This window comes from Ahaetulla prasina, chromosome 2 (assembly GCF_028640845.1).
Source record: "Ahaetulla prasina isolate Xishuangbanna chromosome 2, ASM2864084v1, whole genome shotgun sequence".
NCBI classification, from domain to species: Eukaryota; Metazoa; Chordata; class Lepidosauria; order Squamata; family Colubridae; genus Ahaetulla; species Ahaetulla prasina.
Window position 1 is genome coordinate 139,312,247 of NC_080540.1, and position 72,089 is coordinate 139,384,335.

Genomic DNA, 72,089 nt, shown 5'->3' on the forward strand with positions numbered 1-72,089 from the left:
AATAATGGATTCTGTAGAAGATATCCACCGGATACACAATTCAAATGTGTGTGTGTATGTGGTTTTTTTTTCATATATTACTGGAATTTTAGAGCAGCTTTACAAAGATTGTAGGACTGTTTATATATTATTCACATTTTATGCCACCTTTGTGCTGAAGCCACCAAGGAAGGGTACAACAAATCAAAAGAAAACAATAACTGTATAAAATGAACCATAAAACCATAATAAAACATTAAAGATGACAATAAAGCTGCTATATCATTTTAAAAGGCCACATTATAGTTTTTCTAAATATTGAGAGAGTGAGGGTAAATTATAACCTCAGGGAGAGAGAATTCTACCACTGGGGAAAGATAAAGGAGAAAGTGGTTTCTTAGGCTTCCATATAGGATGGTGCAGATGGGTTTTGCCTACGACTCTTAAAAACTGCATAGGGTAGATTTTTTAAAAAAAGACCCCACCGCATTGAATTCAGCCTGAAAAACCATTCCATTTTTATATCAGTTTAAGTCTTTCGATAATGGGGTAGGACAATTCTGATTCTGGGCAGTGATGTAGATGTTACCTTTTGCCCCAAATGAAGTTTGAGGGTTCTTGAAACAAGTTACTGACATCCAGGTTGTACATCCTAGGATGGACAGATGCTTTTCCTTTAGCCACCGATATGGAGATATAGATACATTTGTTTGTGCTTTAATAAAAGGTTGAGACAGGAAAAATGCTAATAAAATATTGAGATATTATATGTGTGTGTGTGTGTGTGTGTGTGTGTGTGTGTGTGTGTGTGTGTGTATGTATACATACATACATCATACATCTTACATACATACATACATATACATATACATATATACATATATATATATATATATATATATATATATACATATATATATATATATATAATGGTCCTCACCCTCTGGAGGATTTTCCTGTCAGAAGTGAGATCAACTCATCCACTCTCACACTCCTGGCCTTCCAAAAGAGCCTAAGGACTTGACTCTGTTACTTGGCTTTATATATTTCGGATGGCTGATTGGGTAGAAAAGATCTCCACCAGCAGACCATCCTGGTTGTTAGCTTTTTATTCATTTTTTCTAATTTTAATTGTTTTCTGGCACTTTTTAACTTTTTATTATATTATAAGCTACCCAGAGTTACTCTATCAGAGAGAACGGCAGTATAGAAATTTAATAAAACAAATAAATAAATAAATAGTAAATATTATTATTTCAATATTGCACACAGACAACATAAACTGATGATTTGCCTACGGCCATGCACGCTCATTCAGAAATAACTGAACCCAGAAGTTCCTGATAAGTGTCTCAATCTCCAAGATACTATTTAAAGTTATTTCAAAAAAGTGTGACACATACTTCACAGGCATATTATTTTTCTTGGTATGATGCAGAAATGGGTTGCCATTGCCTTGCTCTTGAATGTTTTCCTCAATTTCTCAGCCTGTAATTCAAGGAGACCTTGATAATCTCCCATTCAACTACTAACTAGGATCAATGTTGCATCTAGCGGGTGTCTGTTAGATGGGCAGTGATCTCTCAAAGTCAGTTTTCATTTTGTTTCTGAACGTCTAGTAATAGAAGATAATCAAGTCTACACGATCAATCAAAACATTATGTAGTGTGTTATTTATGTGTTAAATATGTTTATGTCATTATGCACAAAGTGAAAAGTTGTATAAATATTAAAGCCAACTTGATTGAACCCAGTGGTTAAAGCACCAGGATAGAAACCAGAAGTGGGTTTTAGCAGGTTCTGACCAGTTCTGGAGAACCAGTAGCGGAAATTTTGAGTAGTTCGAAGAACCAGTAGTAAAAATTCTGACTGGCCCCGCCCCCATCTATTCTCTGCCTCCCAAGTCCCAGTTGATAGGGAGGAAATGGGGATTTTGCAGTTACCTTCCCCTGGATTGGGGAGGGAATGGAGATTTTTGCAGTAACCTTCCCCTGCCATGCCCACTAAGCCACACCCACCAAGCCACATCCACAAAACCGGTAGTAAAAAAAATTGAAGCCCACCACTGATAGAAACTCCAAAACTAGAAGTTCTGGTCCTGCTGTTGACCAGGATTCTGATAATTCCGATGATTGGTTTAAAGAATTTTATGTTGAAATGACAGACATAAAATTCAGGCATTAACAGGCCTTTAGAGTTATGGAGACATAATCACAAGCTTGCAGCTAAACATGTAATCATAACCACATGATGTATGCATAAATATTTTTGTAACTTCTGTACTTTGTCTCTTGTAAGCAGTGTTCCTGCCATGTAACGAGGAAACTTACATATGCTTGATTAAAATTGCTTAAGTTCTTCCAGCCTTATGGTAGAGCTCATCTTTGTCCAGCACTGAATAAACGTGTAACCTCAAGAGAGTACCTTTTTGATTGCACTGAGCCAAACCTGGATTTCTGCTTAATATATCTTAGGCACAAAACCTGGTGATCTTGGGCCAGTCACTTTCTCTCAGCCCTAGCAAGGAGGCAAGGGCACAATTTCCAAAAGCACTTCCAAAAGTCTTGCCAAGAAAACAGAAGGGACGTAACTGTTGTGATTGCCTGAAGTAAAGACTAATATGAAAACAACAAAAATATACAGGATATAACAGCATCACAAGCAAATTTGGAAGGCTACTTCTGTAAAGTGTGGCACTCTTTATGTTAAATGTACACCCATTTAACATACACTTAAATAGTTTTCAGCAATTTCACTGCAATGAAGCCTGTGCAAAGCATGAGAAGGAGCATGTTGCAAAGTGCATTAGCACTTCTTCAAGTGCCAAAGCAGCTGTGTCATCCAGAAGGTTCAGTGTGGCTGCTTTGGGATCTTCCCAGGTGGTCTCCCTATGTGTCTACAAGCACAGCTGCTTTGTTGGGGATCTTGACATTTTCATTATATTGTTCTGAAAAAGCTGAGCTATAGTGATCCCAGGAGAGAAAGGGAAGTAGAGGAAGTCCTGGTGCAAGCAGCAAGCACAGTGATTTTGTTTTATAATGGCGTGAAAACATTCTGTCATATCTTATTAACATTCGGTATTTCTTACGAGAGAAACAAATCCATTATGGGCCTGTAGCTACATGATTTATTCTGCTGTGACTTCCATGTAAAAGGTCAGACCTGTGACTTGCCCATGGATATTTGGTGATGCTCTTTTAATAAAACAAATGAAACGTTCATTATTTCCTCCCCATGATTACGTCTGAATCAAACCTCTTCAGGAACTCTCTCCAGATGCTGCTCCTTGATTAAAGAGGCTACAGCACACTTCTCCAAATCCTATGGTATCACTCCTTTCTGTCTGCTGAATAAACAATAGAGATGTCTTTCTTGGGAGTGATCTATCTTTGCATTAGCAAAGAGAAATTATCCAACAGCTACAGGTGACTTTAGATAAGCAGGAGAAAGTGCAGTTGACTGATGTTTCCAGCTAGCCAGGAAAATCCTTTGGCCACAACAATCGACCTGCTACTGACTCTCTCCTGGTGGAAGCCATTTGTGGCTCTCTGCACACAATATTTAGTTCTCTTGCTGAATTGACATGCCTCATTCTGGATCTGGATTGCTGAACAGACGTAAACCAATTGAAAGCCTGGTGTGATCTCTTGAGGAAAACCTGGAGGGTTTGGAAACATTTTGATACAAAAAGGAGCCGATAAAAAAAAGTATACGGTAGAGATTTATAAAAATTACACAACCCGTGGGTAGGGTTTTTTTTTTTTTTTTGGCTTCCTCTCTTATCACACCGGGCCATCCAATGAAACTGAATTTGGGAACAGATTAAAGAAAATTTGTCACAGTGCACAAAGCTTCCCCTTGGAATCCACTAATTTGTGAAATAGTGCTAGCCATTCTTAATTAATCCAGTGATTGTCATCCCTGCCTGAAATGTCTAGTACTCAGACTAATGAAGTTTTAAAAGATGGTTTTGTAAACAACCTACAGTACGATCCTGTGTTATCAGCAGAGACCTACCATTTTGTTAGTTTATAGGCACTTATAAGAAACTTTCATATGAGTATATTTGGAATGTATTGAAAATAGAAAATAGTAAGTTGCCAGAATTTTTGGAATCCCATCCTTTTATCTCAATAAATCTTGCTAAAGAGGCTCTGTAAGAATCATGCTTGGAAAAGAAGGATTGGGGTGACATGATAGCAGAGTTCCGATATCTCAGGGGTTGCCACAAAGAAGAGCGAATCAACCTATTCTCCAAAGCACCTGAAGGCAGGACAAGAAGCAATGGATGGAAACTAATCAAGGAGAGAAGCAACTTAGAACTCTGTTGTCCTGTATCCTGTATTCTAAAAGGGTCACTTTAGGTTTTAAGAAGAACCCAAAGAGCCTAACATAGACTGATTTGCCATCTTGGATTCTTCTTCATGGCCTCGGATTACCAAACTGCAATATGGATCTTCTTTTTTGCTATCAAACTAGAGAACTGAGATAAAAACACCTTCCCACTCTTACATCCAGTTGCTACCATTCAATCACCCCCACCTCCCTTTGCTGGCTATTCTAAAGAAGGCTTCAGTTGTATAACAAAATAGGCCAAAAGAGTCATTAGCAAGACCCAGAATGGGGAAGAAAAGAAATAGGACCTATTGTAGCTACTTTATTGCCAGTCCTTCTTCAGAATGCCATGTCAAAAGCCAGCCTTCCTCATAGCAGTGAGGTTTTTGCCCTTCTTATGTAGTTATTTTAAGGCTCAGTGTGTCAGTTATACCCAGGAGTGAATGGAACACATCATACCTCAGTTTACTGTGGTAAGCATGTTGTGTAAAACCTGCATCTCTGAGCTGTCTCTTCTCATTGTGGGAGGAAGAAGAACAGAGGAGAAAGCAGGCTGAAGGGACAGATTTATTCTTCCAGTGGGGGGGGGGGGGAATCAGAAGGATCCAAGAGGAACTTGCTTGCTTGCTATCTCTATCCCTAATCTTTTTGGTGATCAATAGGATAAAAGGTAAAACAAATTGATTTTTAGAGTTTCATCTTTAACATTCAGAAGGTTGACATTCACCTTCAAATCCAACCTCCCAATGACTTGCATTTCAGTTCCCAAAATTCAACAATCCACATGAAGGTCATTTGGATATTAGGTTGTTCTTAGAGATGAATAAGAAAAAACAAAGTGTAACCTAATAGCTATGAATTCTATAGCCGACGTCTTTAAAATACATTTGTATACTCCAAAACGTCAACTGGAAAAACAAAAAAAAAGATGCATTTGTCACTTTAAAAAGCTTGTGTTGGGTGTGCTAATTCTCCCAGAAACTGCATTTAGTATCATTAGTGCAATAGGCAGGGGTGAGCTTTTAAACAGTGATGCGCGACTCAGTTTAGCTATTTGCCAATTTTATTTTATTTATTTCTTTGCTCTAAAGAATTGGTTTTTATGTTAGCAGAGGGCAATTTTAAATACACATCAGTTAACCAAACTAATTTTCCATTGCCAGTTTTCCTCCCAGCCAGTGTATTTTATATAGATCTCCAGGGTATGCTTTTTTAGTGGACAGCTGCACAAATGGTGATGCTATATATGCACTAATAAAGTTGCATATATGGGGAACGGTAAACCCCTTTTTGAAAGAACCCCTGTGCCTTGTAAATGTTTGGAGCCTATTCTAGTGTACAGTGTGGTCTTAAGATTATCATTCAATGCAGCCCCAGTTCTGGTGTATACAGACTTTCTGCCTCCCACCCATCCCATTTTTTGGGGGGGATCTCAAAACCCCTTTCTAATGTAGTATTTTACCCTCTTTCTGGAATTCCCTCACCTGCTCTACTCTATATGGTTGCCATCAGTGCTCCAGGGAAGGAATCCATTTTACTTATGCAGATGTCAGGGGAATTGAAAGCTCTGCAAATATTTTTCTCAATCTAAATTGCACACTGACCTCAGTGGGGCTGAACTCATAACATAATCCAGGTTATGAATTGTAAATCAGCAGCTGTGCAAAAATAATAATAATAATAATAATAATTTTAAAGATCCATAAATTTAGCTACCCGGGTCTGTCACTGAACAGATTTGCTGCTGCATTGGATTTCAATGCACACAGCAGGCTGGACCAGCTATTAAGAGATCAGGGAAAATTCATTTTTCCTTCCTTGTAAAAGTCAATGGCTTCCCTTTTGGAGGTCACAACGCAATCACTTGGGTTGATAACCAGAGCAATGCTCACGAAGGCCACAGTCACTTAGGAAGGACAGTTTGGGCCAAGGTAGAAGCAGAGTTAAGAGTCTGAAGGGCTGTGACGTCATAACATTTCAAACCGGCTGTTCAGAAACAGAATTGGTCTCTTTTTTTAATCTCTCAAGGAAGAATAAAGGCACAGAGGAGAAAGGCAGGAGATTAACAGCAGAAACAAAAGTAATACTTCTTTTCCACTTAAAAGCAGTTTCGTGAGCAGGTTGTACGATCCCAAACCCAAATCCTCTGTTAGTAGATGCTCATCTACATACACTATAGGTAAAGGTAAAGGTTCCCCTCATACATACTTGCTAGTCATTCCTGACTCTAGGGGGCGGTGCTCATCTCTGTTTCAAAGCCGAAAAGCCAGCGCTGTCTGAAGACATTTCCATGGTCATGTGGCTGGCATGACTAAACGCCAAAGGCGCATGGAATGCTGTTACCTTCCCACCAAAGGTGGTCCCTATTTTGTCTACTTGCATTTTTTTACGTGCTTTCAAAACGGCTAGGTTGGCTGAAGTTGGGATAAGTAACGGGAGCTCACCCCATTACGTGGCACTAGGGATTCGAACCACTGAACTGCCGACCTTTTGATTGACAAGCTTAGGGTCTTAGCCACTGAGCCACCGCATCATAGACTATACTATATATACTATGTATATATGTATATGTATACTATGTATATGTATACTATGTATAGACTAGATTATGCATAGACTATACCAGGGGTCTTCAACCTTGGTCCCTTTAAGACTTGTGGACTTCAATTTCCAGAGTCCCTCAGCCAGCAAAGCTGGCTGAGGAATTCTGGGAGTTGAAGTCCACAAGTCTTAAAGGGACCAAGGTTGGAGACCCCTGGACTATACTATAGGATTAAAAGGAAGTATATACAGTATGCATGTTCAGGAGGTACTTCATTGCTACCAGCTGCTAAGAGAAATGGCTTAATCCCTGCCTGAACAGGCAAACTGTACGGTGGTTCCGTCCCAGGCGCCTGATGGACCCTGAGAGGTTCCTGACGGAGCTTGGGCCATTCCCTGAGGATCTGGCCCATGGCACGACTGAGGACCTGGTCGTGGCCTGGGAACAGGCCGCGGCCGGGGCCTTGGACCGTGTCGCGCCTTTGCGGCCTCTGACCCGGCGTAGATCTCGACCGGCCCCGTGGTTCTCCGAGGGGCTGAGGGAGATGAAACGCCGGAGAAGACGCCTGGAGAGCACCTGGAGGTCCAGTCGCTCCGAAACTGATCGGACACTAGTTAGGTCCTATTCTAGGACCTACCTAGTGGCAATGAGGAAGCGGCGTTCCTCGCCTCCACCCTCATTGCGTCGGCAGATAACCGCCCGGCCGCCCTGTTTGGTCACCCGCTCTCTCCTACATCAGGAGGTGCGGGATGACCCTTGCAGGGACGAGCCGAGGAGTTTAGCGGTTATCTATACGATAAAATCGCTCAGCTGAGGGCGGTCTGGATCGAATTTGGGATGATCAAGCGAGGGAGAGGAGGCACGTCTTGTTGAGTCCATTTGGGATGAGTTCGACCCTGTGGCTCCGAGGCGTGGACAGGTTGTTGGGGAGGCTTCACGGCACGACATGTTTACTGGACCCGTGCCCTTCCTGGCTGGTACTGGCCACTCAGGAGGTGACACGAGGCTGGCTCAGAGGATTATCAACGCTTCTTTGTTGGAAGGGTTTTCCTGCCGCCTTGAAAGAGGCGGTGGTGAGACCCTCCTTAAGAAGCCTCCTGGACCCAGCTGTTTTGGGTAATTATCGTCCAGTCTCAACCTTCGCTTTGTTGCGAAGGTTGTAGAGAGTGCCGTGGCGCGACAGCTTCCTCAATACCTGGATGAAGGCGTCTATCTAGACCCGTTCCAGTCCGGCTTCCGACCCGGATACAGCACGGAGACAGCTTTGGTCGCATTGGTGGATGATCTCTGGAGGGCTCGGGACAGGGGTTATTCCTCTGCCCTGGTCCTATTAGACCTCTCAGCGGCGTTCGATACCATCGACCATGGTATCTTGCTGCGCGGTTGGGGATTGGGAGTGGGAGGCACCGTATATCGGTGGTTCTCCTCCTATCTCTCTGACGGTCGCAGACGGTGTTGACAGGGGCAGAGGTGGGCCGCGGGGCCTCACTTGTGGGGTCCCTCAGGGTCGATTCTCTCGCCCTTCTGTTCAACATCTACATGAAACCGTTGGGTGAGATCATCAGTGGTTTCGGGTGAGATACCAGCAATGCGCTGATGACACTCAGCTGTACTTTTCCACCCCTGACCACCCCAATGAAGTTGTTGAACAGAGGAGAAAGCAGGCTGAAGGGACAGATTTATTCTTCCAGTGGGGGTGGGGGTGGGGGAATCAGAAGGATCCAAGAGGAACTTGCTTGCTTGCTATCTCTATCCCTAATCTTTTTGGTGATCAATAGGATAAAAGGTAAAACAAATTGATTTTTAGAGTTTCATCTTTAACATTCAGAAGGTTGACATTCACCTTCAAATCCAACCTCCCAATGACTTGCATTTCAGTTCCCAAAATTCAACAATCCACATGAAGGTCATTTGGATATTAGGTTGTTCTTAGAGATGAATAAGAAAAAACAAAGTGTAACCTAATAGCTATGAATTCTATAGCCGACGTCTTTAAAATACATTTGTATACTCCAAAACGTCAACTGCAAAAACAAAAAAAAAGATGCATTTGTCACTTTAAAAAGCTTGTGTTGGGTGTGCTAATTCTCCCAGAAACTGCATTTAGTATCATTAGCGCAATAGGCAGGGGTGAGCTTTTAAACAGTGATGCGCGACTCAGTTTAGCTATTTGCCAATTTTATTTTATTTATTTCTTTGCTCTAAAGAATTGGTTTTTATGTTAGCAGAGGGCAATTTTAAATACACATCAGTTAACCAAACTAATTTTCCATTGCCAGTTTTCCTCCCAGCCAGTGTATTTTATATAGATCTCCAGGGTATGCTTTTTTAGTGGACAGCTGCACAAATGGTGATGCTATATATGCACTAATAAAGTTGCATATATGGGGAACGGTAAACCCCTTTTTGAAAGAACCCCTGTGCCTTGTAAGTGTTTGGAGCCTATTCTAGTGTACAGTGTAGTCTTAAGATTATCATTCAATGCAGCCCCAGTTCTGGTGTATACAGACTTTCTGCCTCCCACCCATCCCATTTTTTGGGGGGGATCTCAAAACCCCTTTCTAATGTAGTATTTTACCCTCTTTCTGGAATTCCCTCACCTGCTCTACTCTATATGGTTGCCATCAGTGCTCCAGGGAAGGAATCCATTTTACTTATGCAGATGTCAGGGGAATTGAAAGCCCTGCAAATATTTTTCTCAATCTAAATTGCACACTGACCTCAGTGGGGCTGAACTCATAACATAATCCAGGTTATGAATTGTAAATCAGCAGCTGTGCAAAAATAATAATAATAATAATAATAATTTTAAAGATCCATAAATTTAGCTACCCGGGTCTGTCACTGAACAGATTTGCTGCTGCATTGGATTTCAATGCACACAGCAGGCTGGACCAGCTATTAAGAGATCAGGGAAAATTCATTTTTCCTTCCTTGTAAAAGTCAATGGCTTCCCTTTTGGAGGTCACAACGCAATCACTTGGGTTGATAACCAGAGCAATGCTCACGAAGGCCACAGTCACTTAGGAAGGACAGTTTGGGCCAAGGTAGAAGCAGAGTTAAGAGTCTGAAGGGCTGTGACGTCATAACATTTCAAACCAGCTGTTCAGAAACAGAATTGGTCTCTTTTTTTAATCTCTCAAGGAAGAATAAAGGCACAGAGGAGAAAGGCAGGAGATTAACAGCAGAAACAAAAGTAATACTTCTTTTCCACTTAAAAGCAGTTTCGTGAGCAGGTTGTACAATCCCAAACCCAAATCCTCTGTTAGTAGATGCTCATCTACATACACTATAGGTAAAGGTAAAGGTTCCCCTCATACATACGTGCTAGTCATTCCTGACTCTAGGGGGCGGTGCTCATCTCTGTTTCAAAGCCGAAAAGCCAGCACTGTCTGAAGACATTTCCATGGTCATGTGGCTGGCATGACTAAACGCCAAAGGCGCATGGAATGCTGTTACCTTCCCACCAAAGGTGGTCCCTATTTTGTCTACTTGCATTTTTTACGTGCTTTCAAAACGCTAGGTTGGCTGAAGTTGGGATAAGTAACGGAGCTCACCCCATTACGTGGCACTAGGGACTCGAACCACTGAACTGCCGACCTTTTGATTGACAAGCTTAGGGTCTTAGCCACTGAGCCACCGCATCATAGACTATACTATATATACTATGTATATATGTATATGTATACTATGTATATGTATACTATGTATAGACTAGATTATGCATAGACTATACCAGGGGTCTTCAACCTTGGTCCCTTTAAGACTTGTGGACTTCAATTTCCAGAGTCCTCAGCCAGCAAAGCTGGCTGAGGAATTCTGGGAGTTGAAGTCCACAAGTCTTAAAGGGACCAAGGTTGGAGACCCCTGGACTATACTATAGGATTTTTTTTTTGTTTTTTTTTTGTTTTACATTTATACCCCGCCCTTCTCCGAAGACTCAGGGCGGCTTACAGTGTATAAGGCAATAGTCTCATTCTATTTGTATATTTTTACAAAGTCAACTTATTGCCCCCCCCAACAATCTGGGTCCTCATTTTACCTACCTTATAAAGGATGGAAGGCTGAATCAACCTTGGGCCGGGCTCGAACCTGCAGTAATTGCAGGCTACTATGTTCTTAATAACAGGCTTTTACCAGCGTGAGCTAAACCGGCCCCTGATTAAAAGGAAGTATATACAGTATGCATGTTCAGGAGGTACTTCATTGCTACCAGCTGCTAAGAGAAATGGCTTAATCCCTGCCTGAACAGGCAAACTGATTCAGCTCCATTCCTAGAAATGATCAACCTCACGTGGGGATAGAGAAAACCAACTCCATATTTCACAAGCGAACCCAAATATTTTTTTGTGTGTGAACTCTTATTTTAAGGTAAGGCTCGTAAGAAATGGCAAGAGCTGGGAGAATATGCAAGTTTGACTCTCTCCCTTGAATTCATTATTTAAATCAGCGGCAGGTAACCTTTCTGTGCTCAGCAGTTATAAATTTTGAAATTCTCAGCTATAAAAAGTAGGGCAGTGATACAATAAGATCACAAGAGAGAATGGGACCAGAAATGTCAGCCTGCTTTGTTTGGTATGTATGTACTTAGATACTTTAAGCCCATTAGAAGGTTTATGTACTTAGCTTCTCGCTGAAAAGTGACATAATCTTGGGGAATTCTGTCTATAGAAAGAGGGATATTGAAAGGGATGAAGCCTGTGTGGACTGTAAGTTGCTTGTTCACATGCTAAGTTCTTTTCAGTGAATTTATTTTTTAAAAATGAGAATTCGGATCAATTCTTATAAGACACCCCCCCCCAAAGACTTAATTTCTAATACATGGTCACATACTGCCCAGAGAGGTCTGTGACAATTTGCCGTGGCCAACTCCTACAGCCAATTCATCATGGCCATATCACCATGGACAACTCCCACAGCCAACTCCTCACGGCCATCTCAGCATGGCCAACTTGCCACGGACAACTCACTGCGGGACAAGAGTTACTCTAATATCAAAGAAATGGTGGAACAGAATCATTAAGGAAAGGATTCAAAAGAAAGGACAGAATGAAATGTGAATGGCAAAAATTATTTTTTAAAAAAAATTCTTTTAAATAATTAAATAGAATTCTTAAATTGTCCCTTAGCGAGTTGTCCCATGGTGAATTGCCCATGGCAACTTGGCTGTGGCAAGTTGTCCCATTCCGTGCCCAGATTGCTGGTCAGAAGGACCCAACAGAAACCTCAAGTTTGTACACATTGTCTCCCTTCTCTTCTTCTAGTGCACGGGTGTCAAACTCGATCGTGTCACATGACGTATCGTGACGTATCGCAGTGTTTTTTGCCTTTGTGGAGCTGAGGTAGTAGGCATGGTCTGCGTGTGATGCATCCACCTGCAGGCCGTCAGTTTAACACCCCTGTTCTAGTATCATTGTGAAAAAAGAGATACGCTATTTCCATTTTAAAATGACAGTCAGTTAGGTCCAAACTAAGAACAATGTTAGGGGTTGCTTTTTTAAATTCAGATACTTGAATGCTTCGTATTTCAGTTGTTTGCAATCTTAGACTCGATTGATACAATTCATGCAACATGTTTAGTTCCATCATTCAGAAACACAGAGAGTATTTTCATTCTTGCTCTTGGAAGGTTGGAGTTAAACCTACATAAATCTCTTGCATTATATCACCTTCTAATACCAGTGTTCCCATTCTTGGATCTTCTCCAGAATATCCCACCTCCGCTCCAGATTTCTGCTTTTCTTTTCCAACTGTCACACAATATTCCGTCATTACTGAATATCCTCATTAGACTGTTTGTTTTGGATTCTTTGGTCCTTTAGGCTAATTACAAAATATTTTTTTTTTGTACGACTGCAAACCTTGAGGCTAATCGTAGCATGCTGATGTTGTGATTTTATTTCTCAATGGGGCAATGTTGACTTTATTTCTGTCAGCACTCACCCCCTGAATTTGCTATTAGAGGGAATGATAATGATAATAATGAAAGTATTTAGCATTGGCTGCATTTAACCGTCTATGAATGTTAATGCTAAAGCTAGAATATAAATTAACAAAGCAAATAGTACGCAGTGATAATTAGCACTGAACAACTGACAGCTTAGAAATTCTAAGTGCAGTTTATCCTAAATCGAGCAAGTTAACAAAACCCAGCCAAGTTCTTTACTAATCATGATTAGGTAACACCTGTTTAAACAACAGGACAGTATTAAAAACTATGATATATTCATATTATTCTTAAACCTCAGGCATTTCTACATGAAATGCAGAACAAAATTCATTATCCAACACATCCAGAGTACATACCGGTATCTTTCTGAAAGATAAAGAAAACTTGGTTGATGGCAGAAACCAAGGGACAATGACAGGCTTCATCATTCAAACCTCTTTTGCACACACAAACACCCAGGAAAGAGGGAATGGAATTACCCATTCATATAATGCCCATAGACAGAGTTGATTTAAATAGCACTGGGCCACGGTTTCCCATGTGGAGGGCAAAACAGAGAAAATGCATAACAAGTTCATCACACTCAACACTCAGACTTGCACACCTTCTGTCAGGGGTCCTTGATGCACTCTGAGCTTGCTTGTTTTCTTGCAGACATTTTCATTACCCTAACTAGGTAAGATCATCAGAGCTAGTAAGGAGTGCTGTTTACCCTCAGTTTATATTCTAGTGTCTTGCCTGTCTGTGTGGGTGGGTGGGTGGGTGGGTGTCTTAGGGTTTCTTTGGTTGGGCTGTTAACTGATGGTTCTTTGGCAGTTTCTTGAGTGGGGTATTGTTTACTTTAGGGGTATCAAACTCGCGTCGTCATGACATTGTCACATGATGTATCGCGGCTTTTTACCCTTCGCTGAACCGGGCATGGGTGTGGCCAATGCATGATGCATCTGGCCGTGGGCCGTGAATTTGACAGCCCTGGTTTATTTGATTGTTGATCTGAAGTTAACCTTGGAGTTAATCTATGCTGATCTGGATGCTGATTACTGCTGGAGAGCCTTTTTGTTCTCTTTTGGGCTGGTTGATTGTCTCTTTTCCATAGTCTGTACATGTTGTTAATATCTATGTGTCTATCGATGGCTGATTTGTCAGAGTAACAGGTTTCTAGAAATTCCCTGGCACTTTTGGACTTAGTGCCTGGTCTAGGATTGTCACATTTTCCCAATTTAATGTTCCCAAATTAAAGAATTTTCATCATGTCTTCTGACTGCCAGTTGGTGTTCATGGATGCGTTCTGCCAGTCTTCTGTCCATTTGTCCTACATAGTAGTTGTTGTGGTTCTTACATTGTATGTTGTAGATGACTCCTGTTTTTTCTTCTGGGGTTGCTGGGTCTTCTGTCAGATTGTGGAACTGAAATACATAAAAGCAGTTTTCGATGATGTTACTGCCTGCATGTCAATTGTTTCAGCTTTAGTGGGGTTCATTGAGGGTGCTGATACACAGGCCCAGTCTGATTTAAGCAATTGATTATTGGTGTGGAAGGCAAATGAGAAGTAAAGTAAATAAATGGCACTAAAAAAACACATTTAGAAAAACCAAACAAAAGCTGTGTTTATAATGCTGTTCTGTTAACGTTAGCTCATACTTTAAAACCAAAGGTAATTTTAACATCTATTTAGCAAAAAGATTGATCTCTGGCAGCTTCAAGTATAACTCCCACAACTGGAGATATGAAAACATTACCAAGTAAACAGATACTGCAAACTGGTAAAATTAAAGCAAGGATTTAATTCTCTTGCTTTAAGAAGAAATATGTCGTTTCTTGCCTCTTTGATGGATTTCTCTTATTGCTTTCTCAGGTGGAAGCCAATGAAGTATATTAATATTTACTTGTTAGATGTATAACTGTTTTTCATTCAGGAGCTTAAAGCAGCACACTCGTTGTTTGTTCCTCCCACTTTTTGCCTCACAACAAGAGCCCTGTGAAATACGAGTGAACCCGACTGTCCCAGAGATACCCATTGAGATTCTGTGGCTGTGGGGGGGCGGTGACGGGGACTTGAACTGGGTCTTCCTGGAACCAGTCCAACATTTTAACCCAGAGATTATACCAGGGGTCTGCAAACTTGGCTCTTTTAAGACTTGTGGACTTTAACTCCCAGAGTTCCTCAGCCAGCAAAGCTTGAAGACTTGTGGAGTTGAAGTCCACAAGTCTTAAAAGAGCCATGTTTGCAGACCCCTGGATTATACTGACTCTCAATCTATTCCTTTAAAATGGAGATTAGCACTCTAATGATACTCTTAGATTCCAAAAGAATTGATATCCTGAGACCTTGTGGGGTGATATCTAAAAGTTGCCTTTGTGAAATTTTTGTAGAACTGAACCCAACCATTAGCAGTCTAAATGAATTAAATATTGTACCGAGGAGAGAATAGATACTGAGTGCCCAATTTAAAATTAATTGGCATAGAACAAGGGTTGGTTACAGCTCAACAATGGCCTTGAATAAAGAAAGTTCTAATTTTAAATCAATCCATAACATATAGAGTAGCTTTTTATGTTCAAACCTGCTTGTAATTTCAGAATCTATAGAAGAACACACAATACATAGATATAGATACAGTACACCAACAAAGGCCATTAAGCACAAACAATTGCTTGCTGAGAGCACCAGCTTTGCATCTAAAAATTTACGGTTTAATTCCCACCATGTCCAGGAGAATTTGGGAAAGTTACTTAACTAAATCCTGGAGCTTTGATGCCATCTGAATAAACCAAGAAGGGAAAAGGTGTGGATATTTCAATGTTGCTGAATGATCATTTTTATGCTTCATCATTCCTCACTGGCCATGTTGTAGATCAGTAATATACAAAAGCACCCTGGCTTTCTACTCGCAGTATAAATAATATAAAGCAAAAGATCTTAAGAAGTGAACGGTATTGCTTGCATTACTATGAATTGATAGTGAAGAAGAAATGACTCTAAAAATGGCACATTGACAGGGCCTCATTTAGTAAATTAAAATTTTCCAGTTGATATTGGAATACTCCTGCCAGGATCCCTCAATACTGCTCAAGTTGGCCGGAACTGCTGAGAGTTGTAATTCAGCAACACCTGGATGATTGCACATTAATATGTATCTGATGGTAGATATCATACAACTCAAAAGCTTTGTGTGATTTATAGTTACAATGTTTAGGCAAGGTATCTTTTGAGTTAATCTTTGGAGTTATTCTCAACTCCATTTTGTGGACGACTATATAGGCTACCCTGATGCACTGGGTTTTCTTTTCAGAAGATTTATCTCCATGATCATTGAGTGGATTTTTCTTTCTCTTAATTACTTCCCATCTCTTTGATCTGAGGTGTCTGAGCAAGCATCCGTCATGATCTGGTTTTAGAAACTAGAGCCTCAGCCATGTTCGTTTTGAAAGGTTGGTTCCTTTTTGAGATTCCTATTTGACTGCAGAAATCAGAACAAAGCTCAAGCTGTTACATCAACACCCAGGAACAAGTGTTATTATGTGCTATGACAATATTTGATGAATTCATATGTGCCTAGGGGAAGAAACTAAATAGGTGAATAAAGTGAGAATATTCTCTGCGACAATCAATATGCCTTCAATTGAATCGTCTCCACTGATGTGACATTTTGATTTTTCTGCACCGGATGTAACTATTAACTAGATTTATGGGATCTTAAAAGAAGGAGAAAGAAATTGGAAGAGCATAGACTGGCCTGTGTTAACATGCAATGGGCAATGGCACGAAAACAGACATGCCTGCAGAATCTTGATTTATGGTGCTGAAGACTGAACAACATTTTCATTTATAACACAAAGGGTGGGGGGATGTAAGTAAGCAGCAAGCAGAACAGTTGGCTGAGTGAAACAGCTTTTGAAAAACCAAGGAGCAGCTGATTGCAGCACTATATGTGAGGACATAGGTATTCTGTCCTGACTGCTATGACAAAATAAATGTAATGAGCAATGATACCACAACCTTAAACCTTTTGTGCAAGCGTTTTAACTTGAGTCACTAATATCAAAGTCACAGGTTAGTGACTTTAGCATTTGCCCCTGTGGTGGGTTTCACTTACCTTTGCTACTGGTTTGTGTGTGCGCCACTTAGTGCAGAGCATATTTGATGACGTCCAAGTGGATGGGTGGAGCCTCCCGCCACTGCTGCTACAGGTTCGCCCAAACTGGGGTGAATCGGTAGCAACCCACCACTGACTTACCCTCATTAGACGAGGATATCTGTAGCTCAGGCTTGAATGTTGGCATCCTTGATGCTCTCTGAGCTTGGTTGTTGCTTGCAGATGTTTCATTCCTTAACTAGGTAATATCATCAGTGCTAGGGAGGGTTGGGTTTCATTACTCAACTAGGTGACATCATCAGTTCTTCCTATTTATATGCAGTAGAGCAGAGCTGTCAAACTCGCGGCCTATGGGCCAGATGCGTCACACACTGACCATGCCCATTCCTGGTTTAGCAAAGGGGGGAAAAGTCATGATACATCATGTGACACCATCATGATGATGCAAGTTGGACACCCCTGCAGTAGTAGAACCTTCTAGTTTTGGTGAAGAATGCCAACTTCCACTTCTCCTTAGTGGAAGTTGGCATTCAGTTAAATCAATCATCAATAAACATAATATAAACCACATTTACACACATCTTAAAAAGACAATAAAAAACCTAGGAAGCAGCTAACACCCAGATAAGCAGGGATTAAAACCAAACACACAATCAGGCAGAAAATAATACTCTAATCAAAGGAACCACCAAGGGAGAAATTTAATACATTTAAAAATAAAGCATTTTTTAAATTCACGCAATCACTCCCACATATAGGTTTTCTTACTATCTCCATTTTGGGCAAATATGAGAAGGTGCATGATGGATTGTGTCAAATCTATTTTTTGTTGCCTGTCATCGCACTGGGATGGCACATCCTTTTTATGTGCTTAGCTTGACTCTGGGCAACGGGGAGGACTGGATCTTAGTCCTTATTGCTCTGATTAAAGCAATTGTTTCCCAAGAGGAAATCTGAATTGTAGTTTCAAACAACTGTTTTATTTAAACGTGGGAAAAGAAAGAAATAACAATTTGGGGTTTAACTGGAGGATTAACTAGACACTGATCTGATTTCCCAACATAAATTCTTCTCTTGAAAATAGGTGTGAGGCTTCAGTTTGGATCAGGTTGTATCATCACCATCACTTGACTGGATTTATGTAATTCAGAATACTTACTCCATCCATCCATCCATCAATCCATCCATCCAATTTCTATAGCTGCCCATCTCAGACAAGTGACTCTGGACCGCAAACAATCATAAAATCCATTAAAATCAGCATATACATCAGTGGTAGTCAACCTGGTCCGTACCACCCACTAGTGGGTGTTCCAGGTTTCATGGTGGGTGGTAGGGGTTTTGTCCGATACTGAAGCACTTTCCTTTTTTTTAATTTAATTGACTTTTAAAAAAAAATTTCATAGCATTATTTAAAAACATTTTCATTAGGTTTTCATAAAATTCCCCGTGACAATTTAAATTTCTGAAAATATACTATTTGTATCACCTGCGCATAAGTTTAGTTCACGTTACGTAAGTGAAACTAAATCGCACTATAGTGCGACTGCAAACAAAAGAGCCTCATCCTAGAATAGCTCACGCATCTCCCCCCACACCACCCAGCTGTAATAGACAAGCAGAGCTGGTAGCCGGCGCCCCCCCCAACCCAATCCACGATATGCAAGAGGCATGCGCAGATGACGATACATGGTGCATTACTGTGGAACCGGAGGGTGGTTAGAAAATTTTACTACTAACAGAGATACAAAAGTGGGCAGTAGGTATAAAAAGGTTGACTACCCCTGATATACATCATAAAAAAAATAGAGGAACACTTGGGGCTGTGACTCCCAAGCTGGAGAAGTGGCTTCAACAGATCCCAGAAACAACAAAGCTTTCTATCCAGAAGAGTACAATGCTAGGAACAGCTATTATACTGCACAGAATCCTCAAATTGAGAAAGACACATATCATCCATGGGACTGAGAAGGGAATTTTAGCAGCTAAGAAAAATTATAGCCATAAATATCAATACAAACAAGAACTGGTGTTCTTAACATTGGATCTAACTCTAAACCACACATGATGTTTCTCCTTCTGGGGACAAGGAAAAAATGTGACTGCCCAAGAGTGTGTGCGTTATTTTGATGTGTGTCTGCAGACCTTTCTTTTACAGCTACTTTGAGGACCAATTGACCTACTTAGCAATACTGGCTTCCGAAATGGAACAAGAGAGAACAACTGTCCTCTGATCGTGACACTTCTTTAAAGCAATGATCATAACCCAACATCACTTCAGGTAGTAGCACTTGAACTTGGGTAGAGAAACTGCACTGGAGCAGAGATTCTCCGATGTTTCAAGGAAGACGAGTTCACTGTCTCCCCTCAATCTACTCTCGGCTTAGTTCCTCCTACGCAGTGACTACCATCAAGGCTTTCTGCTTCCTTGTTGCTAAGGAACAGCTCAAAAGAAATGTTCACAAAAAAATAACAACAACAAAACAGACCACTTCCCTCCCTAGCAATGTCTGCATTCTTAGACTGGCCATTTCTTGAAGTCTTTTGTCCTGAAACTGTATGAATAAGAGATATCTTCTCAGAAATTCAGTATAGCTTATCATGAAGGAATGAGCAACAATTTTGCTTGAATCATGAGGAAAAAAAAGAACAAGCAGATGTAATAAGCAAGAGGTGCAGAATCTGCAGCCCCCGGGTCAACAGTAGCCTTTGCTGTGCCTCCTACTATAGCACTTAAACTTTTCTCTTCATGTGACATACGAATAAAATAAATGCTCTGAATATAATCATAATAGTGGTATTTTAATTTAGATTTAGGTTTTGCTCTTTCCTTGCTACCTTTTTGTCTTGTCCCATCACCTCCTTTTTAAAAATTAGTTTATAATATATAATACTGGTCTTGATGTTTCCATCTGGGATGAGTTCGATTCTGTGACTCCTGAGGACATGGACAGGATACTGGGGAGGCTGAATGTGACCACATGTTTATTGGACCTGTGTCCCTCCTGGCTGGTACTGGCCACCTGGGAGGTTACACGTGGCTGGCTCCGGGGAATTGTTAATGCTTCTTTGATGGAGGGTGTTTTCCCTTCCGCCTTGAAAGAGGCGGTGGTGAGGCCCCTCCTCAAGAAGCCTTCCCTGGATCCAGCCATTTTGGCTAATTATTGTCCTGTCTCCAACCTTTGCTTTGTGGCGAAGGTTGTTGAGGGTGTGGTTGCATGACAGTTCCCTCAGTACCTATCTAGACCGTTCCAGTCCAGCTTCCGGCCCAGTTACAGTACAGAGACGGCCTTGGTCGCGTTGGTTGATAATCTCTGGAGGGCTCAGGACAGGGGTTGTTCCTCTGTCCTAGTCCTATTAGATCTCTCAGCGGTGTTCAATACCATCGACCATGGTATCCTGCTGTGGCGGCTCAGGGGGCTGGGAGTGGGGGGCACCGTTTATCGGTGGTTCTCCTCTTATCTCTCCAACCGGTCGCAGATGGTGTTGGCAGGAGGGCAGAAGTCGACTCCGAGGCACCTCCTATGTGGGGTGCCACAGGGGTCGGTCCTTTCACCTCTTCTGTTCAACATCTATATGAAGCCGCTGGGTATGGTTTTGGGGTGCGATGTCATCCGTACGCTGATGACACCCAGCTGTACATATCCACCCCAGACCACCCCAACGAGGCCGTTGACATCATGTCCCGGTGTCTGGAAGCCGTACGGGTCTGAATAGGGAGGAACAGGCTTCAGCTCAACCCCTTGAAGACCGAGTGGCTGTGGATGCTGGCTTCCCGGTACAGCTAACTTACTTCATTGCTGACTGTTGGGGGTGAGTCGTTGGCCCCCACAGAGAGGGTGCGCAACTTAGACGTCCTCCTGAATGCACGGCTGTCTCTAGAAGACCATTTGACGGCCGTCGCCAGGGGGGCTTTTTATCAGGTTCGCCTGATTTGCCAGTTGCGCCCCTTTCTAGACTGGGTTTCCCTGTGCACAGTCACCCATGCCCTCGTTACATCCCACCTGGACTACTGCAATGCTCTCTACATGGGGCTCCCCTTGAGAGCACCTGGAAGCTCCAACTGGTCCAGAATGCGGCCGTGCGGGTGATAGAGGGAGCACCTCGTGGCTCCCATATAACACCTCTCCTGCGCGGACTGCACTGGCTCCCGGTGGTCTTTCAGGTGCAATTCAAGGTGTTGGTTACCATCTTTAAAGCGATCCATGGCTTAGGACCGGGCTATTTACGGGACCACCTACTGCTACAAACAGCCTCCCACTGACCTGTGCGCTCCCACAGGGAGGGCCTCCTTGGGGAGCCGTCAGTTAAACAATGTCGACTGGTAACCCCCAGGGGGAGTGCCTTCTCTGTGGGGGCTCCTGCCCTCTGGAATGAGCTGCCTTCGGGGCTTCGCCAACTCCCCGACCTTCAGACCTTCCGCCGTGAGTGGAAGACTTTTTTATTCCATCGAGCTGGGCTAGCCTGAATAAGTAATTTTAAATGGGGTTTTAGTTTTTATTATTGTTAGTTTTAGTACTTTGGCCACTATTTATACAAATTTTATTCTGTTTTTAATTTGTATTTATTGTATTTTTTAACTGGCTGTGAACTGCCCTGTGTCAGGCCTGGAAACCATATTAGACTTTAGGTTTCCAGACGCTGCCACATTTTTCCCCTGAGGGGAAGAAGGGGGGCTGAGGGATATGGTAACATTCTTCAGACGGTCAAGGTCGGATGGGGTTCACATCTGCAGGAAGAGTGGCAAGAAGATATTCGAATGAACTGGGAGAACGTGGGACCATGTGACCATCAAAGGGGTCAGGGGGGTGGGACTCTTGGGGTTTGTATAACTGGGGAAAAGAATCCGGAAATTCAGTTTTGGAATTGCACTCATCGTGTGCCAGTCTCCTCATGCTAGTAAAGAACTCTGGAAAAGAAATGTCTCTGAGTTTCTTTTACGCAGAAGAGGTATTTCTGGAACCCTGACACCCTGAGTCCTTCGGGAGAAGGGCAGTATACAAATGTAATTATAAATAAATTGTAAATAAATAAATACAAAAGTACAAAAGAAAATAGGAGGAAAATAGGAGAGGAAAAAGGGAAGGGAAAATTGTGGGGCAAGGGGAAGAAATAAATAAAAGTCTTTGACTTCCATCTCCCTTTTAGTGCAGTAGAATAAGATAGTAACATCAAAACACAACTTTTTACTTTTACATAGTAATATAAACTAGCCGTTTCTATAAGAACAAACATATTAATCGGTAAAACCCAAAATCAAAGTTTCATTTTTTTCCCACCTCGAGCACAAAACCCAGAAGCGGTTTCCAAGTAGAAACAAAGGTAATTGTATTTTTTTCCCCTTTAATCAAAGCAGTCAATTTGGCCATCTCTGTTAACTCTATCACCCCCCCCCACCTTTTAAAACACATCTGCTAGTCTAATATTTAAGACCAGGTGCATAATTTTAAAAAATTATGTTCCCCATCCTATATGATGTACTTATTCAATGCTTACATTTCTCCAACAGTCTTGGCAAAAGGAAGAACCTACCAAGTTGTTTCTTGATGGATTCTTTGTGATCTATATTGGACCTGATTGTGGTGACCTTCAAGGAAACATGGTGTCCTCCAATGGGAGTGTCTCACAGTTTTCCACCAGCATGGCCAAACCTACGATAACTATCTCATAAATGACACAAGCAATGATGGCTTACAGCATGCCAAGGCAGGACAAGAAGGGTCCATAGATATGTCTGTGTCTGTTTTCCTCAGCTTCATAGCTTTGAAGCAAAGCTGCCCTGAAGCCTTGAGTGATCTGGGTGAATGCAAGTATACTGTAAATGTGCATTGAAGCTTCAAAAGTGGACTAGTATGATATGCTTGGCTAAAGCTTTTTAAGAAAATGTGGGGTCTGCTGGGTAATATTGCTAAAGGACTTATAACTGGGAATGAATATCTCATGGATTTGCACTTGACACATTAGAACGAAAGAATAGCTGAACAGCTGCATCCTTAAATTATGCTGCTGGCAATCATTCAGGGCTTTCTTGTCCCATTGTTGCAAAGAAAAAGTAATATCTAAAAGGACCCCTTGGGATATGTCATGCTAGCCCAGACAGGTATTGACGGAAGCTGCTTGCTTACTCCTATGCCCTTATTATGGTGGTGAGAAATACTGTATTTCACTGAGATGGTTGCCAGCAGGACCAAAAGTAATTGTCTTTTCCTTCTCTTTTATGAATTGATAGGAGGAACATCAGGAAAATGGAACAAGTCACAACTTTCCAAAGATTAAAAGCCATAGTTAGCTAGCAAATATCCCCGAACTGCTTTCTTGGCTCATTTTAGTCGGTAGTCAGAGTCAAATTAGGCTTTGGCTTAGCAAACAGTTGAAATATCCAGCCCCTGGGCAGCTCAGCTAATTCTGCTGATTGGTTGTTGGGCTACAAGCCTAGCTGGCAAGAAGAGAAGAACACTCGAACTACACAAAAAGAGAGTGTCTCCAAATCAGACAAGTGACATCAAAGCCAATGGCTTCTAAATATAATTGTTGTATTGGGCAGGAACAACCCCCTCCCACTTCAATCTCTGGTAGCTTAAGGCTATGGAGTGAGCATCTGTGCCTTTTTTTTTATAGCTGCCAAAACTGCAATGTAAGATATAGTTTTATCCAGCAGAATAAGAGCATGGAAGGTTGCTGGATGGAAAGTGGACCAACTTCTCAGGCCTATTTCAGACTGAGCCATTTTCATTGTATGCTATTACAGTTGATGAGTTCTCTTATTTTAGCACAGCGTGATGCATGATCTTAATCTGCAAGTGGCATGTATCTATCATTTATGGTTTAGCGTTAAACAGTATGTGAGCAGGAGACTATGGTTTCTTAAACATGGTGCAATAAGGGCTTAGCACAATACATAAATCTAGCTTCTGTGTCTGAGACTTCACTGAGGCAGAATCGATCTGTTCTGTAGATCCATGATCGGTGATGGTGAACCTATTGCACGCGTGCCAGAGGTGGCACGCATAACCCTCACATGTGAGCCGTCGGCCCAGTTCAGCTCCAACGCACATGTGCGCATGCCTCCTGCTGGCCAGCTGGTTTTGGGTCTCTGCCATGCATGTGCTGGGGGCAGGGCATGTTCAGGGGGCCACGTATGCATGCACAGTGGCGGTAGGTGGGGTGCATGTGGGGGGCCCTCACATGCATGTGGGGAGGTGCATGCGGGGATGCATGGGCACATTGCATTTTGGGGCTTTAGGTGCACGCCCACGGATTCATGCACGCACATGAGTGTTTTGAGCACTCGGTCCTGAAAAGGTTAACCATCACTGTCCTAGGTCATTACTCCAAAACAGTGAGAGGGCATACCAGGTTTCTAGTGCATCCTTCTTGATAGACTTTCTCACAGAAATGTCACCTCCTTCACTCCCTTTGAAAAGAGGTACAAAGCAAACTTATAACATAGGAAAATTCTTTTCCTCTCCTTCCCTTGCCTGTCAAACAGCATTTTCTACATTTGATACCCAGATCCAATAAAGACTTAACAGGAAAAGATTTTCCTGAAAGGGGAAGAAAAGAATGATAGTATCAAGAGAACTGGGTTTGCTCATTCAATGTCAGTGTACATGTTCCTTACTGTTATCTTACACTGATCCTGTATCTTGTTAGTATCTTGTTAGATGATAAGCAAACTTAAGTTAAGCTATTTGCCACTGGAGTATGGAGGAGAAAATTTTTGAGAAGCAGGGAAGGCCCAGGTAGGAAACTGTTTCATATAACAAAACCAGGAGTACATTCTGATTGGAATCTAAAAAGATTCTTCTTTTCTCTCATCTTCCAATTCCTGTATCATGTTTAAACTCTCCTTGGTTTCCAATATTGGGTTTCTTTTGCTTTCCTTCTCCCTTTAGCATTATTCTTCTGGAACAGTTTCTCTGTGAAAGTGTTCCTGCAATTGGAAATTTCCAACCAACTGCAGATAGAGTCAAAAACAAAGCAACAGAAAAGTAGATAATGTGCTCGGTAAATTGGTTGATTTGCTGGATAGGAGAAGGTGTAGGCACTGTAGGGGGAAATTTCAAAGTCCTTTTTTTGCTCCTTCAGTCATTTAATGCCTGGATTTCTTTTTTTAACTCTCTCCTGACCTTTTCAGTTTTTCTTACAGCTGCCATCTCTCTCTCTCTCTCTCTCTCTCTCTCTCTCTCTCTCTCACGCTCACTCACTCTCAAAACTGGAATTTTGCTTCAGCAATTTTGCACTAACAATGGGAAATCAATTAAGGAAAAAAAGCTGAATTCATATCTTATTTTGTTTGTTTTAAGCATGGCTTAATGAATAAGTAAGTAGTTCACTCACAATGGGTGGGTTTACAGGTTGGTGGTAAGACACAACTTTGAGGAAAGCCTTTTGGATTGGATTGTCCCCAATGAGTTCTAGAAAAAAACGTGAGGTTTTTATATGAAACCTGGAAGAATTTATTATTGAGCACGGATCTCTTTTTTTCTCGACTATGAGTTCCAGTTGGTGTTGATGGGGAAAGCAGTCAAGCCTGAGGCCCCACTATATGGGATGCCATAGGGCTAAATGCACTCATCTCTCCTGTTAATGTTACATAAAGCTGTTGGTTGAGGATACCCAAATTTACATTTTGATCCTGGGCTGATCCATTGCAATTCCATGCTTTCCAGGACCAGGAATCTCTTTTTGTTTGTTTGTTTACATTTATACCCCGCCCTTCTCTGAAGACTCAGGGCGGCTTACAGTGTATAAGGCAATAGTCTCATTCTATTTGTATATATTTACAAAGTCAAATTATTGCCCCCCCAACAATCTGGGTCCTCATTTTACCTACCTTATAAAGGATGGAAGGCTGAGTCAACCTTGGGCCGGGCTCGAACCTGCAGTAATTGCAGGCTTTGTGTTCTTAATAACAGGCTTTACCAGCCTGAGCTATCCGGCCCTTTTTGCCCATACTTCAGTCCCCTTATGTAGACTACCACAATGCATTTCACACATTGCAGCTGATCCAGAAAATGGCAGAGCAGGCAATTATGGGTGCACAGGTAATAACTTGGCTGGGCAAGCCTTGCTAGTTATGAGTAAGCTTCCAGGAAAGGATAATGTTTGTAGTTCAAGGTTGAAATGAAAGGGTCCTTGGTGTTCTCTAAGCTTAGTTCTTTTCTTGCAGACTTTTCATTACCCAACCTATGTAACATCATCAGTAGAATACAACCTACTAGAACAGAGGAGGCAAACATGCGGCCTGTGGGCCAGATAGGCTGCAGGGTTGCCCCGCAGGCCATCCTGGAGATGGTGAGGGACTGGCCTCTGCCATCCCAGGATCAGTCAAACCCATCCAATCAGCCGCAATGATCAGGCCACGCCCAACCCGGCCCCCCAAGGGGAACCAAAATTCTGACATGGCCTGCAACCAGATTGAGTTTGACACCCCTGCACTAGAATATAAAGAGAGAGCAAACCCCATTCCTTGCTAGCACTGATGAAGTTACCTAGTTGATTAGTTCCCTATCTACCCATAGCCATGGTGGCGCAGTGATTAGAACGTAATACTGAAGGGCTAACTCTGCTCATTGCCAGGAGTTTGATCCTGACTGGCTCAAGGTTGACTCAGCCTTCCATCCTTCCAAGGTCACTAAAATGAGGACCCAGATTGTTGAGGGTAATATGCTGACATTTGTAAACCACTTAGAGAGGGCTGTAAAGCACTCTAAAGTGGTATATTTATTTATTTTATTTATTTATTTATTTGATTTTTATACATAATTTGATTTTATATATATAAGTCTAAGTGCTATTGCTATTACTCGTTTGGGTAATGAAACATCTGCAAGAAAACAACCAACCTCAGAGAGCACCAAGGACCCCTCTAGCTTCCAGGAACAATACAAGGTTCTGAATGTGACTTATAAAACCCTTAGTGGAATAGGGACAGCTATTTGAGGGACTGCCTTTTTCCCATAATTCAGCTATCCAACAGTTCTATCTGTAGAACTGTGGCATATGGTGGGAGTTAGGTGACCTGTTTTTTATGCCATGAAGCCTCCCACCCACGTGCCTACCATCCCTGTCCTAACGTTCCTTTTTTTTTTTACTTACTCTTTTCATGTATCCAAATTAAGTTTATACTTTTACCTGTTATCTTGTATGTGATTGACAAAATAAAATAAAATAAATAAAATCCTTTCAATGGACTTGAAGACCTGTTTTTATCCCCCTAGGTGTGAAATTAGGAAAAAACGAATGCTGTGGTAATTTTATTAATACATTTGGTAGGTTAATCTCTGAGTTGCTGCCTTGTTTTGGATTATTTTTATCTTTACACCGCCCAGAGTTGCTATGAGCTGGGCAGCTTATAAATTTGATTAACAAATAAATAAATACAGATTTACCTATGATTTTAACTAGACTCACATAACTTGGTAAGTTAAAAGAAGCAAAGCTCATTATGGTATAGGACAGGGGGCTGCAAATTTGGTTCTTTTAAGACTTGTGGACTTCAACTCCCAGAGTTCCTCAGCCAGCAAAGCCTGCTGAGGAACTCTGGGAGTTGAAGTCCATAAGTCTTAAAAGAGCCAAGTTTGCAGACCCCTTGTATAGGAAATAAATCCAGCAAAATGCTCGGCTGCAAAGAAAAGCTACCAAGGATGGAGAAATGGGAGCCAATTACTTTTTGGAAAGTAGAAACCATTCTAACCATTAGTCTTTAAATACTGGCTTTGAAAGAGATGCTGGTTCTGCTCTGTTAACTTTGTAACTTTCAAGAGAGGTAAGGGCAGTGGTTAAATTTCTCAAAGAATCCTTAACTAAATGCAGCTGTAATTGGTTTAGCTTGAGTTCCATCAGCAATGGATGGGAAATAATCAAGGAGAGAACCTACCTAGAACTAAGGAGAAATATCCTGAAAGAACAATTAATCAGTGGAACATCTTGCCTCCAGAATTGTGGATGCTCCCAACACTGGAGGTTAAGAAGATATGGACAGCCATTTGTCTAAAATGGTACAGGGGTTTCCTATACCATTTTAGCAGGGAGTTGGACTAGAAGACCCTTATCGTCCTTTCCGCCTCTTTTATTCTGTTTAGATAGAACTGTCAGACTTGGAAGCCATCTTTTGAATTGGGCCTTTACGGCTGTGGGAAATTGGGAGGGGGGATTGTATGGAACATGGGTGATCCAGCGGTGGTATTCACTTACCTTCACTACTAGTTCACATTTGTTCACTTCGCTCACACGCGCCACCTACGCGCATGCACAAGGCATCAAAAACGGGACGTGATGACATTCGGAAGGGTGGATGAAGCCTTTTGCAGCTGCCGCTACCGGTTTGCCCGAACCGGATAGAACCGGCTGAATACCATCACAGGGGTGATCCCTGCATCTGGGAGGCTGGACTTGGAAGGCATCTCCAGTTGGGATGGTGCTTTGATCGGATCATATGATGGACTTGTGGGTGTTGGGCAGGGACTTGAACTTTCCTTTGGGTGGGGAAACTCTGGAAGCTTTCAGATTCGGGTTTTCCCAGATGTGCCAATATGACATCTCTCATAAAATGTAACTTTGAGGAAACTCAAGCCTCAGAGTTTTCTTTCGTTGCGGGTGTTACTTGGAACCGTGACATGAACAATGTCTTCTGCATTATAGTCCTTTTCTTTAACTTTCTGAAGAAAAGTCCATGTTGCCATTTCCTCTGTGGAAAGGAGTTTGTTCAAAGATCCTTTTATAATATCCTTGCAAGAAATAACATCCAACTACTATTTTTGGACATAAGCGTGCTGCTGCTGTCTTTAACCATTTTTGTATATTTTCACTGAGTGTTAGCTGGGCGAAGAGAATATTTTACACCCTCAATGCCAACTTTCATTAATATCTTTTGCTACGTTAAACCTTTCAGTTTAATGCCTACCAGGAGGCAAACATGAACATATTTGGGTGCCTGTGGGTTGATACTCAATCATCTGAATGCTTTTGAGACCACTGAAAACTCTGGATCCTTCTTGTTCACTGGCAGAAAAAAGCACTCACGAAGGACTTGAATTGTGGCATACTATTACCATCCAATGTTCTACTCTGATTTGTGATGACATGTTCCATATGCTCTGAAAATAAGCCTGCTAACTGTAGACAAGAAGCCAAATCTTCACATTCCAAGTAGTTTTCCATAGTTATGAGCAGCTGGTCGCCTTCAGGATACACGCACCCCCTTTGTTTTCAATGAAAGGAAGACTTAAATGGGCATGTAAAGGCTCTGCTATGCTTAAGCCCCTCACTTTATCTGAAAAAACACCCACCTCTCTCAATGCAAAAGTGCCACAAAATTTCTGATCTCTCTTCCATGCCATCATCACATCATTGCCAAACCTTTTGCAGATTTTGAATGCATAGAACATAAAGCGGGGAGGGGGAAGTGTGTCTTGGCTGAAAAAATTTACACGGTTCTGTGTTGGGCAGTTGCATTAAATATCCATTTATCACATCCAACTCATGTGCACCAACCCATTGTAACTTTCCATATCACTTGTATTATTTTCTCTAATTCAAGATCCTGACACACTAAATACCTTACAAGATTAAAATCCCCTACTTCAGATATATTTAACATTGTACAACAATTCAGAAATCATTGTATTCAATTAAACCTTCAAAAATATTTCCAGAGGTCCTTGTATTCTTTAGTTTCTCTAGCTTAAGTTTATGGATCACCAGATTTTGGCATAAGAATAGGTTATTACACAGATTAATATTACACTCCAAATATTTTTGTTACAGAAGACCTTGCCTCAGCACACAGGGGTTATGTTGGATTACCTCCAGATTTCTTCAAGCTCTACAAGTCTATGAATTAATTAGCAGCACCAAAAGTTTGACTTGTTAACCTCAATTAACTTTGTTTTTAATGAAGTCTCCAGGCCATTTCCTACATTATTTTAAAAAGATACCAGGGAACTCTGGGGAGACACTGCGGAGTGTTCAGACACCTGAAAATATACTCTTAGAAATGCAGTACTTCATGATCACAATATGACTATATTCAGCTCTTTTCCTTAAAAATGCATTGCCTGATTGGCAGAGTGTTATTCAAGAGCTGTATTTGCCTATCGAGATTTCCATGAATACAGAGCTAGTCATAATAACTATATATTATTCTTTAGTAATTTTGGCAGCTGGCTACTCAATATTGGCAGGGGAAGACAAGACAGAGGATGCTAATGCACATGTCCTCCTTGTAGACTTCTAAAAGCCATCTGTCTGGCTAGTATGAGAATAGGAGGTTGGCCTGGATAGGTCATTGCTATCATCAGCTCTGCTAATGAAACCACCTTGCTTCAAAGTTAAGGCTATTTCATGTTGGTAGTATGCAGAATTTCTCCCATTATCTCTTGCTGCCATGATCAGAGATAGCAGGGTCTTTTGCTAAGGAGAGGCAGGATATTCCCCACTCCCCAGAAATATGCATAGCTGGGCTCTGGGTCTGGCACCAGCCGACACTGCAGGGTATGGGCAGTGAGATGATAGTGCTCATCCAAGATACTTGAGAGGCATCCAGGGGCATTGCCCCTCAGATGACTGGATGCAAAACCTTACCTGTTCAGGTGGGCACCAAGAAGGATCAGGTGAGAATGTTGTTGTTGCGTCAGCCTTCCTGCTGCACAGCAACCTCCCTGCCTGAGCTTCTTGACCTTGTGGCTGGATTGGCAATGAAGTAAACCAGGTTTATGGTCTTTCTCAGGCTTATTTCAATTTGCCTTTTCTAGGGACAAGGCTCTGAGGAGATTGGGAGTTCATGGCCACCATGACAACTATGAACCTGTCCCAAGTCATCCAGTGACCCAAAGATATAACAATGGTCATCTGTTTGACCTGGTTTTTCAGTTGGGATAATGTCAGGGTCCTGTGGATTTGAAGGAGATGTTGCTTTCTCTTCTGTCATGGTCTGATCACTCCCTGGAGAGCCTTCAGTTCTTCTCTCCACAAGGTGGCTGGGGCTATTAGATTACCCCATCCCATGAGATTGATGGACCCAGTTGGGTTTCCAAAGGAGTTTGGGGTTGTTTTGGAAAGTCTGTTCCATGGTCCAACCGAAGCCTTGGTGGCTGTGTGAAATGTCGTGCAAAATGGATCAATTGACTGGGTTTAGATGTTCCCAGGAAAATACGATAATATGGAGTTAATTTAATTCTGTATATGACTAGGTCCATTTGGGGCTAAATTCAACTGCTTGAGAATCAACAGAGTTCCCACAAAGCTCTTGACCTAGCTCTTGATGCAGTTAACTGTGTTGTGTGAACTAATAAATAGGTCACAGAATTAATAAAAGTGCAGACACAACTGACAAAGCCTCTAATCTTGTCTTATTATTATCCAAGCAGAATCTGCTTCATACTTCAGATTGTTATGTGTTGGCTTTGTTTACACTATCATAATGGTGGAATAATGATCATATTCTTCACAAAGAAATACAGTTATTGCTATTCTCTTATATTAATCTTCAAACACTGTAGAGTATGACTTTGCTCGCTAAAAGCTCATCCCTGGCTTAAAAAGAACGTAGAAATTTCTCAGTTTTGTACATTCAGTTAATTGGGGCATATGCAGCAGGCCTACAATACCACAGAGCTCATAGGATTGTTAATATCTTGTCTGAAGTGAAAGATGGACTTCAGACAGGGGTGGGCTGCTGGGGGGTTCGCAGGAGTTCGGAAGAACCTCTAGCTAAGATTCTGTGCAGTTTGGAGAACTCCCGAATCCAACTCCCACCCTGCTCCTCCCAGGAGTCCCTATGCGGTTTGTTTTGGATGCAGGTGAGTGCAGGGCATGCCTGGAGGCTTGGGGAGGGCAAAAAATGGGCCTACCGGAAGTTCAGGAAGGCTAGCTCCAGAGGGTCTCCAGAGCCCGGGGGGGAGCCATTTTCACCCTCCCAGAGGTTCAAGAAAGCCTCCAGAGCAGGGGTGAAATGCTCCCGGTTCTGACTAGATTAGGTGATCTGGTAGCAATCGTGGCTGGTGTTTCGGCAATCTGGTAGCAGTCGCTGAACCACTGACGACACCTGCTGCCCGAGTATCATTACTTCCTGGTATTAACCAGGAAGTAATGTGTTTTGCGCATGCGCAGATGGTCTGCACCTGCATGTTACAGGCACATGCATGCGAGCAAAGTGCGTGCATGGGGGGGCATGTAAGCTTCCAAGCCGGTAAGGAAGGTAAGTCAATTTCACCCTTGCTCCAAAGCCTGGGGAGGGCAAAAACGCCCCGCCCCCAGCTGTGGTGCAGGAGACTGACTAGGCCATACCCACCATGGTCACATCCACCCAGCAACTGGGCAGAGAACCCCTTGCTAAAATTTTTGAAGCCCACCCCTGACTTCAGACACTGAAGAGGAAAATCAGACTGCTGTTCTGTCCCCATTCTAGTTTTTGCTATTTGGAACTTCCCGTTTTCAAGAAATCCCTATTTCATAATGTCCCTAGAGAAGGTATAGTGGTCGTGGTTAATGATAGATGGGATTTGCTACCAAGAATCCTAAATATTGCAAGATCCTGGTATGCTTGCAGTCAGCCTGTGAAGATATAGATTCTTTAATTTAAAAAACAGGAAAAACATTAAATGAATGCCTGGTTTTTAGTTCTTTTGGGGCAATATGGGGGGTGGGGTGGGGAGTGGACGCTCTTAGAATGTCTCATCTCATTAAATTGTCTTTATCAGTATGCTTTCCATTAAAATACAGATAGATTTTAGTGCACAATGACTGGAAGAAAAAGAAATCTGCTTATATAGTATAGGTGCCAAACTACTTCAGCTTGTATTTGCATTCACTACCATATGCACAATTTAGCTTTTGGCATGTACAGTGCTGGATTCTGTATGTACTGAACATAATAAATTGTTTGGAGGCCTACATTGGTAATATTTTCCTCACGTCTAGAAAGATTTGCAGCGATACTGCAACTTAGGCCCTGAGTTATTTACAACATCCAAGATCCTGAGAGGAAAAACAAGGCTATCCAAAATGCTACAAATATCAAGGAACTGGGAGAATTCCAAATTAAACAGGGGAGAATATTAAATGAACAAATCTGCTACTCATCAAATAAAACCCGAGTTAACAAAAGAATGTGTGGCATGGTTGCGTGTGGATATTGGCAATGGGCTAGGAATGCCATTTGTTGGACATGGAGATGAGATTCCAAGCCAATCTTGAATGAAATTCTGCAAAGCCCACTCAGTTTAGACTGTTTTCAGTTTTACTTTTGGGTAATGAAATTGGCTCGCACTGCCTTCTGCAGCTTCCAGTAATTTCAGAGGACAGGAGCAGAGACTAATAGGAATGTAGCTCCAATATACTCATCTTAACCAGAGGCTACCTTAGAGGATTGTGAAAAAAGTCATGACTTCAGCTCCGGTCTATGCCAGAGACTGAATAAGATAAAGAGTTATGAACTTCAACTTATGGCTTGGTTGACAGACAGGTAGTCCTCAATTTGCGACCAGAATTGGCACCAGAATTTCCATTGCTAAGCCAGACAGCTGTTAAGTGAGTTGTACCTGATTTTACAACCTTTTTGACAGAGCTGTTGTTAAGAGAATTATATGGTTGTTAAGTAAATCATGTGGTTGTTAAAGAAATCCAACTTCCCCCCATTGAATTTGTTGGAAGCCAGCTCTGGAAGAACACAAACGGTGTTCACATGAACCCAGGATGCTACAGCTGTCATAAATAGATACTTTGCTAAATTTCAATCACATGACTGTGGGAAGGCTGAGCTGGTCATAAATGCAACCACTAGTTAAGTCACATTCACAGTGTTGTTGTAACTTTGAACTGCCGCTAAACAAATGGTTGCAAGTTGAGGAGTATCTGTATTGGATCTCACCAGTGGTGGGATTCAAGTAATTTAACAACCGGGTTCTCTGCCCTAATGATTTCTTCCAACAACCAGTTTGCCAAACTGCTCGGAAAGTTAACAACCGGTTCTCCTGAAGTGGTGTGAACTGGCTGAATCCCACCACTGGATCTCACCATGATAATGTGCATTCGGTTTTGGCATAATGGCTATTGTAAGTTTGCAAATCATGATTATAGCTTAACACATGTCATTAGTTTTCTGTCCTGTCTTTCTCCAGGAGTTGAAAGCATCATAATTGCTATTTCCTCCCTCAATCTGTCCTCACAGCCACAGATCTAATTAGGTTGAGCTGAAAGATAATGACAACTTCAGAGTCATCCAGTAACCTTCCATGGTCAAAGGTGGACTTAAACACTGATTATAAATAGAAAAGCAGTATAAATATTAAGAAAGTAAGCAAACAAACAAACAGCTCTCTTCCACTCAGAATGATATTTGCAATTGCATGATCGAAATGTCAAAGTATTTTTCTATGTGCACTGTAATATTTATTTGTCTCTTTTTTCTATCTACTACTAAAACTCTCCTGTCTGTCTGTGTGTAACCTTTAACTAGGAGAAACAGTGCATTGCAAGGCAACCATTTTTAAACCAAGGTTTAAACCAGTTTTTAAACCGAAGTATCACAAATGAGCTAACTTACAGAATGTGACCAAAATACGGCGCTCATGACTTCCATGGAATTGAAATTTGGCAAAATATACAAAATGTTTTATGATATGAAAATTTTCATAAAACGTGGTGTAATGGAAATTGTCATTCAAGCATTCCTGATGCTTGACTATGGTATATAGTTCAGCATGAATTGTTTTCAAGGAGGTTACTTTTCAGAATACCTTCCTGAATTTAAGAACGGTTTCAGTACATTAGAACCTCTGTCTTTCTTGAAGGCATTGAAGAATCTGGTAAGGAAATATTTTGAAATGATGACCTAATGGGTCATGGGCTATCCGGTTACTTTCAGTGGTGGGATTCAGCCAGTTCGCACCACTTCGGGAGAACCGATTGTTAACTTTCTGAACAGTTTAGTGAACTGGTTTTGGAAGAAATAATTAAGGCAGAGAACCGGTTGTTAAATTATTTGAATCCCAACACTGGTTACTTTTATAAACTCTAGCCAGCAAACATACCTAACATTCCTTTCTCAGCCTGTTTTCCTCACAACAACAACCCTGTAAGGTGGGTTGGGTTGAGAGAGAGTGTGATTGTCCCAAAAGTCACTGAACTGGTTTTCACGCCTAACATGAGACCAGAATTTACAGTCTCCCAGTTTATAGACTGGTGCCTTAATCACTAGACCAAGCTGGCTCATCATATGTTTACATCAACAATATGGTGACAGTTACCAACTTGAACATTTTTACCTCCTCACTGTGGGTACTCCCAGGGGTGGGATTCTACCGGTTTGGACCGGTTCAGGGAAACCGGTAGCTCCGACAATCAGCTGGGAGTGAACCGGTTTGCTCCGACAATAAGGTGGGCCCGCCTGCCCCTGCGCTTTACTGGCCTATATCTTCTCAGCTGATTCATGTGGCAGAGATTGGCACGCCTCAGCTGTGTTACTCCCCAGCAGTAACGCAGAAGGTAAATTTCCGTAAAATTGTGCACGCCCGCGCAGCGCGAGCGTTCACCCAACCGGTTGTTAAACCAGCAGGATCCCACCACTGGGTACTCCTGACTGTATCTCTCTCTAATATGTCCCATTGTTAATTTACCGTATATACTCGAGTATAAGCCGATCCGAATATAAGCCGAGGCACCTAATTTTACCACAAAAACTGGGAAAAACTATTGACTCGAGTATAAGCCGAGGGTGGGAAATGAGGCAGCTACTGGTCAATGTAAAAAATAAAGATAGAGCCAAGTAAAATAACATGAATATTTATTTGAACGAAAAACAATAAAAGTGCAAAAGGGGGAAGGAGGATTCCCAGCTTTAGAAAATTTAGAACTACGCCGCCTTTGGTATGACCTGAGCATAGCTCATAAAATTATCTGCTACAATGTACTTCCTATCAATGACTACTTCAGCTTCAACCACAACAATACACGAGAACACAATAGATTCAAACTTAAAAGTGAACCTCTCCAATCTAGATTGCAGAAAATGTGACTTCAGTAACAGAGTTGTTAATGCCTGGAATGTGCTACCTGACTCTGTGGTCTCTTCCCAAAATCCCCAAAGCCTTAACCAAAGACTATCTAGTATTGACCTCACCCCATTCCTAAGAGGTCTGTAAGGGGCGTGCATAAGAGCACCAGCGTGCCTACCGTCCCTGTCCTAATGTTCCCTTTAGTTGTATTCCTTTTATGTATTCAATTCATGCTTATATTTATATAATTATTTAATATGTATTTGACAAAATAAAATGAATGAATGAATGAATGAATAGAATAGAATAGAATAGAATTTTTATTGGCTAAGTGTGATTGGACACACAAGGAATGAATGAATGAATGAATGAGTGAGTGAGTTACTTCAACAACATTGTCTCACAGAAATTGACAATACAACTGCAAGCATGAAAATGAGTCCTCCTTTAGCTTCCAAGGGACCAGGGTGCCTCTGAAGGTCAGTGCTCTAAGCACTAAGAACCCAGCACAAATCTAAGCCTGTATGCACACCAATAGAGAAGGTTAATTTTCATAGACGTTGGGGTGGCTCTTTTTTTTTTTTTTTGGCAGGGCAATAAGGGTCTCTAATATCATTAAACCCAAGTGTGAGGAAAAAGACAGCAGCTAAAATGTTAAGGCCAGTTGTGTGACCTTCTCCAATACAGTTGGCCTGGCTGTTTGCCAAAACTTAAAACACCCTCCATCCCCCTCCTGCTAAAGCTTCTTTCTTAAAACAATTGTGGTCTTTGCCTTTCATTGTGCCAATCGACTTTAGAAGTCTGTGTGTGTGTGTGTGTGTGTGTGTGTGTGAGAGAGAGAGAGAGAGAGAGAGAGAGGGAGGGAGGGAGGGAGGGAGTGCAAAAGGGGGAAGGAGGATTCCCAGCTCTAAACAAAGGGAAATCCCGGAATGCCAGCGCGAAAGGCGGTGCTCACGTTCCTCCTCCCTTGCACAAAAGCCCCAACATGATATTGGAATTGGATGCCATTATATACCTGCTGAGGGGATAATTTGAATAACTTGAAAGATATAAAAGCTCTAAACATATTTGTTTAAAAATCTAAAATCTATACTTAAAATAAATGAATATAAAGTAATAAAGTTCTTTAAAGTTGTAATTCACTTTGCTGCTGAAAAAGAAAAGAAGCTTAACACCTTAAATGGTATTTATTAACTGAAATATCATCAAATCAAATATATAATGAGGTATATTATAATGACCTTTGTTTTCAGAAAGAAGCATGATGGAAGTTTTTCAATAAAGGGAAATATAGAAAAACATTAAATGAATGCCTGGTTTTTAGTTCTTTTGGGGCAATATGGGGGGTGGGGTGGGGAGTGGACGCTCTTAGAATGTCTCATCTCATTAAATTGTCTTTATCAGTATGCTTTCCATTAAAATACAGATAGATTTTAGTGCACAATGACTGGAAGAAAAAGAAATCTGCTTATATAGTATAGGTGCCAAACTACTTCAGCTTGTATTTGCATTCACTACCATATGCACAATTTAGCTTTTGGCATGTACAGTGCTGGATTCTGTATGTACTGAACATAATAAATTGTTTGGAGGCCTACATTGGTAATATTTTCCTCACGTCTAGAAAGATTTGCAGCGATACTGCAACTTAGGCCCTGAGTTATTTACAACATCCAAGATCCTGAGAGGAAAAAAAAAAGGCTATCCTAAATCCTACAAATATCAAGGAACTGGGAGAATTCCAAATTAAACAGGGGAGAATATTAAATGAACAAATCTGCTACTCATCAAATAAAACCCGAGTTAACAAAAGAATGTGTGGCATGGTTGCGTGTGGATATTGGCAATGGGCTAGGAATGCCATTTGTTGGACATGGAGATGAGATTCCAAGCCAATCTTGAATGAAATTCTGCAAAGCCCACTCAGTTTAAACTGTTTTTCAGTTTTTACTTTTGGGTAATGAAATTGGCTCGCACTGCCTTCTGCAGCTTCCAGTAATTTCCAGAGGACAGGAGCAGAGACTAATAGGAATGTAGCTCCAATATACTCATCTTAACCAGAGGCTACCTTAGAGGATTGTGAAAAAAGTCATGACTTCAGCTCCGGTCTATGCCAGAGACTGAATAAGATAAAGAGTTATGAACTTCAACTTATGGCTTGGTTGACAGACAGGTAGTCCTCAATTTGCGACCAGAATTGGCACCAGAATTTCCATTGCTAAGCCAGACAGCTGTTAAGTGAGTTGTACCTGATTTTACAACCTTTTTGACAGAGCTGTTGTTAAGAGAATTATATGGTTGTTAAGTAAATCATGTGGTTGTTAAAGAAATCCAGCTTCCCCCCATTGAATTTGTTGGAAGCCAGCTCTGGAAGAACACAAACGGTGTTCACATGAACCCAGGATGCTACAGCTGTCATAAATAGATACTTTGCTAAATTTCAATCACATGACTGTGGGAAGGCTGAGCTGGTCATAAATGCAACCACTAGTTAAGTCACATTCACAGAGTTGTTGTAACTTTGAACTGCCGCTAAACAAATGGTTGCAAGTTGAGGAGTATCTGTATTGGATCTCACCAGTGGTGGGATTCAAGTAATTTAACAACTGGGTTCTCTGCCCTAATGATTTCTTCCAACAACCAGTTTGCCAAACTGCTCGGAAAGTTAACAACCGGTTCTCCTGAAGTGGTGTGAACTGGCTGAATCCCACCACTGGATCTCACCATGATAATGTGCATTCGGTTTTGGCATAATGGCTATTGTAAGTTTGCAAATCATGATTATAGCTTAACACATGTCATTAGTTTTCTGTCCTGTCTTTCTCCAGGAGTTGAAAGCATCATAATTGCTATTTCCTCCCTCAATCTGTCCTCACAGCCACAGATCTAATTAGGTTGAGCTGAAAGATAATGACAACTTCAGAGTCATCCAGTAACCTTCCATGGTCAAAGGTGGACTTAAACACTGATTATAAATAGAAAAGCAGTATAAATATTAAGAAAGTAAGCAAACAAACAAACAGCTCTCTTCCACTCAGAATGATATTTGTAATTGCATGATCGAAATGTCAAAGTATTTTTCTATGTGCACTGTAATATTTATTTGTCTCTTTTTTCTATCTACTACTAAAACTCTCCTGTCTGTCTGTGTGTAACCTTTAACTAGGAGAAACAGTGCATTGCAAGGCAACCATTTTTAAACCAAGGTTTAAACCAGTTTTTAAACCGAAGTATCACAAATGAGCTAACTTACAGAATGTGACCAAAATACGGCGCTCATGACTTCCATGGAATTGAAATTTGGCAAAATATACAAAATGTTTTATGATATGAAAATTTTCATAAAACGTGGTGTAATGGAAATTGTCATTCAAGCATTCCTGATGCTTGACTATGGTATATAGTTCAGCATGAATTGTTTTCAAGGAGGTTACTTTTCAGAATACCTTCCTGAATTTAAGAACGGTTTCAGTACATTAGAACCTCTGTCTTTCTTGAAGGCATTGAAGAATCTGGTAAGGAAATATTTTGAAATGATGACCTAATGGGTCATGGGCTATCCGGTTACTTTCAGTGGTGGGATTCAGCCAGTTCGCACCACTTCGGGAGAACCGATTGTTAACTTTCTGAACAGTTTAGTGAACTGGTTTTGGAAGAAATAATTAAGGCAGAGAACCGGTTGTTAAATTATTTGAATCCCAACACTGGTTACTTTTATAAACTCTAGCCAGCAAACATACCTAACATTCCTTTCTCAGCCTGTTTTCCTCACAACAACAACCCTGTAAGGTGGGTTGGGTTGAGAGAGAGTGTGATTGTCCCAAAAGTCACTGAACTGGTTTTCACGCCTAACATGAGACCAGAATTTACAGTCTCCCAGTTTATAGACTGGTGCCTTAATCACTAGACCAAGCTGGCTCATCATATGTTTACATCAACAATATGGTGACAGTTACCAACTTGAACATTTTTACCTCCTCACTGTGGGTACTCCCAGGGGTGGGATTCTACCGGTTTGGACCGGTTCAGGGAAACCGGTAGCTCCGACAATCAGCTGGGAGTGAACCGGTTTGCTCCGACAATCAGGTGGGCCCGCCTGCCCCTGCGCTTTACTGGCCTATATCTTCTCAGCTGATTCATGTGGCAGAGATTGGCACGCCTCAGCTGTGTTACTCCCCAGCAGTAACGCAGAAGGTAAATTTCCGTAAAATTGTGCACGCCCGCGCAGCGCGAGCGTTCACCCAACCGGTTGTTAAACCAGCAGGATCCCACCACTGGGTACTCCTGACTGTATCTCTCTCTAATATGTCCCATTGTTAATTTATTTATTAAATTTATATAACCGCTTCGGTCTGAAGAGCAACTGTGGGCAGTCTCATAAAATGAGTCTATGTGTTTAAGAAACAAAAAGAACTTTTCTATCTTCCTTTTCTTCAGTATGTACTTTAGACAGAAGTGAGGCTTTTGTATCCTGGCTTTCTTCCTTAGACAAAACATAATTCTTTACTGGTTAGCTCACTAAGAAACGAAATAGGGAAGAATCAAAAGGAAGGTTGCAGAACTAAGTTGCTACCATTCCACAAAAAAAAAGCTTCAGGTCCTCCCTGTTGTCTTTACACCCAGGTTAAAAGGTATGAGAAAACTGGCATCTATATAAAATACCTGAATGAGTTTTACTGCAGGTTTGAAAGGAAACTACAGCCACCTATCTCCACAACCCCCATCTCAGACACACCAACAACAGCCAAGCCTCCTACAACTGACCCCATTTCATTGGGTTCACAACCCCTAGTGATCACAGAAAAGGAAGTGCAGGACCTATTTCACAGACAAAAGCCAGGAAAAGCTCCAGGCCCAGATAAGATAACTCCTTCTTGCTTAAAAGTCTGTGCTGACCAATTGGCCCCCATCTTCACCCATATTTTCAATAAATCACTAGAGATGTGTTATGTTCCTTCTTGCTTCAAACGCTCTACCATCATCCCAGTGCCGAAGAAGCCCACCATCAAGGAACTGAATGACTACAGACCAGTTGCTTTAACATCTGTAGTCATGAAAACCTTTGAAAGGCTAGTGCTGTCCTACTTGAAAACCATCACGGATCCCCTGTTAGACTCCTTGCAATTTGCATACCGAGCAAATAGATCAACAGATGATACTGTTAATATGGCTCTGCACTACATCCTACAACATCTTGAGTCTCCAAAGACCTATGTAAGGGTCCTCTTTTTAGACTTTAGTTCAGCATTCAATACCATCATTCCAGACACTCTTCTAACTAAGCTAAACCAGCTACAGGTATCGGAACAGACTTGTAAGTGGATCATAAGCTTCCTAACAAACAGGAAGCAGCAGGTGAAGCTAAGCAAGATCACATCAAATACCTGTACAATTAGCACAGGCCCCCCCCCCAAGGCTGTGTGCTCTCCCCACTTCTCTTCTCTCTGTATACCAATGACTGCATCTCCAATGATCCATCTGTTAAGCTACTGAAGTTCGCAGATGACACAACAGTGATTGGTCTCATTCGAGACAATGACGAATCCGCATATAGACGAGAGGTCGAACGACTAGCCTTGTGGTGCAACCAAAACAATCTGGAACTGAACACACTCAAAACCGTAGAAATGGTGGTAGACTTTAGGAAAAACCCTTCCATACTTCCACCTCTCACAATACTTGACAACACAGTATCAACAGTAGAAACCTTCAAATTTCTAGGTTCTATCATATTGCAAGATCTAAAATGGACAGCTAACATCAAAAACATCATTAAAAAAGGACAACAAAGAATGTTCTTTCTGCGCCAACTCAGTAAGCTCAAACTGCCCAAGGAGCTGCTGATTCAGTTCTACAGAGGAATTATTGAGTCTGTCATTTGCACCTCTATAACTGTCTGGTTCGGTTCTGCAACCCAACAAGAAAAACACAGACTTCAGAGGATAATTAGAACTGCAGAAAAAATAATTGCTACCAACCTGCCTTCCATTGAGGACCTGTATACTGCACGAATCAAGAAGAGGGCCGTGAAAATATTTGCAGATCCCTCACATCCAGGACATAAACTGTTTCAACTCCTACCCTCAAAACGACGCTATAGAGCACTGCACACCAGAACAACTAGACACAAGAACAGTTTTTCCCCGAAGGCCATCACTCTGCTAAACAAATAATTCCCTCAACACTGTCAGACTATTTACTGAATCTGCACTACTATTAATCGTTTCATAGTTCCCATCACCAATCTCTTTCCACTTATGACTGTATGACTATAACTTGTTGCTGGCAATCCTTATGATTTATATTGATATATTGACCATCAATTGTGTTGTAAATGTTGTACCTTGATGAACGTATCTTTTCTTTTATGTACACTGAGAGCATATGCACCAAGACAAATTCCTTGTGTGTCCAATCACACTTGGCCAATAAAAATTCTATTCTATTCTATTCTATTCTATTCTATTCTATTCTATTCTATTCTATTCTATTCTATTCTATTCTATTCTATTCTAAAACCTCCAAGCTTCCAAATTCACTTTCAGTTTTTCATCTTTTTGGGGTAGATAATAACATCAAACTGTGATGTCTCCAGATAACCATGAGCTGCAACATGAAAAGTCATTTTTGGCAAAGGACTGGTAGTCCAACCCAGAAGTCCTTTTCCATTCCCGCATTTTGGAGTGGGCCCAGGAGAGAATTTTTCCTTCTCTGCAGAGATGTCATGCTTAATGGTTTGTCCTCGCTGTGCTGCACAACAGTGGCAGTGTTCTGCAGGGTCTGGATGCAGTGGCTATGGACAGAGCCAAACTCGATTATCTTATCACCCTCTTACAAAGCCAAAAAGCTTGCTGGGGATCCAGGCAGAATAGCCGAATCACTTGGACCAAGGGCAGAAGCAAAGCCTGGTTCTAGGCTTCAGCTCAAGCCTCTTGTTCATCCCTGTCATGTATCACCTTTTCTTGGATTTATGGATGACCCTGGTGTATTAAGGCATTGTGATCATTCGTAAACAGATGGTGTTGTGGCTCACTTTCTGGACCTGGCAGATATCCACATTTTGTAGATGCTGAAGGAGATAGCTTTCAGCATTTACAAGTGACTCACATATCCCAGCATTTTTTTGATCCCACAGGATGATTTCACAATAAGTCTTAATCTGGGTTTCAGTTTCATCCTGCTTCTTCAGTAGCTTCTCATGTTGCATCCCTTGGAATTAGCTCACGCAGAGACATTTTCTTAAGAAAAGCAGCCAAAATACCCTGAGAAATCCAGTTGTATAAAATACAGATCATGACAGCGTGCAAAAACAGCTTGGGCCAAGGTGTTTCTTAAGAAATTTAATGAATGTCTCCTAGCATTTAATGTTAGCTGGGTGAACATTATCCCGTATTTGGCATACGCAGAATCTATATTATGCGCATTTCACATCATTTATTGGGGCTTTCTGCTGTTCAATGACTCAAATTTTTTTTAGCACTCTGCATATGTTCAGAGACCTCCTCTAACAAGGTCTCCTGTTGAATTTAAACCTCCAATAATAAATAATGATCAAACAAATTTTCCAAGTCATCTGAATCCTATTGGCATTGTATAAATCAGTGATGGCTAACCTTTTCTGGACCGAGTGTCCAAAGCACACACGAATGTGTGCGTGTATGCCCAAACCCCCAAAATGCAACGTGCGTGTGCCCCCTGTGCATGCACTCCTGCATATGCACTCCTGCGCATGTGCTCCTGCATGCCCACATGCGCCCCCATGCAGGCATGTGCACTCCTATATGCATCCCTCCCGCCACGCATATGCGTGCAGCCCCTCCCCCACACCCCTCCCTTCATGCATGCACAGCAGAGACCCAAAGACCAGCTGGCTGGCATGAGGCGCATGCGCATGTGGGGTATAGCTGAATTGGCATGATAGCTTGCTTGCCATATATTTTTTTTTATTTTGCATTTATATCCCGCCCTTCTCCGAAGACTCAGGGCGGCTTACACTATGTCAAGCAATAGTCTTCATCCATTTGTATATTATACAAAGTCAACTTATTGCCCCCAACAATCTGGGTCCTCATTTTACCTACCTTATAAAGGATGGAAGGCTGAGCCAACCTTGGGCCTGGTGGGACTTGAACCTGCAGTAATTGCAAGCAGCTGCTGTTAATAACAGACTGCATTAGTCTGTTGAGCCACCAGAGGCCCTATACCCGTGATAGGTTCACCATCACAGGTATAGATACTTATAGCCTTTTGTCTGTACCTATATCCATATCCATAACTATATCATCTACAGTAATTCTGAGATCCACACCCACATCCGTCTAACAGTCTATTTATTTAATTTACCTGGCCATCCATCTCATATACATGACTTCGGGTGGCTAACAATTTGTTAGTCTGTAACTGCCCTCACCGTTGTAGAGAATATTGATTTCCACTTATACCCATCACTCAGCCTTGTTTTCAGTCACTGACAATTGAACGATTCTTTACAATCCCATCACCTTGTTAGAAAAAAATGAAAAGAAAAATCCTAATCTCCCAGGGAGCCCATTGTGACCACATCCCCTCTGACTCGTTGCACGTGTTAATTTGCAAAGATATTTGCTCGCCTTTCCCGTCACATCAGCCAGTGTTAAAACTAATGACTCATCCCCCTGCACGGCCATTTGTTTGTGCTGGTTTCAGACAGACTAATGTTTTTAATGGTACATAATCATTTTTCAGAGTCATTTGATGCCACTAATCATCTCAGTAATAGGCCACGATGGAATGTGTAATGACATTATGAGCAGGAAAAATGGTATTCTGATCTCCCTTGCTATCTTTCCCAGATCTCTATTCCATCCCACCATGCCGCCTAATGATACTTACAGCAGTTAATAAATGGCTACTTAGACACTTCTTCTAAGGATGATGATAGAGGTTTTTTTTCCTTAAAGGCATAGCGATTAAGGTTTATGGAACCACAGAAAGTGCTACTCATGGGTTGTCTTCTTTCACCTTGAAACTACTTTCCCAAACTTCCATTTTTGATGTCCCATCGCTTTTGTTGCATCAAGTATGATTGTGGATTATTCTATTGCGTAAAGAAAGTATCAGAGATCCTGCAGCCTCTTGGGACTGCAAGTTGGAAGATTAATAGAATGCACTTTTCTTGCCCATAACTTATTAGTTCTCTTGTTAAATTAACAAGTGTTTTTTTTTAAAAAAAAACCCATGTTAAGTATTTTAATGAATTTTTAAAAATTGTGGTAAGCAGCTCTTTCTTGGCCTTCTGCCTAACTTGTTAGGCATGAATTAGCACCTTGTTATTCATGCTCCAGCTCATCTGATCACTTAATTAAAAGGACTCTGTCAGGTTAAAAATAATTGCAGTGTGTGTATGTGTATGTTTATGTGCATATGTATATTTGTTGTGGGGCCAATAGTGCCTTGTGTGATTACATGTGCATGTAAGTGCATATCTGTGCATATCTGAAAGAGTGAGTGAATATCAGACACTGAATTCTGTTATTTATTTAGACGGAATAGCAGTACAGTAGAAGATTTAAAAAGGAAGGCAACAAAGCCTTAAAATAAAAGTACACAGAATAACCTGTAGCATATGGGCATTCGTTAGGGGCTTAATTAAGAAATTAATATGGCTGCCCATTTGCTAAGAGGCTGGGTGGTTATAGTAGCATAAACTGATGTTTGAAATCTGTCACCCTGAAAAGCTGCAGCCATAAGAGTCTCTAAAGTTTTCATTGAATTTTCTTGTTTGGGTTCATTATAGCTGTTATTCTAGAAGGCTGTAAATTGTCCATAATTGCTTTAAGATGGGTGGCTTTATAACTATTTTAAATAAATAAACAAGTTGTGGATAGGTTAGGCTTGTCTGAATTGCTCAATGACATCTACTCTGGTACTTCTAACAGAGGGGTTCTTGGTGCTCTCTGAGCTTGGTTGTTTTCTTGCAAACCTTTTGATAACACCATTGGTGCTAACAGTTCAACCCTGAGCTACATATATTCTCTTCTATTGGTACTTCTAACAGAAGCTCAGTCTACAGATATCACAGGTTGTTTCATTTGGTGATTTCTGGGACTCCAGATGCTGTTAAAGATGTTTTGTGGTCCGCCAGCAGCCTGCGAAGCTGGCAACGGAGTCGGACAGCGATGAGGCTGAGGAAAAACAGAGGCCAGTCCTGGAGGCTGGGGAAGGCCCAGATGAGAGCTCTGCGTTGGAGGCAGTGGTGGGCCAGGGCCATCGGAGAGTGAGGTACGGACTCCAGAACCTCCAGAGGCTGACAGTAGTAAGGCAGAGGAACAGGAGAAGCCTGTTCCTAATGCATGCATGAGAAAAGCTGCCAGAAGGCAAGAGCAGCTCAAGCAAAGAGGATGACTCGGGAGTAGGGCCAAGAGATGATTGGCTCCTCTCATAAGGCTTAAAAGACCAGCAATGGCATTTGGGCTCTTTGCCGGAAAACAACGTTGATAGCTTTGTCTGGTTGCATTTGTGTTGTATCAGTGTCTTCTGAACTTTTGCCAAGAAAGACCTTTGGCAGTTTGCCTAATTGGACCAAGGTTGGTGATAGGACTGAGGAATTGTGTTGGGAGGAATTTGCTTTAATTTAGTGGGACTGCGCTGAGAATGAATTAATTCTCAGCTGTTCTAATAAAGCTTGTTTGTTTTTACACTGACTGAGTTTCCTACTACCTACTTGGGCCTGGGTCACAAGATGTTGGAGAAAATCAAGAAAGTGTTGTGTTTTGGGGTATCAGGATGATTGGCAACTTTCATCATTTATCTTGGAATGTTGCTTGAGAGAGCAGAGGAGTTCTATTTTGGTCTTCAATATAAAAGATAGTAAGACAAGACATGTAAGAGATTTTGCTTTCTGGTTCCACATTTATTAATCAATACATGTTAGTGTTCCAGCCAAAAGCAATGACACATCTATATTGAAACAGATCAGCTCAATAATAAAAATAACGTTCCTGAATGCAAAAGAGAATTTGTGCCTCACTCTAACTATGGTAAGATATATGAGCTTCTGATGCAGAATCAGAAAGATCCATTTGGGACAAAATGTACGATAAGGCAGTGCAAAACTTGCAATTTATCTCTCCTTATTTCTCTATAATGTCCATAAAAATGCCTGTCTTTGCTTTCCCTTGCACCATTCTTCTGAAGCATCAATTTTCACCATCTGGTTTCCTCTCTCTCCCCTTAGTTGGAAGCTTTTCTTCTGGAACTATTATTTTCTTCTGCTACTGGTAAATAATACCTAACTGATCTTGGTTGGAAAAAGAATGCAGGTCACAAGACTAAAAGTATCAAGAGAAGAGCAGCTTGTCTTTATGGCAGCTAATACCGACATTCAGGTGCAGGGAAAATGTTGATAACTCAGCCTGAGGATATTAGTGGTGTTCTGATGTCCAATCCCTTTGTGTTTAAGCAGTGTCTCAGGCCTTCTCAGTCATCTGAGTCAACATGACCTTGGATTTGGTGGTACACCTTGGATTTGGTGGATTTATGCCTTCTGTGCTATAAACTACTGACATTTAACATTTGTAAAGGGATATTTTTTTAAAAAATTGAGAAGTTTATGGCCTTTTTTTATTTACTTGCCAAATTTATATAGCTGCCCAACTTACACACAGTGACTCCTTATTCCCCTGCCTTCTTTCTTATTTCCTTACATCTTTTATCCCAGGGGTTTCAAACTTGTGGCCTGTGGGCCAGATGCATCACCTGCTGGCCACGCCCATGCCCAGTTTAGCGAAGAGGGGGAAAAGTATCAATACGTCATGTGATGATGCCATGACGACACGAGTTTGACATCCCTGCCTTATCCCATTTTAAATCCTACATCGATTTAGTCATCCTATACATCTGATGAAGTGAATTGTAGGCCTTGAAAGCATATCCCTTTTAATAAAATGCATTAGTTGGGAAACGTGCTGCTGGACTCCTGATTTTTGGCTACTGTAAAATAACACAGCTCTCCTCCTATAATGCCACAGGATGTGTGTCTCTATTCAGAAGAAATTATTGTGGCAATGGGAAGCTTGCGCTTTCCGTCTCCTGTTTTCCTTTAAGAATTGCACTCTGACTGTTTTAAGAAAGCCAATTCTTTCAAAAGGAGCAGAAGTAGGGCTTAAAAGGAGCTAAAGCAGAGACCTTGGGAATCATAGATAGATAGAACGATAGATAGAATGATAGAACGATAGATAGAACAATAGAGAGAACGATAGATAGATAGATAGATAGATAGATAGATAGATAGATAGATAGGTGATAGATGATAGAACGATAGCTAGATGGATAGATAGATAGACAGACAGACAGACAGATAGATGATAGATAGATAGATAGATAGATAGATAGATAGATAGATAGATAGATAGAGACAGACAGACAGACAGACAGACGGATGGATGGATGAAAGAAGAAGAAATAAGATGTAAAATAATGCTAAAGAACATTGTGGCTCAAGTGCCACAATGTAAAACAGTAGTTGCAATGAAAGAATGCCAGAAGGAAAAAGACCTAATCTTAATAGAAGGTGCCTGAAAATCTCAAGATGACTCTGGTACTGGCAGCTTCTTGAAAACCCAGGCTTTGGCAACTGCAAAGGAAGCCCAAGCACTGGCAACGCCGAGCAGCCTACACCATGGTTCATCATGCATGGCACATGCGCTGAGATCCCAATGGCCCAACTGCTGGCACCTGATACTGAAGGACATGGCAGAAGACAGATAGTACGCTACTCCCCTAGGTGATGGCCTAGAATGGCTATACAACAGAGGTGGGTTTCAGCAGGTTCTGATCAGTTCTGGAGAACCGGTAGTGGAAATTTTGAGTAGTTCGGAGAACCAGTAGTAAAAATTCTGACTGGCCCTGCCCCCATCTATTCTCTGCCTCCCAAGCCCCAGCTGATCGGGAGGAAATGGGGATTCTGCAGTAACCTTCCCCTGGATTGGAGAGGGAATGGAGATTTTACAGTATCCTTCCCCTGCCACGCTCGTCAAGCCACACTCACAGAACCAGTAGTAAAAAAATTTGAAACCCACCACTGCTATACAGCCTTCCTGAAGATACACTCTTGTATTATTTGTATTAAGAAGTTTTTCATAGAGTAAAAGACAAATCAAAAGAAAAGAAAGTAAAGAAAGAAGGAAGTGCAAGTAAGAAAAAAATAGAGAGACACCCCCACCCCAAGTTAAGAAATATAATGACTTCCAACCTTCTTTTCAACATAGAGTTACAATATTATAGTCCATTCCCTCTCTTAAGATATCTGAAGAGGCCCTTTTGAAGCATGGTACCCCTCCACCCAGCATCTGATTGATCAAAGGCCACACAAAAGCATAATAAGGCAGACATAGGTAAGATTGAATAAAAGCAAAGTTAAAGTAGAATACAGGGTTCTCAATCTGTGGAGCATAGAATAGTTAATATAGAATGTAGGATGAATATAGAATGTAGGAATATAGGATGTAGAAGATATTCTATAGGAAATAAAATTGTAGTTTTCAGAGATAGAGAGAAAAAATCTTTGTGGTAAAGAAATCTCTATTTCTAATAGTTCACAATATGAATCCCTTTTCTAAGGAATGTTGTGGTCTCTGACTCTGACTGGTACCATCTCACAACTAGATGTACAATGCCAGACATAAAGAGATTGAGCTTTCAAAAGTCCAGCCAAGGAGAAGGCTAATAACAGTAGACCAGTGACTTAGCTGCTGCATAGACTGATTACAAACATTGGCATGGACAAAGTAACAGCAATGGTATATTGAAATCTGCAAGAAATACCTGAAAACAAGAACTGCTGGGAGCACAAAATAGAAAATGTAATAGAAAATGAAGAAAGAAATTCTGAGACTTTACAATTCAAGCATCTGCCGCATAACACCCCAGACATTGTTGATTAAAAGACAAAAACAACAACAAAAAACCCTCTGAATTGTGGGTGTTGCAATACTTGATAGTAGAATACAAGAGAAAAAAAAACTGAAGAAAATCACAAAATACAAAGACTTGCAAATATGGCAAAATGAAAGCAAAGATAGACAATAAGTGCCTTGGGTGCAATCTTAAAACATCTGGAGCACCACTTGAACTCCATCACAGCCAGGGGTTCTGACAGGTTCTGGAGAACTAGTAGCAGAAATTTTGAGTAGTTCGGAGAACTGGAAAATACCACCTCTGACTGGCCCCAGAGTGGGGTGGGAATGAAGATTTTGCAATATCCTTCCCCCAGGAGTGGGATGGGAATGGATATTTTGCAATATCTTTCCCCTGCTATGCCCACCAAGCCACACCCACCAAGCCACACCATACCCACCAAGCCACACCCACAGAACAGGTGGTAAAAAAATTTGGATTTCACCACTGATCACAGCCCTATCAGTCCATTGCAAAACCCAACTTGGAACAACTTATATCCTGCAATGATACCACTAACACTATCAAACAACAACCTTTGTTTATCCCAGGTCCTAGGGAAAGACTCAATAGGTTTAAAAATGCCAAATTGAATCGAAACATCTGGCTGACTGTATGGAAGCTAAGGGTAATATATTTCATGGAAAATGATGTTTATCCCTAGCAAAGATATGTGGCGTCCAGGGGAAGATCAATAAGTCCTGGAATGAAAATTATCTAGCTACAGCTCCAGATGTGGGGGAACTAGTCAAGCTCCAGATGTTGCTACTACAAATCCCAATAGCTTTAGCCAAAATGTCTAATTGAGGGAATATTGGGATAGCTACCCTTCTGTGGATTCTCTAACCTGAAATCTCAACAAACTGGAACTCCGTAGAACAGAATGCACCAAAAAAATTGGATTCCTATCTATCCCTTCTGCAAAGAGATAGAATCAAGATCACATGAAGTATTAATACCACTTTATAACGCCTTGGTAAGGCCACACTTGAATATTGCATTCAGTTTTGGTCGCAACAATGTAAAAAGGATGTTGAGACTCTAGAAAGAGTGCAGAGAAGAGCAACAAAGATGATTATTTAATAAATGATAATTTAATAAATAATAATAATAATTAGGGGACTGGAGGCTAAAACATATGAAGAACGGTTGCAGGAACTTGGTATGTCTAGTTTAATGAAAAGAAGGACTAGAGGAGACATGATAGCAGTGTTCCAATATCTCAGGGGTTGCCACAAAGAAGAACGAGTCAAGCTATTCTCCCAAGCACCTGAGGGTAGAACAAGAAGCAATGGGTGTAAACTAATCAATGAGAGAAGCAACTTAGAACTAAGGAGAAATTTCCTGACAGTTAGAACAATCAATAAGTGGTACAACTTACCTGCAGAAGTTGTGAATGCTCCAACACTGGAAATTTTTAAGAAAATGTTGGATAACCAATTGTCTGAAGTGGTGTAGGGCTTCCTGCCTGGGCAGCAGGTTGGACTAGAAGACCTCCAAAGTCCCTTCCAACTCTGTTGCTGTTGTTGTTGTTGTTATTTTATTTACACAAAGTGACAGTATATACAGCAAACGAGATAACTATGCTGGATTTCGTATCTGTTGTGACTCGTCCTCCCTCCTCTCCTCAGCCAGGCCCCTCCCGTCTCCAACCGGGCCTTTTATCAGACTCTGAGTCTGATAATGAAGATGAATGGCCTGTCATGACTCCAGCCCCTGGCCCTGGCCCCATGCCCAGAGAGGATTCCAGGAGTGGAAGGATAAGCCCCATAAACCTCACTCATACAGCGTGTGTTCCTTTGGCTCAGCCTTCAGAGCAGGAAGTCAGCCAGGTGCTGGAATTACTTGGCTCTACTCCCTCTGACCCCTCCTTTTCCCAGAAGCTGCCAGCAGATCCAGATGAAGACAATTCACAGTAGGAGGACCCTCGCTTCCGGAGATCTGAGAGGAAACGCCAGCAGAAGGAGGGGTGGGGCAGGCCTGGATAAATGCTGAGTCATGGAGCCACATCCCACAGCTTGTATAAAGGACCTGCTTTTGGCATTCCAACCTTGAGTCAAGCAAAGTCTTATCTAGTTTGCTGATATCGGATCCTAACTTGGACTCCTGCCTGCCCTGATAAACCTCGAGGAGCTTGGCAAGCTTTAGAGGCTTTGTTGCCAAGTTTGTTACGGGCTTCCTTGACTCGTTCGTCGGAGTGGGAGTGGGACACGACAGTATCACAGCCAGTGGTGGGATTCAGCCAGTTCGCACCACTTCGGGAGAACCGGTTGTTAACTTTCTAAACAATTTTGGCAAACTGGTTGTTGGAAGAAATCATTAGGGTAGAGAACCGGTTGTTAAATTGCTTGAATCCCACCACTGATCACAGCTCACTAGTCGAACACTTCCCAAGCGTTTAGGACTCTGTGATATATCGGCGAATTATGTGAGCAGATCCCAGTAAGATGGCCTTCTGCAGCTGACCAATGGTGAGCTTGTCAGCGCCAATTGCTTTTAAGTGCTTGCCTAGGTCTTTAGGCACAGCTCCCAGTGTGCCGAGTACCACTGGAACCACCTGCACTGGTTTATGCCAGAGTCTCTGCAATTCAATTCTCAAATCTTGATATCTGGTGACTTTTTCAAGTTGTTTCTCATCGATTCTGCTGTCACCAGGTATAGCAATGTCGACTATCCACACTTTTTTCTTTTCCACAATTGTAATATCCAAGGTATTGTGTTCCAAAACTTTATCAGTCTGTATTCGGAAATCCCACAGTAGTTTTGCATGCTCATTTTCGATCACTTTTTCAGGCTTATGATCCCACCAGTTCTTTGCTACAGGCAGATGGTAGTTGTGACACAAGTTCCAGTGGACCATCTGAGCAATTGTGTTGTGTCGTTGTTTGTAGTCGGTCTGAGCTATTGTCTTACAACAGCTTAGTATGTGATCAATGGTTTCATCTGCTTCTTTGCAGAGTCTGCATTTGGGATCATCAGCAGATTTTTCTATTCTGGCTTTGATTACATTTGTTCTAATGGCTTGTTCTTGGGCCGCAAGAATCAGGCCCTCTGTTTCTTTCTTCAATGTTCCATTGGTCAGCCATAACCAGGTATTTTCCTTATCTACTTTTCCTTGGATCTTTTCAAGGAACTGTCCATGCAGTGCTTTGTTATACCAGCTGTCAGCTCGAGCTTGCATCGCTGTTTTCCTATATTGATACTTGGTTTGCTGTACTTTTAGCAGCTTCCTCTTGTTGACCTTCATCAAAGCTGGTTCAACACTGTCTTTCACATAATCTGCCAGAGCATGTTTCTCTTCTTCAACTGTCTGCTTCACTTGCAAAAGTCCTCTGTCGCCTACCTTTCTGGGCAAATATAGCCTATCAATGTCACTATGTGGATGCAGTGCATAGTGTATCAGTTTTCTTGTTTTCCTATCCAGGCTTGTTTTCCTATCCAGGCTGTCCAGCTCTGCCTGTGTCCAGTTTACAATTCCAGCAGTATAACTGATAACGGGTATGGCCTAGCTGTTTATAGCCTTGATGGTGTTACTGCCATTCAGTTTACTTTTTAGAAGTTTCCTGACCCTTTGCGTGTATTCTTTGCTGACCACATCTTTCACTTGCCCATGCTTGATATTGTCCAGCTGCAGTATGCCCAGGTATTTGTAGGCTTTGGGTTGGTTGCACTTGATGGTTTGTCCATTGGGCATTTCAATTCCATCACTTTCTACGATCTTCCCTTTCTTCAGTGCCACTGTGGTGCATTTGTCCAGGCCAAACTCCATGCTGATGTCAGTGCTGAAAACTCGAACTGTATTGGTCAGTGACTGGATTTCAATTTCTGATTTTCCGTATAGCTTCAGGTCATCCATGTACAGCAGGTGAGAGATTTTCTGTGAATTTTTAGCAGTTTATTATTTAGCAAGTTGTTATTATTATTGTTGTTGTTGTTGTTGTTGTTGTTATTTGTTCTGCTCTGGGAAGTAAATAAATGTATTCCAGGATGTCATCCAAAAATATATTATAGCTGATGTGAAAATACTGTTGAAGACCTATGTCCAGGAATTTGACCTGACTGGATCTGATCGATTTCATAGGTAAAATCAGAATAGGCAGATGCCAAGCTTAAAAAAGGACTGGAGTGAAAAATGACTTGCACAGAAGAATATTTTTTATGGTCATTGCCTGCAGCATTCTTCTAAGACATATTTCTACTTCCCTTTTCTCCTTTGCTTGAAGTAACATTTATTTACTAATTATGTTTTCATTGTTATTGGATACTTGGAGTTCTCTGGCTACTAAATAGATGAATGAAAAAGGGAATGTAGACAAACAAGCAGTAATTAAAACAGCATTGTGATACAGTCAAGGTAAAAACAGCAGCAAAGGGTAAAAGTACAATAGTATATAAAAGCAAGCACAAGCCAAAAATGTAGCTCTAAAAGTACATGGATGCATGCATGCCCATTCTTTCTCTAATACACCCCCCCCAATAAAGTCTTCTTGGCAAGAGATCATAACATCAGTATCAAATATTTCTTTCTGAGTACCACTTTGATTTATTAAATTTATCTGCCCAATTCCCATGGATTCTGGGTGATGTGTAAAACTAGGGGAGGTGGGAAATACAAAAACAGCTAAGAATGGTAAATCAGACAGATAGCCCAGAGTTTTCTTGTAGCTCTGACTGCAAGAATACATTTAAGGCCCCTGGAATTTGCAAATGTGCATACTGTATTGGAAGACATCTTGGCAGGAATGGCCAACTTGGATCTGTTTAGAAATTATCATTGCCGCCATCATCATCATCATCATCATCATCATCATCATCATCATCATCATCATCATCTTGTTTTGGAATATGCGTAACAAATCTGGGATGCAAAAATCTACTCAACATTAGCTACCAGCAAAGACAAAGTTTCTTTATTCATTTCTTTGCTCACATACAGTTTGCAGCTCAGATCCTGGGGTTTTACTGGAAGGCCAAAGAAACAGAACAATGTGGATTCTCATTTGTGTGTGTGTGTGTGTGTGTGTGTGTGTGTGTGTGTGTGTGTGTGTGTGTGTAATGATTGGCCAATTTTATTTTTAACACAGGAAATTACATGTATTTTTTTTCACCCCCATCTCCATAAATAGTTGTATTATGCTCCTTGAAGGCTTAATTATCTGTTTTGACTTTTAAATGTCTTTTCTTAAACTTGGGGAAAATACATCTTTCTTGCTGAATTTAAGTAGCCTGAACTCTGTGGGCCACATGTAATGTATAGGTCATGGTTTCTTTTTCCTTACTGGAAGAGCTGAACAATCTCATAGTTAGTCCCGTTAGTCACATGAATCTGGATTAAAGTTTGCAGACTATTTTCAAAAATTAGTTTATTCACAATGCAAGGAAATCAGATCAGATTATGGACCTCTGTCTCAAGGTATCTCTGTTTTGGTATAATTTATATTTGCCTGAGCTAATATAATTTGTGTCAAGACGCTTAGCTCTCTTTAATGAGAATGATGTCCAACTATGAATCTGCTCCTTGAGAAGAGGAAACAAAAAAAGAATGAACATCATTTTGATAGGTACTAAAAGTCAAGAAGTTTTCCTCTTGGGATTGAATTGCTTAGTCCAGGGGTCTGCAAACTTGACTCTTTTAAGACTTTTGGACTACAACTCCCAGAGTTCCTCAGCCAGCAAAGTTGAAGTCCACAAGTCTTAAAAGAGTCAAGTTTGCAGACCCCTGGCTTAGTCCATCACTTGTGTGAATGCTAATCCAGAACATCAGTCATCTCACTTGTATTAGATGAAAAATAGATGCAGGGCTGTCCAGCATGCACAGATTGGTGACACCTTAGACCACAGGTGTCAAACTTGATGGTGTCACTAGATGTATCGTGATGTATCGTGATGTTTTTTGCCTTTGTGGAGCTGGGGTGGGCGTGGCCTCTGCATGATGCATCTGGCCTGTAGGCCGCCAGTTTAACCCCTTAGCCTTAGTGTTATGTCCTTGCAGTTACGACCTGCATCAGCCAGGCTTGTTGCCAACCGTTCCGATTGGTTAAAGCGCAGGCAACCAAAGAAGCGGGAAATCGCGAGTGCCACTATTGGTTCCCTCTCTGACAGCTCGGGTCTTCTTAAGCAGCTGTCAGAGAGCGTTTCAGTCTATCAGAGTTCTAGCGATTGTTGAGTTGCTGTCATCTGTTGAATATTAAATAAGGATTGTTGCAACCAGTCGTCTCCGTTCTTCATTTGGGTTCTCAGAACTGAACACTTAGACCTTATTTCACATAAACTCTCCCAACTGATTCCAGTAGAGTTTTCATGTCAGTGGTGACATACACAGAGAATGAAATTAGAGTACAGAGGAATCTAGTTAGGGACATCTGCAGGGAGAGATCACTAACAATAGCAATAACAACCACAACAATTTGTGAAATTTGAATGCTGTCCAACTTTCAACAACTCTGGGTGTCTCAAACAAATAAATTACAATAAAACTACTAAAACATCACAGATGAAGATGCCAAGTGGGTACATTCAAGATGGGGGCTGTCGCCATGTGATAGTAGCCCTGTCTCTGTTTTACATATGTTGGAACATAAAAAAAGGGCATGGGTTTTAATCTCACAGCCAGAGCACTATGTTGACACATATAAGTGGACAACTGTTTTGGGCCAGAGCATAAGTCTGCTAGCATGGTTTTCTAGAATGAGCCATTCATGTACAAATAATACCAATACAGTCCCTTGGATTCTTTTTCCCCTGCAACCTTTTGCTTGATGAAAAATAAACAAGACATTACAAAAAATATCTGGGAAATTCATAAATTTGTATATTCTTGTAACATTTGATTTAAAAAAAATGTACTGGGAATTGAACTCAGAACTTCTAACACATCCACATCATTCTCTTTTATAGAGGTCTGCTGTGCTCAGCTACCCTGCTGTATCTCTGCAATAGTATCCTCTTTTTGCTGGAAAAGACCCTCTATGCTCAGGCAGCCTTATTGCTAGATAAGCGAATACAGAATTGAAGCCTCCGTAAGAGATCATCCTTGTTTATGTATTCTTGAGATATGGATAATTTTCCATGACAGCTAATGAAGAAGTGTTTAATTCACAAGTCTGCCACTATATTAACAAGAAGGCAGTTCAATAAAAGGTATCACTTTAATTGCCTTAACCTATTTTGCATCTCTGAATTTATAGCAACACAAATATCTCCGGTCTATTGTGCTGTGAACCGATTCAAGCAGAACCGATCAGCTGGGGATTTCAGGCCTGACATAGCTGTTCCCTTTCTTGTGACAGGCTCTAAATGTGAATGTACTGCAAGGAGTGAGCCAGGTAGCTTGCCAAACGCTCTAGGTAAATCCTACCACCACGTTACAAGTTTCCCATTAACAAAGTGTCAGTAGCCCAGCAGGGTAAAGAAGTAATGGGATAAATGCTCTGCTTATGCACGGTGATGGCGCAACATAGACCTCCAGTGAAACCAGTAATTACATTCTTTCAAGGGCAAACAACTACAACACACAATGCATTTATCCCTCAGAGCATTTTCATTTACCTCTTGGTGTCGGCAAAACCCCTGCCGATCACCTTGCTCTTCCTGCCAAGCAACTGTTGATGGCATTTGCAACCACAGAAACTATAAAGGACATTAGAGCTTTCTGGCGTATCCCATTCCACCTTTCTACAGCTATTTAGTAAATATTTTAGTAAAGGCAAAAACCTGCAGACTAAAACAAAACCAAAGGCTGGGAAAGGAGCAGCAATTTTCACAAGCAAAATGGTAATAGGAGGCCATTCCCTTTTATCCTTCTAAACAACCTGATCAGATTTCTGTCTCCTTTGTGTTTGATTTGTAAATATGAATGCACAGTCACATACATACACATGCATTTGTTTACTGACAGCTGTTTATTGGAGATGGACTCAGAAACTGTTCTATTTATTATAAATATTTTTTATCAGCACCGAATATGCAGTGCAATTCCACAAGCACCTATTTAGCAAGGCTGACTCCCAGATAAGTATGCAGGCATTACAGGTTTTAACAATTGGCTGGCAAACTTTGTGGAAAGATTGGCTTCTCCATGTAAATTAAATTCAGTGGTCCACATTCACTAATGTCATCATGAAGCTTGGCTGATCGTAGCCTCATAATGTAAATCCACAAATGAATCTGAATGGTGGCATTAGCCGTGGGTTTGATACATAGAAAAAGAGGAGATAGCAACTCATAATAGATACTGGTTAGAACACAGCAGCTCAGGATACAATTTAAAAAATGACAAAGAGTTAACACTATACCGCTCATAGGATAAATGTCCAGCCCAGTGAAATAACTAGTTCCATCCCCCAGATTATTAAATTAGTATGGACTATTTTGTGAAATTCTAATTCTTCAGTTTGAAATATTTGTGTGGCTGTCGTGCCCACACAAATCCATTAATCCATTCACAAGATGATGATGATGATGATGATTTAAAAAGTTTTTTATTTTATAGACAAACAAATATTTAGTACATCAATCATTCCTTCCTTGTGACATCTCGGTGTTTTATTCATGGCTCCATTTTTTTGTTGTTTCTTCTTTCTTCATTTCAATTTAATCTATTACCATTTTTTCACAAGCCCAGTATTCTAATTATACATTTTTTACATAATTACCTGTTGCTTATCTGTCTTTTTCTAACCAATGTTAAAATTTATCCCATATCTTAAAATATTCTGAATCTTCTTTCTTTGATCATCAGTTAATCTATTCATTTCCGCATAGTCTACATTTTTTTTACAAGATTATTATTATTTTTGGACCTTAAAAATTTGTCTGTCTGTTTATTTCATCTACCGACACATACAGAGTAAGCTATGTCTTAAATAAAGAATTAGGTCCAACCACTATCTACAAGAAGTCATGGCTACATCAGAGTTGAAATAGGCCAAGTAGTCTGTCTAGTCTGATGTACTCCTAGATCTCTGCGTCTGGGATGGGAAAACTCCACTGTGTGTACTCTCCCCCCACCCTCCCCTCCTATTGGGGAGATGCCAGTTCATGGAAATTCAAGAAGCTTCCATGCACCACACCCCACAGGACAGTGAGGAACACATGAAACAGTCAAGACATTTCCATATGTACATCTACATGGAAGCATGGCTTGGCATATCTGTAGGTAAGGGATAGAAAATGATGTACTGTATATGGATAAGAATGGTCACTCTATCAATTACTTACCTAGAAGCTTATGTTTTGAAAAGATAATTGACTTCATGATTGGTTAACAGGAAGCTACATACTTCTGGGGAACCATGTTTAGAGAAGTTATATATCAACCTATTGAGGTTGTTTGAGCATGCAAAAACATGTTCCCCTACTTTATCCTTATCTTCTTTCTTCTCCCCCATCACTGTAATTTATTTATTTTATTTATTTATTTATTTTGTCACACAGTATATATAAGCATAAGCATGAAATAATTATACTATATATAAGCATATATATGAGTATGAGTATGTAATAACTATATTAATTGGATATAACAAAAGGAAACAATAGGACAGGAATGGTAGGCACTCTTGTGCTCTTATGGACGCCCCTTACAGACCTCTTAGGAATGGGGTGAGGTCAATAGTAGACAGTTTTTGGTTGAAGATTTGGGGATTTTGGGAAGAGACCACAGAGTCAGGCAGTGTATTCCAGGCATTAACAACTCTGTTACTGAAGTCATATTTTCTGCAATCAAGTTTGGAGCGGTTAACATTAAGCCTAAATCTATTGTGTGCTCGTGTATTGTTGCAATTGAAGCTGAAGTAGTCTTTGACAGGAAGGACATTGTAATAGATGATTCTATGAGTTAAACTCAAGTCATGCTGAAGGCGGTGTAGTTCTAAATTTTCTAAACCCAGGATTTCTTCTTTTAATTCTTTTAATTTCTTCTTTTAATTGTTTCTTCTTCCTTCTTCCACATAACGTCCACTTTGAAAAATTGCCTTCCATTGTTTCTAGAAGAATTTATACAGCTACATGTCATTATAAGATCATAGTAGTGAGCTGGCCTACACAGAAGCTGTCCTGGGGCCACAGAACTGGTGAGTTCGCTGGTGTGATGAAAAGCACAAAAATCAATGCAAGCATGAGGTGAGCTTCACTGCTGGTGAATGCATCTGTGCAGTTTTCTTGGCTGCAATATAGAAATGGTTTGCCTTCTTGGATTATGTTTTCTTGACTTCCTAGTTGAACTAACAGCTCTGAAATTCCAAGTGGTCTCCATTTAAGTAAGAACCTTGTTTAATTTCTGAAATCAGCCAAGGTTGGTTATGTACGTCTTTATTAATTTCAGTTTATATTCCATCCTTTCATGCTTCAAAGTTCCACATATCTAACAGGCAAAATTAAATCCAAATTTAAAATTAAAACGTTTGCATTAAATAATATGTAAATAATACTCATATCTCATTGCCATGTCACATTCACTATGTTCAAGGCAGAGCTGCTTATATTTCTAAACCTCTCTTCATTTTCCATTATATTAACAATGCTATCTCTAGCAGTGTTTCTCATTCTTGCCCATTTTAAGACATGTGGATGTCAACTCCCAGAATTACTTCTGGGAATTGAAGTCCACATGTTGAATTTTCTAAGGTTGAAAAACACTGCTCTATGGGTTTGTTCATCGCCTTTCATTCTTTCTCTGCTTTGCCTACTAATACTAATTGATTCAAGGAGTAGTGATTGAGCAGCCTTTGTTATGTTTTCAGGTTTCACCCAAAAAGAAAACAATGATGGCATGGAAAAGAACTGTACACTGAATTCTGTTCAAATAGTTTAGAATAGACTCAAAGGTGCCTTTTCAAAAGGCAACTGGACTTTTATTTTTTTTTATTTTTTTTATTTGTCATAACAATATATATAAGCATCACGGAAAATATTATATAGTATATAAACATATATGTAAGGAAATATAAGGAGTTATAAGCATATATATTCGTCATCTTCAAGCTGAAGCCTGAAGATGACGAATGAGACTTCGTCGAAACGTCGCCAAGACACTTCCAATTTTACGTGGGAGAAAACCCGAATAACCAAAGACCTACATACAAATACCCGCGAAAACCTCAGAAAACAAACCTCAGAAAACATATATATATATATACACACACACACACACACACACACACACACACACACACACACACACACACACATATATATATATATATATATATATATCTTTGGTTATTCGGGTTTTCTCCCGCGTAAAATTGGAAGTGTCTTGGCGACGTTTCGATGAAGTCTCATTCGTCATCTTCAGGCTTCAGCTTCGTGCTTCTGGGAGCAATGTGTGACTGCAGCTGTTTCTTCCTTTTTAACTGCTAGTGGGGGTTTGAACTGATTGGGTGGGAGCTTGGCTGTGCTCTGATTGGATGGGGGTTTTTTGGTGCTCTGATTGGCTGGGGGTGTGTCCTTTTTGGGTGGGGGCTTGGTTGTGCTCAGATTAGTCTGAGCTGCAGGGGGATTTGAGCTGGTGAGCTGCATAGCTGTTGTTTGGCTTCGTGTTCGTGGTCGTGCTACATCTTCATAGTGGGTGTCAGTCTGCTGCATGTAAGGATTGGAGGGGTTTGAAATGGTTAATGTTGCAGCTGCAGTCTGGCTTCTGGTCCTTGGTCGTGCTTCATGATCAGTGTGGGTTTGGATCTGCTTTCTGGGTGGATGTGTGGTGGTGACATCCTGTGTGGACCTCGTGAGTGTGGGTCTGGTGTCATTCCTCTTGTTAGGGACACGTTTGTCAATAAGGGCAGGTTTCCAAATGGCTGGTAGGCGGGAGGTATCATCTCGTTTGTTCATGCTGTGTGGGCGTTTTTCTATCTCGATGGCTTCTCTGATTATTCTGTTGTTAAAGTGTTCAGTTTTGGCAATAGTTCTGGTCTTTTTAAAGTCAATATCGTTTCCTGTGGCTTTAAGATGTTGGACCAGGGAAGAAGTTGGTTCCTCTTTTTTGACTGAGTTCTTGTGTTCTTCAATGCGTGCACTTATTCTTCTGTTGGTTTGTCCAATGTATGTGGTGGGGCAGGCGGTATACAGTCCACATACATTGGACAAACCAACAGAAGAATAAGTGCATGCATTGAAGAACACAAGAACTCAGTCAAAAAAGAGGAACCAAGAGGAACCAAGAGGAACCAAGAGGACTGACACCCACTATGAAGATGTAGCACGACCACGACCACGAAGCCAAACAACAGCTATGCAGCTCACCAGCTCAAATCCTCCTGCAGCTCAGACTAATCTGAGCACAACCAAGCCCCCACCCAAAAAGGACACACCCCCAGCCAATCAGAACACCAAAAAAACCCCATCCAATCAGAGCACAGCCAAGCTCCCACCCAATCAGTTCAAACCCCCACTAGCAGTTAAAAAGGAAGAAACAGCTGCAGTCACACATTGCTCCCAGAAGCACGAAGCTGAAGCCTGAAGATGACGAATGAGACTTCGTCGAAACGTCGCCAAGACACTTCCAATTTTATGCGGGAGAAAACCCGAATAACCAAAGATCTACATACAAACACCCACGAAAACCTCAGAAAACACATATATATATATATGAAGAAAAGAGAACAGAAAGTAAAACAATAGGACAGGAACGGTAGGCACATTTGTGCTCTTATGCACGCCCCTTATGGTCCTCTTAGGAATGGGGTGAGGTCAATAGTAGAAAGTTTTTGGTTAAAGCTTTTGGGATTATGGGAAGAGACCATAGAGTCAGGTAAAGTGTTCCAAGCACGGATGATTCTGTTACAGAAGTCATATTTTCTGCAATCTAGATTAAAGCGGTTAACATTGAGTTTAAATCTATTGGTTGCTCTTGTATTATTGCAATTAAAACTGAAGTAGTCTTTAACAGGAAGGACATTACAATAGATGATTCTATGAGTTAAACTTAGGTCTTGTCGAAGGCGACGGAGTTCTAAGTTTTCTAAACCTAGGATTTCAAGTCTGGTGGCATAAGGTATTTTGTTGTTTTCAGAGGAGTGGAGAACTCTTCTTGTAAAATATTTTGTTTGTTTGTTTTTTCTTGAAGATGTTTCACTTCAAGGAAATGAATTGAATTGAAGAAGCTTCTTGAATGAGAAGCAAAATGTTTTTAAGGAAAAACAAAGTCCAGTTGCCTTTTGAAAAGGCACCTTTGGGGCAACCATAATCTGGATGACTGAGAATCTCCATTGAAAAAGACTAGAATAGAGTTCTCCATTATTGGAAACAATAGGAAAAAAGCACAGTAGTTCCTGCATCCTAAAACAATTATAGAACCATTGATCCATCAGTACAGCTGCTTTTGTTCATTTGTTCTTTGCTGCTGGGATGATATTACCTCTCTGATGATTTCAGTCAAGCACAATTTAGGTGATCTAGCATTAGACCTTCTGATAGGTCAATTTCAGTTCACATATGCTACAAAAGGTCTCATTTGCATTTCCCCCATTTACCAATATGCATACAAGTAATTGCCTTCACCCTTGGAATTTAATGTTAAATGACTCATCATTATCATATTAATGTAGTCAGGAGCTGGGGATGAAGTGAAGATATCTTCTGGAACTTAGAAGGAAACCTTGAAAGTAAATATACTTGCTGGGAATTGGACACAGCCTCAAAGGAATCTTTAGGGACTGTGACTTGTTTTGCTTATTTTAGTCCAGGTTTGGGCTTTGGGGAACCTGGATAACATGTCATGAAATATGTGCTTTGCTCTGCATGGTGGAGAAGAATGATGTACAGTGTCATTGCCACTGTTGAAGTTAGAACAAGTTTTGTCCAATTAAATGTATTCTTATAGAATTAAGTATAGGATAATATCCATATACTTGGTTCTTGTGCCATTTTAAAGTGTTAATAAAGCCTAATCACTGTTTCCATAATAATTTCCAAACAAACTTTGTGTAGTTGAGTTCTCACAGCAAACTGAACCACAAATGACATAGTCCTATTTTTAAGTTTTAAGAGAACAAGGTGGATGGATGGAGTCACTGAAGCAGTCAGTGTGAGCTTAAATGGACTTCGGAGGATGTTAGAGGACAGGAAGGCCTGGAGGAACGTTGTCCATAGGGTTGCAATGGATCAGACATGATTTCCAACTAACAACAACAATTTTTAAGTTCATAGAGCAAATTTTGTAAAACCAGACGGCCATAATCTCTCAACAAAAAGAAATTTAATCCTCTATATTTCTTAGTGGGGCCTTTTCCTCAAGGTTATGAGATATCTAGCCATGCTAGATCCTCCCCCACTGGCACTTTTCCTAATTTGACTTCTGTAGTAGGATGAATGTCATCAAATCATTTGAGGTTTTTAGAAACTTTGGATCAATGTTTCTAAACATTGGCTAAACTCTGCCATGCTCTAGTCTAGAATTTGAACTGACCTGTAGATACGCCTTGCTTATGCTATTACATTTTGTTCTGTTCAAGGAAATAGATCAATCAGGGATAGAGTGGTGTTTATTTGTATGCTTCTTGATTCTTAGCGTAGATGATCCATATCACCTCTAGAGATGGATTTGCCACAATAATTTTATTGTTTAAATCAGGGGTCTCCAACCTTTAAGACTTGTGGACTTCAACTCCCAGAGTCCCACAAGTTTTAAAAGGACCAAGGTTGGAGACCCCTGGTTTAAATAATCTATTGCCTTTGCCAGAGTACAAAATATGTTTTAGTAGAAATCCACCATAACATTTCTTATCTATTTATACAGTGGTTTTCTAGACATTTTGTTCTGGAAATTCATAAGTAGCATTCACTCTAAGTTAGCCATTACTATGTCACACTGAAATGGACAGAATTCAAATTAATCATAAGGACTAATTACAACACTGATTTCAAAGGTGCTTCTCACAAATAACTTCATTTGAATGCTACCTCATAATAAGCAATCAAAACAAATTTTTAAACAAAATTAAGAAAAATCAGAACTGGACAGTAATAATACCTCTAGCAATTTGAGCAGCTTGACAGTTTAAATTAAAATTGCTTTTTCAATTATATTAATCTTTTTCATGAATCATATTGTTTCCATCTTGCAGGTATAAGAAAAAGAAGGTCAATTATGATCACGTGGAAATCAGCACCTCAGAGAACAAACGTCCTTTTTGCAAAAAGCTAATACTTCGTCAATTCTCTTACTTTGATTCTCATTCCACATATTTTGCATCTGAGAATAATATGTATTCAACAAATTCAGTTAAGGCAAATACGTTCAGTACAAGCGGTAATACAAACAGTATGTCAGGAAAGAAATAAAGAAGCTTCTCCATTTAAGAGCAGAGCTTGTCAATTTCCAATCCCTCATTATTTTCATTTGCCCAGGATTGTTCAAGTTAGGAATATTATAACTCAGCATATAGAAATAGATCCTTATCCAATTGGATCAAGCTTACAAGATCAAGCCTTGCAATAAAAACTCCACCCCTGAAAAAGGATTTGACTAGCAGAGCTCAAACAACAGTGGAGGAAAAGAAAAATAAATCATTAAAAAAAAATTAAACCATATTTCCAGATAGGCAATTGCACAGTTGAGAAATGCTTGCAAAATCCACCTAGGGTGCTGTGGTTTCAGATGAACAGAGACCATTTGTTCTTTTGCATTTGCAAAATATCCATATAATGCATTTTTCCTATTTTGGAACCCGCTTTTCTCATCAAGATTTCTTGATGTAATGCATTTCAATAGCAATTGTGTCATCTCTTTCAATTTTTTAACTGTGTCATAAAACAGAAACATACGTTGTTGTTGTTTTTTTTGGAAGAAAAGAAATTGTACTTGCACGATCATTTGACATTCTGTGTTCATTGTTAGTTTCAGAATCTAGTTTGGAAAACATTCTGTGCTGAGAAAATAAGATCTGTACGCTGTCCAGTGATGGAAGTGTTTAAAGGCAACTGTATAGTGGTAATATTCTCCAGAAATCCTTTCCACTCCACCTCTAGAAAAATGAAATAATTTCTTTCAAAGCTTTTTCTTCTGTGCAGATACTGAAGGTGCGGGTGGGGGAGGATGAGGACTTTCAGAATTAAGTTCTCATGTCAGTGAAGACTTTATCTTTAACATGCTTGACAACCTAACACCAAATATGTTCATGGCAATTTTCTTGCAAAAGATACAGACTTTATTTTTAAACAATAAAATAACATCAATTTATATAATAAGACAGTAATAACTACATGAATGAATGCAGATTAATGCACTCAGAAATTGTTAACAGTGGGAAGTCAGACACATAAGACATTTGCATCTGAGGGATTGCTTTGCTTTGGTTACATCTACCTGTCACAGCAGGTCCTGCAGGAGGGATGTGGCTCAGATCCTGTCTATTAACAAAAGCCAGTCAAGGAAAATAGCTTTTTTCTATTGTGGTACCCACCCTTTGGAATATCTCTTGGAGATGTTGCAACCCCTATGATCTTTTGTAAGGCCTTTAAGACATGGCTTTGTCATCACAGTTGGGGATCTGGTTGGGATGGGAAGCTTGTATGATAGGTATGTTGAGTGAGGAGTCCTTGGTACTCTCTGAGCTCATTTGCTTTCTTTTTTTTTTTAATTTGCATTTATATCCCGCCCTTCTCCGAAGACTCAGGGCGGCTTACACTGCAATAGTCTTCATCCTAGTTGTATATTTATATACAAAGTCAACTTATTGTATATTTATATACAAAGTCAACTTATTGCCCCCAACAATCTGGGTCCTCATTTTACCTACCTTATAAAGGATGGAAGGCTGAGTCAACCTTGGGCCTGGTGGGACTAGAACCTGCAGTAATTGCAGGCAGCTGTGTTAATAACAGACTGTCTTACCAGTCTGAGCCACAGAGGCCCAATAAAACATCTTGAAGATGTTTTATTACCCAAACTAGGTGCGAGGAATGATGACGTCACCTAGTTTGGGTAATGAAACATCTGCAAGAAAACAAGCAAGCTCAGAGAGCACCAAGGACCCTGTCATGTCAACCCTGAGAATACAAATATTCTCATTTATCAATTATTTATTTATTAATCGTATTTATTAATCGTATTTATATACCGCCCTATCTCCCGAAGGACTCAGGGCAATTATGTTGAGTGTTACTGATTACCTTTTATACGTTGGCTGCAAAGTTCGTTATATGGTTTTTAGTGTGGTTTTAATGGTATCCTATTTTTTGTATTGCTGTTTATTATTATAAGCTGCCCATAGTCATGTATTTGAGATGGATGTCTATATGAATCGAATGAATGAATAAATGAATGAATGAATGAATTTTACATTTTTTGTGAGAACCCTCTCTTTCAGAATCTTTTCAGCTTCTGTACTATGACAGATAAATTCTTTTCCAGGGCTCCAGTCCATAAACATTTTCTGAATGAAGGTGATGCTACAATACAAGCTGTTATAACTCACACTGTGCTTTTCTTTCTGGTCTACCAAGAGTTGCTCTCTGCTACTCTAAGCTGTCATGAATGACAGAGGAAGAGGATAAGAAATGTAATGAAAAAAATGAAACAAATGCAACCACCTAGGTTCAGCAATTTATAAAATAACACAGAAGAGTTTTTAAACAGTTTTAAAATAAATTTCATATCGCAAAGTGGCTGCAATTGGTATTCTCAGATAAAGATTTGACCATGCACACGCAGGGGCACATTTCTTTAAAGTGACAAATGTGCATGACATCTCAACGAAAGTGCTGTCCCTTACATACTCATGCAATGCTGCAATGCAAGAACAAAAGAGTCCAGATTTGCATGCAACAATGCATGTTTCATCATTTGCCCCCTTGCAAACGCTCATGGCATATGCATACTTCTTCATTGCTTCATTTCACGGAGCAATGCAGAAAACATAAACAGAACCCAAACCTTTTTGAGGTTGGGGATTTTTGGTAACGGCAATCTGGGATAAGAGTTGACTTTGGTCCCTAATTCAAATGTGACCTTTTACCATTACATTCTGTGCCAAATTAAGAAGCTTCTGTAACCTTTGCGATGCCTTTTATGTTTCAAAGCAATATCACGCCTATTACATAACTAATATAAACTTTTTCTGTCTCTCTTTTTACTGGAGGCTTGTTGGAAAAAGATGCTGGGATGACAGAAACAGTGCATAGACCTTTGTAAGGCAGAGTCCTTTCTCAAAATAAACACCATTTTACAGGTTGGGTTGTTTCCTCCTCCATAAACTATAAGTTACTCTCATGGATTGCATTGAATCCATTATTCTTCTCATGTGCCTGCTAATGTCATTGACCTGGCTTTATTGTACCTGCCTTTTCTGTTAAAGAATAGTTCCTTGCCCTAAGGAACAAATGATGAGCTTACTTCAAAATTAGAACACTTCCCATCATTAGATGCTCTTAAAACCTATCCATGTTTCCTAGCTGCCACATCTCTAAAACTCTGTAGCTATTTCCGGAGGTCTGAAATGGACAATGTCATGCTGTGTTAATCCCCTACTTTTTGTCAAAGTGACTTCAGAGCATGTTTTCTGCTTCAATTTCAGAATACAGTTTTCCATGATATGCCATTTTGATCCTCCTGTCCATGTGAGGTTGCATACTTCACGCCATTGAGGTCTACACTCAACAGTTCACTGGCTACTTTGTCAAATGCAAGAATACCCTTTCAGTTGAGAGCTACCCTTGCCATGGTTGCTGAACTAGTACAAGTTAGAAATCCTGCCCTGTAAAGAGCAAGTACTACCAGCAACTTAAAAATTACTCCCTTTTCTTTCTATGTGCTGCTTCTTTTTTGAAACCCAGCATTGCACTTACCATGTTTCCAGCCATCTGAAATGAAGGATTTTACTACCTGCTCCCAAACAGATAAAAGCATTGCAGTATTCATGGTAAAAGCAACTCTAAAGGACATTAGGAATCAACAGGATACTAAAATAGAATATTTGTAAAGCTGCTTATTTTGTGTGTGTGTATGTATGCTTAACTGGGCACATATAATTTTAGCTGTATAAGTGTTGAGGCATATCTCTGTGTATATATGTCTATGTATGTTGTGTGTGTGTGTAAAAACATGTGCATGTCTGGGAAGACCTTCCACAGGAAAAATGAAAGCTGGAAGGAGAACTGGCCAATAGGGAGCAGTGGTAGCCCACCATGCAGATTGAATACCTTACAAACTATTGTAAAACTATATCAATCCAGGCAATACTTTCTTAAAATCAAGTTGGCATGAGCACTAGATGATACAGCTTAAACAGAAAGTGCAGATCTGCTCTTAGCTCCTATAAGTATCTATATGCTGCATTTTTTAAATATGTGGTAGATCAATATTTGATCATCTTACGTAACTAACATAATGACTGTGGTTTATTGACTAAACCACATTTAGGTTATAGATTGCCTAAACTAATGCGGAACAAACTACATTATGATTTAATGTAATGCATGAACTCACTTATGGAATTCTATACAGAAATAAATGGCAATTGCATTAGGCTTACATATCAGATACTCTCCCCCTCCTCCTTTCCCCCTCCCACTTTTGATGTGACATTCAGTAACTTTGAAAAGTGAGACAAATAACATTAGCTACTGATTGACTTGAGTGTTCTGCTTTTGCTTTTCCTACATGAAATAATATCTTTCTGTATAGATGGGGCAAGTGTGATCACTTATCAAAACTAACACAGACTGTGTGGGTTGTACATATCAACCTATTGGGAGCTTAATAAATACTAATTTTGCCTGAGATTCCAAAGACAGAAAGCCTTTTCCAGCAGGTGGTGGGCTGCTTCATGTTGGGAGTCAAAGTTATGTACATCTGTAATGTACCAAGCCTAGCAATTTAACCTTTCTTTCAGTTTGTTTTCTACTTTGTATAAAGTATCTGTCAACTCTCGAAATGACACTAACTGAAGCCATAGTTTTCTCTGCTTCATTTCTTAGTTGCCAAACTTATGGGGGGGTGGGGGAGACTTGTGGAATGTAGAATGTTTTCCTACAGACTGCCAGCACAATAATGATAAGACTCCCGAGAACCCAGGCTAACCCAACATGCCCTAGCAATGGCAGGAAGGAGTGTTAAGAAGCTCATCACCTGCTTGGTTGGCTAATGTGACCTATGACACAAGGGGGTGACCAGTATCTATCAATTAATTATGCCAAAGTGCAGGAATCATTCAGAGTTGGCTTTGCATCTGAGTGTGCTGATATGATGTACCCAATAAGCAGGATCTTTGAGAAAGCAACCATCTCAGAGTCTTGAGCTAGTTGGGAGCATGACTCGGAACCATGACAGTATCCTTTCTACACTTTGTTCACAAATATCCACCATATGCTGAAGATTTCATATGTAAAATTGAGTTGGAAATGCTGTTCAAACGGTCAAGTACAAATGCCCCCCAAATTGTTTAAACCAAACAGGCTTGTCTGTTTGTTAACTAATTCATAATGGAGAACTAGAATTAGGGCTGGCCATCATTTCAGTTGTGTGTTGTAATGAATCAACTGCAGCAAAGCGAAGCCTTTGCATTGCTCAGAAGCAGCCACGGAGCTGTTTACAAAAGCCGAGTTGCCAAAGCGAACTGTTCCTAAAGCTTTCCAGTTAATTCTACATTTCACATCATAGCAGATATATTCCTTCTGGTCTTGGCTATCACTGCTGCCAAATCCAATTGATTCATCTCCGTCTTGCTTTTTTCAACAGATGCCAGATTGTTGCCCTCTTTTTTGCGATTCTTTATTTCCATTTTAAATGAGAGCTGGGATTGTGCTAAGAGCCCATCATTTTATTCACCATCAAAATGAAACTGACAAACTAAGAGGTAAATTGCTGATCAGGGAAGAATTAAAAATGGGCCTTCCTACTTAACTTTCTTTCTCTTTTAGGGTGTCTCATTTAGTACCTACAAATAGCTGGGGATCTCTGATCAATACACAATATACATTATTGAGATAGATAGACAGGCAGACAGACAGACATACAACAGACAGACAGACAGACAGATGATGGATGGATGGATGGATAGATAGATAGATAGATAGATAGATAGATAGATAGATAGATCTATCAATTTGTTAAATCAGGAAGGAATATGTTCCATAATCCTTGAATGTAATGTATGCTCATTCCAACATCAGCTCCCTCTCTGCATATATTGGAGATAGAATAGAATAGAATAGAATAGAATAGAATAGAATAGAATAGAATAGAATTTTTTTTTTTGATAAATGAATGAAATAAACAGTGTGCGCTTGCGCAGCTGGTGCATATAACAAGGCGGTGATGGCAGCGGCATATTCAAGAAGGAGAGTAGCTCCGGTAACTTTCGGATACTTGCCTTTCCTGGCAGCCAGCCACTGGAGGAAGGGAAGTACACACCATGTGGCGAAGGAAGAGGGGGCGGCGGCTCCGGGGCAAGACTGGTGTCAGGGAATGATGCATTTCCTGACCCAGTTGATGCAGGCGGTGAGCAGGTGGCAGCTCCAGGGCCTCAGGGAATGAGACGTCCCTGGGCCACGGCCCCTGACCGAAGGCGAAGGGCGAGCAGGTGGCGAGCGGGCAGCGAGTGGGCGGCAACTCCGGGAAAAGGCCGGAGTCGGGGAATGGTGCGTTCCCCGACCCGGTTGAAGCAGGCGGCAAGCAGGTAGCATCTCCGGGACCTCAGTGAATAGGCCTTGGACCCTGACCGAAGGGCGAGCAGGCGGCAAGTGGAGGTTGTGGACTGGTTTGGGGGCATGGCCAGCCAGCGATTGCACCAGACCCAATCTCCACTACCTACTCCCCCAATCCGGTCCGATCCAGTAGCATTTCACCCCTGGTCTAGGACTGTGATGGCGAACCTATGGCACATGTGCCACAGGTGGCACACGAAGCCATACCTGTGGGCACGTGAGTGTTATCCTAGCTCAGCTCCATCGTGCATGCACGCGCCGGCAAGCTGATTTTCGGGCCTTCTGGGCCCACCGGAAGTTGAGAAACAGCCCATTTCTGGCCTCCAGGGAGCCTCAGGGGGTTGGGGGAGGCTGTTTTTGCCCTCCCCAGCTTCCAAGAAAGCCTCTGGAGCCTGGGGAGGGTGAAAAATGAGCCTACCAGGCCCACCAGTAACCTTTTTGCCATCACGTGTCAAAAGCGGGGGGACCATAGAAGGGTCATGCAGGGGGGAGGGGCGGTAGGGGCATTGAATTATGGGTGTGCACATGCCCCCCCTGCTCTCGCCACTTTTGGCATGTGACGGCAAAAAGATTAGCCATCACTGGTCTAGGAGAAGCAGAGAAAATTGGGG